Source organism: Pantherophis guttatus, chromosome 1 (assembly GCF_059756535.1).
Source record: "Pantherophis guttatus breed Tessera chromosome 1, ASM5975653v1, whole genome shotgun sequence".
NCBI lineage: Eukaryota > Metazoa > Chordata > Lepidosauria > Squamata > Colubridae > Pantherophis > Pantherophis guttatus.
In genome coordinates, this window is record NC_142063.1 from 50577341 (window position 1) to 50649429 (window position 72089).

The following is a 72089-nucleotide window of genomic DNA, read 5'->3' on the forward strand; positions in this document are numbered from 1 at the left end:
TATGTCACACTTAGATACCATTAATTTGGGATATTTATCCATAGAAAGTCTATCTAACAAATTGATAGCAGAAGACAATTCAAGAAAAAATCGATCCAGTAACCAAACAGACCACAAACCTTTTAGGAAAGTAGTCTTTCAAGATAAACATAATGAGGCCTTTAGATGCTACAATTGTGGATCCAGGGAACATAGTAGAAGAGACTGCCCCAAAGTCTCAAGAGAGAGACATAGACCAGAATATAGGAGCAAATATAATTACAGACAATCTTCCACAGATAGACACAAATATAGAAGTCCACCAAATTACAAAGAAGGTAGAAGGGGTAGAGAAAATTCAAAAGAGAGGAAATCTGGGTCACTGAATGGGCTAAATAAACAAGACAGCACCAGAACACAGCAGGATGAGAATAACAATTGGCTTATTGATTCTGGTGCAACAAATCACACCACCAACAACAAAAGTATATTATCTTCATTTATAGAAGATAAGTTTGTGATAAAGGTAGCTAATCAAGAAAAGGTTCAAGTACTAGGCAAAGGAAATGTGACCTTGCCTGGTCTAGGGAAAATAGAGGGGGTATTATTAATCCCAGAAATACCTCACAACATACTAAGTGCCATAAAATTAAGCAGAGAATCTGATATCAATATAGTTTTCTCAAAGGGGAAAGCAACTATAGAAAAGAACAAAACAAATGTAGGTACTGTAATGATAAAAGGAGGTCTACCCTATCTGATAACTAAAGAAAGATGTTTACATAACATTGATTCAAATATGGAAGATTGTATTGAAGCAGATGATGAAAATGTCAGTAACAGTGACAGTGATGAGTGTAGAATAACTCATGATCACAAAAATACATACAAGGAAAAGAAACCAAAAATAGGTAAACCAATTCATGATGAGTGTGCTCACATCTTACACAGGAAGTTAGGACATGCAAGCTTTCCTGTAGTACAAAAAATGACTGAACACGCAGAAGGTGTCAAAATAAAAAATTGTGAAAATTATTTGGAATGCTCAGTATGTAAATCCACCAAACTAAAAACCAGTCCCAGACCAAAAAAATCTAACAGATCAACTAACAATATTTTTGATTTGGTACATATGGACTTAGTTGGTCCATTAAGTCCCTCAATTACCTATAGAAAACGTTACTTCCTAACAATAGTGGATGACTACAGCCGATATGGTTTTGTTTACACATTAAAGCACAAGGATGAAACATTTCAGAAATTTAAGGAATTCTACAAACGTATAGAAACACAACATAATATCAGAATAAAGCAAATTATGACAGATAGGGGATGTGAATTCATGTCTAAAGAATTCTCCCAATGGTTAAAGGATAGAGGAATGTTACATTTCACGTCCAATCCTTTTTCTGCATTTCAAAATGGAGTTGCAGAGAGGAAAAATTCCACACTACAAACCATGATTAGGTGCACATTAGAGGATGCTGGTTTAGGCAAACAATTTTGGTCAGAGGCATTACATTATTCGAATTACACTCAAAATAGAACCTGGTCCAGTATTGTGAATAAGACACCATATGAGGTGATGTACAATAGAAAACCCAAATTATCACACATGCACATATTTGGAGTCACTGCAGACGTACACATACCTAAACAATTGAGGAGAAAGGGAGAAAACGTATCCAGGAGATTAAGATTCATGGGATACGAAACTGGAACCAAAGGGTACAGATTTATTGATAGTAATAACAAATTTATAGTATCCAGAACAGCTGTGTTCCATGAACAGGCCAATTGGTCAAAATTGCACCTTAATGAAATATTTCCTAATAAATGTAAAGATACGATATCTTGCGAGGAAGGAACAACAGAAAATCAAAATATTAACAAAAGTAAGAACAAAACCAAAACTTGGACTAATAGTCAGCATAAAATAAAGACAGACACATTAACAAAAAAGGAAGCTAGATATTTGCATGATAACCATAGCAAGCCTGAAAGAACTATTAGAAACAATAGAAACCAAATACCAAATAAATACAAAGATTACATAATGCATATGAATGGAGAACAAATAACACCTAATACATATGAAGAAGTATTGAAACTTCCACGTGAAGAAAGAGAAAAATGGGAACTAGCTATGGAAAAAGAGATGGAAAGTTTACAAGGATTAAATGTATTCACACCTGCGATCGCACCTAAGGATAAAACAATTATAGGTACCAGGTGGATTTATAAAATTAAGAACTTAGAAGGAGGCAATACCTTATACAAGGCTAGACTAGTTGCACAAGGCTATGCACAAAAATATCCAGAAGACTATACTGATACATATTCACCCACAGTGAGAACAGAGAGTGTCAAAACAGCCCTTGTAGTAGCATCTGCACTCAATCTGGACGTATTCCAATATGACATACAGACCGCATACTTACATGCAAAATTAGATAAGGAAATATATGTAAGAGCACCACACAGTCAATACACTAATAAGAACGAAATTTGGTTATTAAATAAGAGTCTGTACGGATTAAAGCAATCCGGCAAAAGATGGTACGATTGCTTGGTAAAAGTACTTAAGACCATGGATTTCAACGCCACCACTGCTGATAACTGTTTCTTTGTAAAAAAGAGTAATGATCATATTGAATTTGTATTAATTTACGTGGACGATATTTTATACATTGGAAAGCATAAAGAGAGCAGGGAAATCTTTGTAAATAAGTTAAATGAACACTTCTCACTGAAATCTCTGGGTAAAGTGAATAAATACCTTGGTGTGCAAATTAACAAAACTAAAAGGGGATTCAAACTTACACAGAAAGATAAAATCATCGAACTCCTAAACAAATGTAACTTAAATAATGCCAAAACCTGTGACACCCCTATGCAAACTGATTTTCTTAGAAACACTGATGAATCTTCCCCTGAGTTTAAAGACAACACATTTTACAGATCAGTTATAGGTTCACTCCTTTATATATCTAATTGGACTAGGCCAGATATTGCATTACCTCTCAATCTATTGTCAAGATATGTTAGTAAACCAACCTTGTATCATTGGGAAGCTGTCAAAAGAATTCTAAGATATCTGAAGGGTACATTAGATTTTTGTTTAATGTTGGAACCCAATAATGACAGAGAACCAAAAATTACTTGTTATGCTGATGCAGATTGGGCTGGTGATACATCATGCAGAAAGAGTACTTCTGGTTATGTTTTTCTATTGAATGATTGTCCAGTTTACTGGTATACTGGTAAACAAGAACTAGTAGCCACTTCTACTACAGAAGCGGAATATGTTTGTTTGTCCAAGGCTGCAAATAACCTTGTATGGTTCAATGATCTGATCACTGATGTTTGGAAGAAACCCACTTTACCATTTATTATGCATGAAGACAATAAAGCGGCCATTGAAATATCCAGATCCGATGCAATTGGACAAAGGTCCAGGCATATTGATATAAAGTTTAAGCATGTGAGACAACTGTCTCAAGACGGATTCATTAAAGCAATACATTGCGATACTTCTGAACAATTAGCTGACATATTAACAAAACCCTTACCTTCTAAACAACACAAATATTTAACTTCTAAATTATATGTATTATATTGTCCTGAATCAGAATGTAATTGGTGTTGTGTAACGAACCGGCATTTAGAGGGGGATTTGTCAGATGTAAATGCCTTATTCTCCAATGTGTAAATAATGTATATATGGAACATCAGAGGTTAACTTATTCTTTGGACTTTAATGTATTCATAACTTACCACTCCCATTCCTAGCTCCACCCCTTGTATATATAAGGAGCCACCCTCACCATTCTCGTCGCTTCTACCTTGAATATTCAGTGAATATAGAATGCCTATCATAATTAAAAAGAAATATATTTAAAGCTCTAACTCCTATTATCTTTATTGAGTCTGATCCTGAAAATATTGCAACAATACAGAATAATTAAAACTCGGACCACACACTTTCTAAATAGTTTTTATCCCAGAGTTATAATTGCACTCCACAATGAACTAAAGGGCCACTATCAGCGAGCTGTTGGACAGCATTACTTGGTCTGTTGTGTGAATGTTTGGGTGGTTTAGGGGTGGGGAATTGTGGTGGGTGGGAGTGTGTTTGGGGATTGTTATGTGTGTTGGACTTGGTCTTTGGGTGTTAAGTGAATTTCGTTGTATTGGTATATTATATATACACGTACAATGACAATAAAGTTATTATTATGTTACCTTCCCACCAAAGGTGGTCCCTATTTTTCTACTTGCACTTTTTACGTGCTTTCGAACTGCTAGGTTGGCAGAAGCTGGGACAAGTAACAGGAGCTCACCCTGTTACACAGCACTAGGTAGGGATTTGAACCACTGAACTGCCAACCTTTCGATTGACAAGCACAGCGTCTTAGCCACTAAGCCACCACATCCCTAGGGTGCTTTTTAATGCCTTCAAAATCAAGAGGATATTTCTAACTTACCCTGCCTCTGTTTTGAATCCTATCTATGTCCGCAATATGTATTTCAACTGCTCAATGGGCCAGAAAGGAGAATATCATATAGGATTGTGCATTCCAATTAGAGGAGGCTTTTTATGTGGTAGATAATGTTGGGTAGGGCTGGGATTTTAGCCGAAGGAAATACCATTCATGACTCTTGGAATGTTGCACATTAAGGCACAAACCGCATTCTGGCAATTTGGTATTAGGCATGCTACAGGGACAGCAAAATTTAGGAGGAAGTAATTTCCCACTGGTTCTAGAATGTGACTTGAATGTAAGGAATCATGGGCTACTGAATTCTAACAATTGTAAATTAAACTTCCATGTAAAGTTGAATTATAGAGTACATTATTTTCACTGTTAATAAACCATGCAATCTTATTTAAGTTCAGGATAATTTAAACAGATATACATTAGTTTAAATCTTTTCCTCATTCTTATCATTTCAGAATTTATTCTCCCAATTTACCTTTAAATTTTAACAAACAATAACTGGTTTCATGGCCAGCATTCATAGTACTAATTCCTACTTTTTATTTGGGTGCAGTGTGGCTGAAAGAGAGATCCAGAACTAAGCCATTGCAAAAAATAGACCTCCAGCCCCTAAAGTAGTGGTTCTCAATCTTCTTAATGCTGTGACCCTTTAATACAGTTCCTCATGTTGTGGTGACCCCCAACCAGGGGTGGGTTCTAAATTTTTTTACTACCGGTTCTGTGGACGTGGCTTATTTTGTGGGCGTGGCTTGGAGGTCATGTGACTGGGTGGGTGTGGCTAGCTGGTCATGTGACTGGGTGGCCATGGCTATGTGTATAGGGACTACTCAGAGGGATGAAAAAAGTCATTTCTGACAGGTCTTCACACTTTTGACTGGTCCTCACACTTATGACCATCCTCACATTTATGCCCGTGCAGCATTCTTAACAACCATGTTACTCATTTCACAACTGCTTCTTTTCATCATGGTGATAAGATAGGGCAAAAAACGTAAAATGTGAGGACAGTCGTAAATTCGAGAACTGGTCAAAAGTGCAAGGATCAGTCAAAAATAACTTTTTCTGCCCTCTGAGTAGTCCATGTGCATAAAAGGATACAGCAATAGAGAGGGATGAAGGAAGGGAAATTAGAGTAGGAGTGAGGGTAAGAGAGGGAGGAAGAGAGGAGGAGAAGGAGAAAGGAAGAGGAAGTAGGGAGGAGAAGAGGGGGGGAAGAGAAAGTAAGAAGGAAAGAAAAGAGAGAGGTGGTAGGTTTGAGGAGAAAGATTGCTGTATAATAAAAAAGATGAAAGGGAAGAAAACCAACCCCAAACAAATATGAAGATATTAAGATAAAGAATGAATTGTTAAACTTTAAAGAATAAAAGAGAACAAATATGAATAAATAACAATAATTAGAAACACACATAAAACATACAATGTATTTTCTTTGAACAGAGTATTTGGCCGGTTCACAAATTTAAACAGTGTTTAGTCATTTCAATTAAATTTACAATTTCTATATTTCCTTTTTACCATATTTATTCCTCATCTATTTTTTTAAAAAACCAATATTACCCTTCATCCTCATCTCTAATCTTAATCAAATTCAATTTTTCCCTTCTATTCTATATTATACCCCTTCGCATTGTCATCTTTTTGTATCCATCCATTGGTTAATTATGTAATACAGTTGTTTTATACAAATTCAGCATTTTAATATAAATCAATTAGTTATATAACTATCTTTTTTGTATATTAATCAATATGAACATGAATATTCCAATTATTTCCATGCAATCCAATTTCTTACAAATCAATTAATTATATTTACCAATAATAATAAACCAAATAATTTCCCCCATATATTCCTCCAAACCACAACTTAACCATTTCTGCTTTCAACACAATATACAATTAATAGTATCTCAATTATTACAATTCCCTAGTTAAATAGAGCTTTTTTTCTTTTGTGTTTTAAAATCTTGAACCCCCTCTTTTGCCCTAAATTTTCCATTGTTTGCAGCTTTGCACCTACCTTTTTTTGGTGAGGAAAAAGAAAAAGAAATCTCTCTCTGCCTCATTTTGTCACATTGTAGCAAAGACCCTGCTTACTTTCAGTTTTGTTTTTTCAGCATAGCTAGGGGGAAAAAATCTGCTCGAGATTTTTTTGCAGCTAGCAAGAGCCCTCGGCAAAACAGCTGAGAGCAAATCAGCTGAGGAGGCTGATCTAATCAACTTGTGCTAATTAACCTATCCTGAAGCTGAAAGGGGCTGTTTTTTCTATTTTTGCAGGCACTGGTCTTCTCATTTGTTTTCTTTTAACACTGATCAGCTGTAGGGCGGCCCTTTGAAGCCCTGCGGCAAGAATTTAAACAGTTTTTTTTTCCTCTAGCCATCAGCTGGAACTCAGGAGGCAGCAATAGATTGGGAGTGGGTGGGGTAAGCGAACGGCCGGCGATCCAACAGAGGCAGAGAGTGAGGGTGAGTGAAGGTGGGAGGGGGGGCGAGAGAGGGCTTTGGCGACCCCTGTGAAATGGCCGTTCGACCCCCAAAGGGGTTGCGACGCCCAGGTTGAGAACTGCTGCCCTAAAGGCTTCTCCCTTTATGGATGTATATTTTTATTAAAAGAAAAAAAAATCCTCTAAAGATTAGTTGATATTACATATATAATACAATGTATCATTTCAGTATGATTATGGAATTCTGAAGCAGCGAAACCTGCCGAGATATATCCTTTCTCTTTCTGGACATTAAAAATCTGTCATTCAATAAAGGTTCTAATGGAATCAGTGCCAGAATCTTTTTCCCTTCCATTCATGTAAAGTGTCAACATTCCTTCATTCTCAACTCTCATACTCTTAAACCTGACAGACAAGCAATGACAGTATAAGAAAAATAGCTATATAGTATCAGAACACCATGTTTTATTGCCAATGAGTGTGCCGATTTATCATTAATGTGACTGACACTATCCCTACCTAAAAGCAGCAGTTTTGGTTTATTTATGTAGGTTTTGCAGCAAATAAGCTGGTTTCATAATGTGCTAATGTTTGCTCGTAAGCAATAAAATGAGAAGTTGGACAATAATTCTGACAAGAGGAAAATTATTTTGAGATTGGGGCTGAATTTTTAGCTTGAACTTTTTTGTATTAATACAGTACCCCCAACAGCAAGCGAAAGACAATAATGCAAATCCTTGGAAAATGCCAGATTCACTTTTCTTCTAGGCACGAAGATCTCGTAAACTCTATTCTAACCACTTATGAGAGGTCTACTGTTCTGTAAACAATTTTATAAGAGAGTTGTGTTCTACTCTCAGGGAAATGTTTGGTATTCCAGATAGATAAATTTAAATGGTATACATTTGAAAAGCCATTCTTTCTTCTAAAAATGCACAGAAGGATATTTTCCTCCTCTATCTTCATTGATTTCCATTAATATTTAACATACAAAAATTTTACTTTTAAAAGCACTAAATTTATATTTATATTTATGTATTTAATTTATGTATATTTGCTGCTTGAATTATTTATAAAAAATAAAGGTGGGATAAAAATCTAATAAATAAATGTTGAAAATGGATATCCTTATGATGGATGTGTTAAAAATCAACTTGCAATAATCATATAACATCGTAACACTTAAAGTCAGAGTCGGATTTTAATTCACAGGTTCTGTAACTAATCACAGTGACTTCATAATGAAGAAACTTGCGTTACAAATCACGATACATGCTTTGCTGACTCATATCTCTACAGGTAGTCCTTGACTTATGACCACAGTTGAGCTCAAAATTTCTGCTGCTATGTGATCTATTTGTTAAGTGAGTTTCGGCCCATTTTACAATCTTTCTTCTCACAGTTGTTAAGTGAATCACTGCTGTTGTTAAGTTAGTAGTAATAGTAATAGTACTTAGACTTATATACTGCTTCACAGTGTTTTTACAGCCCTCTCTAAGTGGTTTACAGAGACAACATATTGCCCCCAACAATCTTGGTCCTCATTTTACTGACTTCGGAAGGATGGAAGGTTGAGTTAACATTGAGCCTAATAAGATTCGAACTGCCAAATTTCAGGCAGCTGGCAGCCAGCGGAAGTAGCCTGCAGTATTGGATTCTAACCACTAGTAACATGGTTGTTAAGCGGATCTGGCTTTTCCCTTGACTTTGCTTGTCAGAAGATTGATAAAGGAGATCACATGACCCCAGGATACTGCAGCTGTCATAAATATGAGCCAGTTGCCAAGCATCTGAATTTTGATCATTTAACCATGGGGATGCTGTGTGTGAAAAATGGGCTGTAAGCGTGATAAAATGGTCATAACTCATTTTTTCATTGCCATTGTAACTTCGAACGGTCATTTAATGAAATTCTGTTTTATCTGTAAAATGACATACCTAAATAACTGATTTTGCACTGCGGCATTGTAGTGAATATTTCATCTCTTGTCCCTTGAGAATTCACTTATCTTACTTGGAAGAAAGAAAACACTTTTGAATTCCAAGATTAAAAAAGTTATACCATTTCATAATTTCTGTATTTTAAACACATGACAGATACAGAGGAGGGATTGATACAGCTTGGGATTCGAGAGACGGATTGGGAGGAAAGGTTTTTAATATTTTGTTTTCCACTAGTTCTGATCCAGGTAAGAACCACTGAACTTGCTGTCTGTATTTTTAGTGGTTTAATAAGTGGGCAGTGGCATTGGGAAAAACATACATGAGTAAAGTTGACAAGTAGCCATTTAATTGAAAGGAAAATTGCAAGAAGCTAGACTCTAGGGAACAGAAGAAGCTAAACTGAAAGCAAATAGTCTGGAAAAAAAGAGTTAGGGTGAATGAAAAGATTTACTTTGTGATTCAACTTGCCCTAAATGGGGAAAAACAGTTCAACCAGGGGTATCACCAGATGTAGATTTGTATCTGGTTATACAACCCAGAACGCTGCAGTAAAATTGGAGTATGGAATAACTTTAGTGCAATATGGTAGCACCAAGATCCATAGTGTGGCATAGTGTGGCATAGTGTGACACCATTGCAGCACAAGCTCCACTACTGCTTGCACATTCAAAAAAGGAATAGCTTACATCACATCGGTACAATGCTGTTTTCATTATTTGCCTCTCCTTGTTTCTCTTCCTCAGACATTACTGAATAGGTATTTATCATGAAACATTAGGAACTTAATACAGAACAACAGAGTTGGAAGGGACCTTGGAGGTCTTCTGTTATTTTATTTTTTTAAATCAGAAATGTGGGTTCCCATATTGGTCATTGGAAAAAAGTCAGAAGTAGAGGAAATGGAATCATCACAACTTAAAGATAAGTGGGAGGAACTAAAGGAAAATGGATCTTAAGGAAAGAACAAGGTGCTGTTTAGCAGACAACATGCAGCCTTCGGGAAATCAGAATGGGAGATCTCTAAAAGGAAGAAGTATTAAAAAGAATCAAAATTCAGAGTTTAAGAATTAAGGAAGATAAAAAGAACATGACATCAATAGACATCAATAGAAGCATTAGAAAGAAAAGGGATACAGGAAAAGAAGAAAGATATTCAGAACTACCAGGATGGGCCGTGTTATGTTCTAGGTGAAGAATGGAGGTGAGGCCAGAGTGATTTCTAACAGTTCTTTATTCAATACTGCCTGTGAGGCAACTATTGTTCCCTGACTGACACAGCTCTTTTTATGGGGAAGCTGATCAGTCCGCAACCAATCAGGAAGGAGTATTTTCCTGCTCCAACAGAGGACCAGACTGAGAACTTCAACTGACAACTATATACAATACATAACAGGCTGCCTTTTTCTGATGATACAATGTCTGCTTGCAAGGATAAGGTGAAAGAGCAAAGACTTTATATAAAGAATTCACAGCTTAGCTGGTATAGAGTATGTGACATAATGCTTGTCTGTGTTTGTTGCACACACACAATATACATCAGCTCTGCATTATTTGCATACGGAAGACCATACACATGGAACCTACATGAATTCTAAACTTTTAAAAACGAAAAACGAAAGGCAATACCCTGAATTTGGAAAAATCGTAATGCTTCAAATGGTGCCATATGAAATTCCTATGCTTTATTTTAAACTAATCTTGGAGCAAGGTTTTCAGCCATGGTGGGTTTCTACCAGTTCGCCCCGGTTCGAGCGAACCAGTAGTGGCGGCGGGAGGCTCCGCTCACCCACCCGGACATCATCACAGACAGTCTGCACATGCACAGAAGGTTCTCTGCATGTACAGAAGCACCATGTGCAAGCGAAGCGAGCGCGCACATGCGCACGCTCACAATTCCGAACCGATAGCAAAGGTAAGTGGAACCCAACACTGGTTTTCAAAGTACTTGTATCAGTATGTGAGATTTTTTAAAAACAACAACAACAGCTAACCAATCAACAAACTCAGAATTCTCTCAGAGGGTGAAATGTTGAAGGATTAAAAGTTGCACAAGAGGCAAGTGATGAGAATCATAAGATAGGTAACTTAACTGCTGGAACCAGTTTTTTTCATGCTGCAGAATACACCATGAGAGCGAAACATTCTGCTGCTTTCCCTTTGCTCTGCAAAGGATACATGAGAGGCTTTATTAATATATTTTTTTAATTTCTTCCCCTTTGAAACTGTTCTTGCATAGTTTCATCAAATGGTGGACTTCTCTTTGTTGAAAATGTTTAAGGAGAGCTACCTACCAGGGGTATTCCATTGTACCATCATGCAGAAAAGTTGGACTTGGTAACATATTTTTTTGTTGTTGTTGTTGAATATATGTTTTACTGGTACATTTTTTCTTTAAAAACATAAAAAATTCCATGTCTATCTGAACAGCGTGTTGTCTGGGCCTAATTAATTAAGTAAAGGTACAACAATAACCATAATCATACTATAAACATTAAGATTAATCATAAAATAATAAAACAATTAGCTTATTCATCTTACAATATTTTCAGTAAATTTTTGTTGTCTCTTTGAATTCTTTTTAAATTCTAACCTTTGTTTTTATTAGTTAACCATTGGTAAAATATATCCCATGTTAAAAAAGTATTCTGTTTCTTCCTTTTCTTTTATCTTAAGTGTCAATCTATCCATCTCAGCACATTCTATTTTTTTTTAATTATTTTTATTACACTTTCATCTGTCGGGACCTTTTCATTTTTCCATTGTTGTGCAAACACTATTCTTGCTGCTGTTCCTTGCTAACATCTTACATTCTTTAAAACTGAATGATTCTATAACTGTGTTTGAGTGTCTGTGTGTAAGTGACACAATTAAAATAGAACAGAACAGAATTCTTTATTGGCCAAGTGTGATTGGACACACAAGGAATTTGTTTTGGTGCATATGCTCTTGGTGTACATAAAAGAAAAGATACATTTCTCAAAAATCATAAGGTACAACACTTAATGATAGTCATAGGGAACAAATAAGCAATCAAATTATATTAGGAAACAGTCAATATAAATCTTAAGGATACAAGCAACAAGGTTACAGTCATACAGTCATAAGTGGAAGGAGATGGGTGATGGGAATAATGAGAAGGTTAATAGTAGTGCAGACTTAAGTAAATAGTTTGACAATGTTGAGGGAATTATTTGTTTAGCAGAGTGATGGCATTCGGGGAAAAATTGTTCTTGTGTGTAGTTGTTCTGGTGTGCAGTGCTCTATAGTGTCGTTTTGAGGGTAGGAGTTGAAACAGTTTATGTCCAGGATGTGAGGGTCTGTAAATATTTTCACAGCCCTCTTTTTGACACGTGCAGTATAGAGGTCCTCAATGAAAGACAGGTTGGTAGTAACTGTACTTCATTCATATAGATTGGGGAGTCATTTAGGTTAGTGACTTTTGATCAGTGCAGAAATCTAAACTAAAGCATCCCTTTTTCCAGGATGATGAAAAAGGGATACTTTGGTAGATTAAAAAGTGAAATGAATATTTTAAAACACGATCAGCGTTTTGGTAAATGATTTAGCTTTTCTTTCTTAATTTAAAAGAAAGAAATAAGTAAATTGAATGGTTTATCTTATTTCTTTATAACAATCCACTCTGCCTGAGGAAAGCAATACACAAATGTTACAGTCAAGTTTAACTTCAAGATAAATTTCACAATATATTGGACTGAGGCTTGCTTCTTTGGAGAAAGCACATGCTGGCTGTCAGACAACATTGCACAATTTTAGAAGTATTATCAAAAGCCATGTAAGATCCTAGAAACATGGTGCCTACAAGGCTTCTTTTCTGTGCCTGCAGGAAGTGATATGGCTGTGAGCACATTTAGAAGCCATAGCCTCTTTATAAATACTTAAATATATCTCTGCTCCACATGCTTTGAGAGCCCCTACCTGAATATGAACACTGTAATTTGGAACAATGCACAAGAATAGCAAACATGGGGAAACATTTTGAGCAACCAAAATCAAGCCTTCAGGTTGCTGTCTTTGCCATATTCTGCTCATGTTTTTGTTACATTATTTCAGTATTTTTGGTTTTTTTTCCCCTATACAATGAGTAAATTCCAATTTTTAACTTGCATCAATGCTTGTTCTTGGTTGCCTTTTGCACAATCAGCCAATGTTCTCTTCTTTATCAGTAGATCTTTAGACAGTAAATCTTTTCATAGTAGATTTTTTTTGTACTTCTCTGATTTTCCTTTTATTTCTTTTCTATTCTGCTGGAAGGTTATTATATTTTTCTAAATAATTTTGGATGTTGCCTGCTATTACATTCTTTTCCCAAAAATACAACCTATCAGGCCTAGCCCGATTTTTGGGGGGTAAGCCTAATATACGCGCTACCCCAAAAGTAAGCCCTAGTGAAGGAGTGGGCATGGCCAGCACAGAAGGCAGCCCTTCCCTTCCCCAGTCAGCTGATGGCAGCTGGGCCCCTTAATCGTGACCTGTGGATCAGCTGAGCTGATTGGGAGCTGCCTCTTGTTCTATCTCTCTGGGCACCTGGAGGTGTTTCTTGCACACTCTTGCCAGCCCCGCAGCATCAGGCAACCTCGCAGCCGAGGGCCCCTTGTTGAGTCCCAATCTGGGGTTCGCCATACCTGTGGGGCTGATAGGGGGGCACAGAGCTGCAATCATCAGAGCTGGCGAGTCGAATGACGAGCGAAGCTTCAGTGGCGATGGCGGTGGGACATGTCAGGACAGTGCCAGCCAGCCACTCATCAGCAGGCCGCTCTCCTGGCTGGGGCTGGCCATGAGTGGCACCAGCAGGCAAGGAGGTGTGCAGCAGGCAGGAAAAACAGGGAGGTGATGGTGGCTACGGGACATCCGGTGGCAGCACAACACAGCCACTCATCAGCTGTTCACCCCTACGGCCGTGCATGTGCTTTCAGCCATGCTTCCCAGGATTCTGTACCATGCCGTTGGCCTGGCCACGCCACTGTCACCAAATGGCAGGACGCCAACTGTGCCGGTATGATGAAGCTCGCAGCGGTGCTGCCATTCGTGCATGCAATGGCACAACAAGCCTTGCAGAGTCCTGCTCCAAGAGGCAGCAGCGGGACACATCAGGACAGTGCTGGCCAGCCGCTCATCAGCAGGCTGCTCTCCTGGCCGGGTCTGGCCATGAGTGGCACCAGCAGACAGCGAGGTGCGTGGCTGGCACGAAAAACAGAGAAGTGACGGCGGTGATGGGACATCCAGTCGCAGTGGTGTGACTGGGCTGACAGCATGGTGCAGAGTCCTGGGAAGCCTGGCTGGAAGCATATGCATGACCGTAGGGGCGAACAGCTGAGCAATTTTCAAAATATAGTAGACTTTTTTTCCCATGGTTGTTGTTCTTCTAGTCATTGCCCCACCACAGTTCCTGAGTCCCATTGCTTACTTTTCAGCAGATGCCCAGGAACTTTCCTGACATGGTCTTTGTTGACCTGGGCAATGACCAATCTGCTATAGGATTCTTTTCCTGTTTCTTACCATATCAAAATGAATTGATGGATACACTTACTGTGGCTCTTCTGCTAAGATCTGTCTGGCATGGATAACCCTTCTGTTAGAATATACTCACCCTCATCAGAGCATTACAAATATCTGCCCAATGACAAGAGAATATCCATGGAGGATTGTAATAATTGTTATTATTATTGACAGTTTAAAATGTAAATGGTCAATGTTTAGTGTGAAAATTAGAGAGCCAAATGCACCAATGACACAGAGAGACAGAGACAGATAGATAAAAGATATTTTATTGATTCCTTGTTTATAAAGCTACAATTCTGAAAATGGAATACAATATATAAACAACAGACTGAACTAATTGTGATGGAAGGCTTAATCAGTGAAATGACATTTCCAAAGTATTTGCATTTAAACAATTGTATATAAGCTATTTCAACACAAGGGTGTTTGCTTGTTATCCTTCTATTCTTCAACTTAACTGTTGAATCTCTGTGATCTGTGACAGGTGGCCATGCCTAGCCAGTAGCACACATCAAGGGTGAATCCCTCCTTGTTTCTCAGGAAGATTCACACAATATTATTGTATTATTACTGGCTGCATGAACTTGCTTGAAAGGGACGTTTTCACTTTTAACTGAGAAGTATGAAAACCTTTTTCACCGTCTGCTATTCTAAAGACAGTTTCCTTTTAACTTATGTCTCTAGGGTAGGAAAGAGTATTGAAAGATAGCTAATTGAATTCATTTACAGTATACCCTGGCAAATTTCTGTTTCTGGCTAACAGGAGATTAATATACCGTATGAGTAGGACTATATTTATATTATGAGAAGAAAAATGCAAACTGTGGAATGTCTATAAGTTACTTGGTGAAAACATTTTGTTATGCTAGCCTTTGTAATGGAAAGAAAGGCATAAAAAGAACATTGTGTATCATGAACAAATATGATTGCTGGGTAGGAGAATATGTAAGAGAAAGCTGTTCCACAGTTTGAAATGTTACCTGGAAAGAGGAAAATGGACAAAATAAAGCAGCAAGAAAACCATTTCAGTGATGGGATGAGGGGAAGAATATTGTCCACACATCTACTTTCAGCTGACTAAAAATAAAAAGAGTTGGAGTAAAAAGGAAGAGTAAGATAAATCTAACAAGCTACCAATTAAATGTAAAGAACATCAATATTTGGTAGTTGAATGTTTCCCTACCCTTCCCAAATTTGAAAGAAAAAAAATATATACAAAAAAGGATTTAGATACCTTATTAATTTTCCCCATTCTTTTCTCTGGAGATATTAAATTTATTTACATTATTTAGATTGTAATTACGAATAAGTTTAAAGTTAAACAATGACCATAAACTCTATGCAGCTTGAAAATCAATATTAATTAAACTTTTTAGGAAAGTAGGGCAGGAATTCAACCTGTTTTAGACAGAGTCACTCTTTGACAGAGCTCTAATTAATAAAGGACAATATTTGTCACTCAAGGTTGACATAAGGGGTCCTTGGTGTTCTCTGAGCTTTCTTCTTTTCTTGCAGACTTCTCAGAACCCAAACTAGGTAACATCATCAATTGCACTGATGATATTACCTACTTTGGGTAATGAAATATCTGCAAGAAAACGAACAAGCTCAGAGAGCACCAAGGACCCATCAGAGCTCTAATTCTAAGGGATTAGAATTCAAAATCTCCCAGTTTCTAGCCTGATGCTTTAACTACTGCACCAAACTGGTAAAATACCCATATATATTTATTTTCCATTGTCAGCTAAACAGTCTCTGCTTTATATGATGATATATTCATATAGTTTTATGATATAATCTAATCTTCAGATTAATATGAAGTATTCTCTTGGTCAACACGCTACTCGTCCTCCAATGTTGGTATTTGCTTCTGCAAATCTTACTGCTATTACAGCCACCTTCATTTCACAGACCTCAAACATCACTCCAAATTTCCCTTACTCGGTTTTTTCCCCCTCCATCTCATATATTTTATCTTCTGTATCATAGAAATGTCCCTTAATAAGTATTTTATCCACATTCAATCTTCCACTTTTTTTCCGCCCACTTTTTAAACTACTTATTAACATACAGTCGTCAGGGTTGAGGGTATTCTAACATTCCTTTTCCTGACTCTTTCCTGTTTCTTGGTCTCTGTCTTGTAAATCAGTTGCTGAAAAGAATGGACAATTATGCACAGCCTTGTCTTTCTGCATTCATTTCCGCTAAACATTCACCCAGGTCAGGGATACCCGTGCATCATGATAACAGCACTGACAAATTTTCATATTGACAAATTTCCCATGTCAACTTGCAAGTTTTTTTCATCAAGTATACAGTATATGGAAGAAAACTGACTGCCCAAGGTTTGTGCTTATTAATTCTTCTGATGTTTAAACCTCTGAAGCTGCTTGACTATGAATGAGGCAGTCAAGGTTTCTCCTGCTCTGTGGATATCAGCTTAAATAAAGCTAGGCAACTTAGAGTGTGACGGTCAAGTGATGAAAAGGATCTTTCAGATCTAAAATGGTGATTGCCTTAAGAAAGAAAAGCTGCTCAGGCACAGTGGATTATTGGTACCCAAAAATCAACTGTGCAGTTTCCAGTGAGGGATTGAATCTATGTATATACTTGTATGAATTATATTTAACTTGCTACATGACATAAACGTATGTATATTTGTTTGTTAATGGATTGAATAAGCTTTGTATATGAGCATCTGGGCAAGCATGTAGGGAATCACATGCAATCAGTTATTCACTTTAATAGTAACCCATTTATGCTAATCCCTCATTGGTTGCTTTTTTTGCTTAGCCCACCTTCCAACCCTGCCCAAAGTTCCTGAACTTTGTGATACAAAATACAGCTTGAGGCCATGTCAATGAAAATTTCTTTCTAGTAGACAATTGTTTGCATAATGCAGTATATTGCTTGAAAACAGGCTGATTAAAAGAGAGTGCAGAAATGCATAAGAAAGAAATGGCAAACAGGTGATAAAATATATTCAATATATTTTAAAGTTTTTTCATATTACAAGGTATAATATACAATTATACAAAGCATATTGTATAAGAGTCATAGTGCTTAAGACTTCATCTCCCTCCTTGCCCCCACAGCAAGATGGTCTCCTTACAGTCTGTAAGGAGGTTTGTATTTGCAAAACTGAGCCTGTTTGCTGCCACTTCAGCTTCCCTGTTTTTTTTTCTCTTCACTGACCCTTTGTCTATGTCCTCACTTGATGGAGGTAACTCACCATCCCTGATAGCAGCAACTATCTACCACCCAATAAGGAGCCATGCTTGCCACAGGTCAGCAAAGGGGACAGAACCAGGAAAAGCAGAAAATCTGTGCTTGGCCTGATGAGGAGAACAGAGGTAACCAACAGAAAAGGGTTGCCTCCTCTGGACTGTACTTCTTCCCTGATAGCAACAACAGCAGAGAACTGCTGGCTTTCTATTGCCCTAAATTCAGACGTGAATGAAGGGAATGCTATGGGGGTATTGCTACAAGTAACATGTATTCTTCCCATTTTGTGACATTCATATAATTAGCAATAAGAGGCTCCTGAAAATCAACTCCAGGAGAGTAAGTACTGATGATATGACCCAGGTGGTCAAGGTAAGGCACACCTCTAGAGAGTCCTTTATTTCTCTTAACAAATGGTTCACAAAAATGGCTCTCCAACAACTAGTAAGTCTCCACCCCATGCTACCATGAAGGTAGCCACCCTCAATCCCACCAACAAAAGCCCCTATAGTACTAATAAAGCCCACAGAGTAGGAGCACGCTCATAGAGCAAGATCCAATATTCCAAGTCCAGTCCACAAGGCAGAGTCCAGGCACAAGACAATGGCAGTCCTCAGGGCAAAGAAAAGTTCCAAGGCAAGAAACAGTTCCACAGGACAAAAGACAAAGAACAATTTTTGAAGCAAGGCAAGGTAAACAGCAATAGGCATGAGTTGAAGCCAGGGAAATGTAAGCCCAAGCAAACAATTGTTCCTGGCAAAGACTAACTCCCCAGGGCTTCTACTTAATTTCCTCCAGGGGGTGACCTCCTCCTGAGTAGCCTTTCACTACTTCTCTGGGCTTGCTTACACTTTGGTCTCCTTGCCCTTGGATCAGTGGAGGAGGCAGCTGTTCCACATCAGAGGAGAACTGCTGCCTGTCAGCAATGGATCCTCTACTGTGTCTGAGCAAGCAGGCAGCTCTTAATCTGGTCGATCACCTCCCCCAATGCTTGAGGGGCCTGGGACAACATCAGTCTCAGCCCCTGGCCTCTACAAACATGCCAAGGGAGACATGCCATCCCTGTTGGACAGTCCCAGTTCCAACTCCTCCTCCTGCTCTGAACTGGTCTCCGGGGGGCTATGGAGAGATACTATCTTCAACATGCCTCCTTGGATATTTCAAGAGTGTGGGAATGATCTGCTAAGAAACGGGATGTTTTCTCCTGGCCTTATGGGGAGGTCATGTGGCAAGATCTGTTTTTTGTTGAGATTTGTCATAAAATGTTGAGATTATATTGTTCTATATATGATTTCTTTATCTCAGGCCAACCTGCAAAGTCTTGAGTCCAATGCAAGCAGTTATCAGTTTCCATATGTGAGCATTGAGTCTTTTCAATAACTATCTTATGCAATAGGTGTGAAATAATTATCTGCCTGAAATGTGTAAGTCTATCCTTGGACATTGAGTTCATTTTTAAACTGAAAATATGTTTCTCATTCCACAAGCAGTTGGCCTGTGATTTGCAAGCCAGCCATCCAAAATTACTCACTCGAACACTTGAAGCTGTGCATCCTGTTATATAGCCTATTTAATTTCCTGCATCTTTGCTGTTTTAATTGGGAGTTAGTACAGCATGTTAATTGACTTGGTGTCCTCATCTCTCTGGATAGTTTCCTCAACACTAGGAGATTGGCACAATTTAATATGGCTGCCAGCACTAGTACTTTTCATGGGTAATACAGTACCTGATTTTGGTTTGGTATTGGCAGACAGAGTGCTATGTTTTATAATTGTATTTAATGGTTGTGATTAGAAAACTATTATTATGGTCAAAAACATTGACAATGCTGCCTCAAACACCACCACCAATAATGTTTTTTTCCCCCATTCATAGCTTTCTTCTAAAATGTTCTGCTCATTTTCTGAATTGGCTGTTCCTCCACCCTATTCATCACACTGTAGAATCAGCTGCTGCTTTCCCTGATAGTATTCTCAGTAGAAGTATATCGGTGATAAACTGCTTTAATCCCTTAAATGCTTTAAGCCATGGTCAGGACCACTTTGCCACCATTTTTGTTGACTGGTACACTGAGGCTAGTTGCTAAATGTGGGCAGAATTTATCAAAGGCATTTCTGATTCTCTTGAAGTACTTGGACCCAGTCTTGGCTGGAAGCTTATTTAGAACTGCCTTGCTAGGGTCAGCTGAGAGTACATGACCTAAATATGATATCTTCTTGTTCAAGTTTCATTTTCTTTGGATTTTTCATTTCCGTATCAGTTGCCACTTCTCCAGTAAGCAGGATTCAACTACAATTATCTTCACACCAGGCACTCTTAAATGCCTGGTTTAGTTTACTCTGAAATACTTCAGATACATTGAAAGATGTAACTATCTGTAGTGTAGATAAAGTACAGAAATTTCATTAATTTGGTTTTTCATCCCACTTCACATGGAGGACATTGCTGGCATCACAATTAGTGAAAATTTGAATTTTACAAAGATCCGGCAGGATATCGGCAATAGAAAGCATGGGATAAAATATTTAACTGCCAGATTTAATGACTTGGTGTGATTTAAATCTGTAGATAATGTGATGGCTTTTTTACTACAAGCTTGCTGGTTATTATGAAGTGCAATATTTCCTTATCTGAAAAAAATTATGAATAGTTTGACTATTCATTGACTAATGGACCCAGATGGGTTCCAGAAGGAGCTGGGGGTTATAATTGCAAATCTACTGTGCAGTCCAGCCGAGCTCTTAGTCACTGTTTGGAATAGGAAGGTGACTGAAGCTCTGGATATGATTGCACCCATGTGACCTTTCCTCACCTGTAGACCTCTCTGTGCCCCATGGTATACAGAGGAACCAAGAGGGATGAAACACATGAGGAGATTCTAGAGCGCCACTGGCAGAAGACAGTGAATGAACTCAATCGAACACGGGTAAGAGCTGCTACTACTGCCTACCTCATGGCGATTCATGCAGCGAAGTGTGAATACTTCTCCACACTAATTGAGTCTGCAGATAAGCACCCAGTGACTCTCTTTAAGGTGAGCCACCTCTTCCTGGGGAAGGAGGAGATTGAGGTCCACCTGAAGGGACAAGCTGAGGAATTTGCAGATTTTATGGAAGACAAAATCACTCAACTTCATTCCCAGTTACATGCCAGCGTGGTTTCTGGTCCGATGGAAGCCCTTGAGGCAGGTTTTTGCCCTGTTATCTGGAAACAGTTTGACCCTGTTGCTCCTGAGGAAGTGGACAGGATCCTAAGGAGTATGAACGCAAGCACCTGTGTATTAGACCTATGGTCCTCCTGGCTTGTGAAAGCTTCCCAGGAAGTGACAGGCGGGTGGACTCTGCTGGTGATTAATGCTTCCCTACAGGAGGGGGCAGCGCCCCAGTACTTTAAGGAGGCTGTGGTCAACCCTCTTCTTAATAAGCCATCTCTGGACTCCATCCAGTTGGATAATTTCTGACCTGTCTCCAATCTTCTCTTTTTGGGAAAGGTTGTTGAGAAGGTGGTCACGCGGCAGTTCCAGAGGTTTCTGGATGAAACAGATTATCTCGACCCCTACCAACCAGGATTCAGGCCTGGATTTGGGACAAAAACAGCATTGGTTGCACTTTTGGATGATCTCTGACAGGAGTGGGATGGGGGTAGTGCATCCATCCTTGCTCTACTTGACCTCTCGGTGGCTTTTGATACCATCGACCATGATATTCTCCTGAAATGGCTTTGGGGAATGGGAGTGGGAGGCCTTGTGCTATCCTTGTTCACTTCCTTCCTCTGCGGGTGCTCTCAGTCAATGCTGATAGGAGGGGAGAGATCCAGCCCTCATCCACTGCTATGCAGAGTGCCACAGGGCTCGGTACTCTCTCCACTCCTGTTCAACATTTATATGTGAATGGTGAGTTGAGATCATCCGTCACCATGGACTGAGGTATCACCAATATGCTGATGATACTCAGCTGTATGTCTCAGCCCATGGTGAGTTGAGTGATGCCGTGTCCTCCCTCTCGCAGTGCCTGGAGGCTGTTAAGGGTTGGATGGGGAGCAATGGGTTGAAACTAAACCCTTGCAAGACTGAGTGGCTCTGGGTTTGGGGTTCGTTGGCTCAGGGAGAATTGCCATCTTTGGTCTTGGATGGGGTAGCACTACCCCAAACAGATCCTGTATGTAATCTGTGGCTTCTCCTGGACTCACGACTCCTACTCAAAGAGCAAGTGATGGTCGTGGCCAGGAGGGTCTTTGCGCAACTGCAAGTTGTGCACCAGTTACATTCTTTCTTGAACTGGCAATCCCTACTCACAGTCACTCATGCCTTAGTCACTTCCCGTCTTGACTATTGCAACATGCTCTACATGGGGCAGCCCTTGAAAAGCATCCAGAAGCCCCAGTTGATGCAAAATGCAGCAGCCAGCACAGTTTTGTGCAGATCCTGGTGTGCACATATATCACCTCTCTGCGGGAGCTGCATTGGCTGCTGATTTGCTTCCGGGTACAATTCAAGGTGCTGGTCATCACCTTCATGGCTTGGGATCAGGTTATCTGAGGGACCGTCTCTTGCCAGTCACCTCTACTTGACCCATTAGAGCGGGGAGGCAGGGAATGCTGCATGTACCATCCCCAAAGGAGATATACCTGGTGGGACAGGGGGACAGGGTGGGAAAAAGGGCCTTCTCCATAGTGGCTCCCTTTCTCTGGAACATCATTTCCCCAGAGATTAGAACAGTCCCGCCCTAATTCTCTTTCAGAAGGCACTGAAGACCTGGTCAAAGCGGGATGGATCCATTTAATGGCTCGTGAGATTGGCTGTCGCTGGTGTGGGAGGTGGGGGTCAGGGGTGATTTTATTACATTAATTTATTTGATTTCTTAATGAGTTTTACTGTTTTTTTAATGTGGTTTTTTATATTCTGTAAGCCGCCTTGAGTCACCATGGGTGAATAGGTGGCAATATAAATCTAATAAATAAATAAATATAAATAGTCTCTCTATCTTTCTGCAGGGCACAGCATCGTCCATCCCTCTCAATTCTGTGCCTTGCTTTATTTTCCTCTACACACACCATGAAAATAGTTTAGTTTCAGGCAATGTCTATATTGTTGGCTCAATTAGACATTTTTCTCATTCTAATTACCATAAGAAAATTAGCTCATAATGGATGAAGAATTCTGGTTCACTTTTTCCTGCTTTGATTTGTTTGTTTTTTTATTCTATCTCCTTTCCCCCTCTCTCTCTTCCTTCCATTCCTATAGATATATTATGTCAGGGTTCCAAGTAACACCTCCAACCAAGTAAGACTCCGAGGCAATCAATTCCTCAAAGATCCATTTTATTGGAGATGTCCTATTGGCACATCTGGGAAAACCCAAATCTGAAGCTCCCAGGTTTTCCCCACTGAAAAGAAAGTCGAAGTCCTTCCCCACATGTCCATCACATGGTCCAATCAATCCACTGTTCCAACTGAAGATGCCTCCCAGTCATGCCACTCCAGGTGCAGGCTAAGCATCCTTGACTCTCAGAGAAATAATGTTGTTATGGCTAAATAACTCTACCAACTCCATACAAACTCCCTCCTGCTTTCCCACAGCACTAAGTGTGGCAGCCCTGAAGATCCAAAAGAAAAGATGGCCTCCAGGGCTGACGCTCTCCTATTTTCATAACAACAGTAGTGATCACCAAAAGAGAAAATGAAAAAGTGAAGGAGGATTGGCAGAATGATGATTAGAACAGAACACCATATGCTAAGATTGGGCATCTAAATTTGTGCTTATTTGCACAATGAAGTGTTAGATAGGCAGGAAGTGAGCCAGGTGAGAAAACTGATAATGAGAGAGAAGAAAACTGTGTTATTTACTTCATCCCATCCTGCCAGAAAATATCACTTTTAAGAATTTTGTAACTGTAATCTTATTTTGATTGAATTAGCATCTCTTGCCACTAACATACATATTTGACATATGCGACAATACTGTGAATCACTGAACAGCAAAAAAAAAAAAAAATCATTTTGAAGCTTCTTAATAAGTCTCTTAAAGACTTGGGAAAGAGCTAGCTTTAATCAAAAATTGCATCTATTTAGTTTGGTAGGAAATTGGAATTAGATTATATTAATTTTAGTTTACTACTGATGGTGCACTTTGTGGCTTCAAACAATTTCATTTTGTTAATTCAAAATATACACTAAAGACATTAGTTAATATACTTACATAGATTATAGTTTTATAAATTTAATTATAAAATAGTAATTTTAAAAAATAGAAAAAGTTTTTATATGTTAGATTTGAATCTCTTTTCTCTCTCTCCATGAAGTCAAAATAGCAATAGCACTTAGACTTAAATACTGCTTCACAGTGCTTGATAGCCCTCTATAAATGGTTTACAGAGTCAGCATATTGCCCCCAACAATCTAGTTCATTATTTTACTGACCTCGGAAGGATGGAAGGCCGAGTCAACCTTGAGCTGGTGAGACTCGAACTGCCAAACTGTTGGCAGTCGGCAATCAGCAGAATTAGCCTGCAATACTACATTCTAACCACTGCACCACCAATGAAATTGATAGGCATGTCTGTTTTACTACATCACAACAACCACCCTACAGTAGCTGGTGGCCTCCATTACAAATGCATAAGCAGGAGTCCAATATAGAAATGCATTGAGTTGTATTTTGAGGTGAATTTAGTTTCAATAATTTATATACTGTCTTCATTGCTTTTAACCTAATTAGACATTTTATGTCTCCACATTGATGGATTAAAATGTATAATTTCAAAGTATTTCCGGTCTGTCTTTTTAATAGGATGACACATATAGTCAAAATGCATTGTTTGAAGAAATGATCTGTCAGTGATAAATTGTACTGGGTAGCTCATACAGTGTATGAAAAGAAAAAAATGACTTACAGTTAGAATGGCTGAAAATCTCAGTGGATTATTATGCCAGATGTCAAATGAACAGACTCAAATGCTGAATGGTGTTTATGAAGAAATCAGAAGTGTTGGCATTGTGTTGAGAGGTACTTTGCAGGTAATGTAGTCTAATATTATATGAAAAATAACCTCCAAGGCCCTTTTATGCACACAATTCTTTTTTGTTGCTCAAATCATTGAAAGACCTATTGATCTTTTCCACATTTTGTCCCCAAACATTTTAAGTTGGAATAGTTTTATCTTCCCTCTGGCAATTTTGCTGCTCTTCACAAAGTATGTTCAGATATCAGAGAAAAGATAATGAAATAGTCTGTTACAAAATGAAATGTGTATGTGGAGAAGTGTTTTACGCTTTCCAATCTTGTTTAGATATTCACTGTGCCTCTAAATATATAATCCAATGCATGTTTATTTGAAACAAACTTCCTTGGTATTCTGCAGGGGTTCCTCTAGAAAAAGAGTTTAGAAATTATAAACAAACTCTGTTAGCCTCAAATACAAGCTTCTTTACCTGGAATTAAACTTCATTGATTTTAGTGGAATTGTTCTAAGGAAAAAAAAATGTTTTCATACATAAACAAGACTTTTGCATAGCATAACATTTCTGGGCCTCTGTTTTATTCTAATAATCTAAAATGCATATCGAAATATAACAATCCATTGGTAGATTGGTATGGAAGATTCTAAATTGTCTATATCTAAAGAAATTTGTAATATTCTGAATCACCTTTCCCTATTCCAAAATACAAAAGACCATTGTTAAATTGTTAATAAAGCTTTTTTTTTTTAATTAAAAATTCAGGAAGATATGAAGAATACAATGGCATATTTAGGTCTCTGATATTTTGACCAATTGAACTATATTCAAATTCAAGGAACAATAAATGTTTATCCCATCTTTTTGGAATAATCGGCAACAATATTGGAAGTTAATACTCCTCAGTAAATAAAAGTAAAAATTAAAACTTAATCCAATATTACAAAAGTATCTATTATAAAAGAAGTTTTTAATTGTGATTTATTACTGCTGATATAATTCAACAAGATTTCTGTGAAACCCTTCAGAATGTTTATCCTTCTACTCTTTCTGAATTCTGCTTAAAGTACAGTTCTACTTAGGTGATGAAACAGTAGATGTAAATATGTGCAAAGGGAAGTTTGACAATTGTTGTTGCTTTAATTATGCTAGGCCTGCATCAAAATTTCAAGCTTTTGTATAATTTCTTTCTCAAAATCTTACAAATTTTGCTGCTAAATATCAGCAACTGTGATTGAAGGAGATTTAGAAGCCACTGAGAACTGTTGGGGATAAGTATGCATCTGCAATGGGTAAGATTGCCCGTCCCTTATCTATTTATATGCCAAGATGAAAACTTTGTAATCTCAATTCTTACACACTGAGAATGAAATCTAAAAAATATCTTTAGCTACATTTAGCAGCCTTTCTATGATCGGGAAAGCTGATAGAATAGGATTTCAAGTACATTTAGTACAGTGGTGGGTTGCTACTGGTTCGCCCCAGATCAGGCAAACCGGTAGTGGTGGCGGTGGGAGGCTCCACCCACCCACCCGGACGCTTCTGTGCATGTGCAGAAGCTTTGCATTTGAGCGCGAGCACACACAAGCCCACGAGAGAACTGGTAGTGACGAGTTTTGAAACCCACCCCTGATTTAGTAGTATGTGGATGATCTATGTCTAGAGGTCTGAATTCTCATCCTCTGAAACAGGAAAAGAACTAAAACTCATTGCCCACCCATGGCTGTCAATCACAGAAGCAAACATTTGCTCTAACCACTAGGTAGCAGTGGAGTTAGAGTTTTCTACATTCCTTTTCTTCCATCCCGTGGTAGATATCTGCCGATCAGATATAGGATGCATTCAACTGTTGCTGTTCTGAATCTTCATCATTTAATGGACATGATTTTGCCACAACTGTCTTGTCAGAAACAGCTCTGTTGAACATTTGTATCAACAGTGATAATATCAAGGTATTTTATCTTTTTCAGTTCTTTTTCCATTGTATTTTTCCCAGGCATCACAGTTTTTCCCAATGCCTGCCTTCATATTATTTATTCAAAATATTTAAGCTATAGCATCATTATTGGTGCTTCCAAGGATCAGTCTGGTTTTAATGCATTTAGTGATGAATGATTTGTTTTTATTGAGATACAAGATGTTCTCAATTGTTTTTTCCAATATCATAATTAAAAACATCCATTTTATTTTGTTCAGCTTTTTGATGTTCCAGCTTTCAAATCATATGCTACAACTGGGAAAAACACAGTCTTGATAATGATACTCTTGTGGTCAATATGAAGACATTGTGCTTTAATTCCCTATCATGATCTACCATAGTCTTCTTCCCAAGTGGCAGATGTTTATTTATTCATAATCACAATCTCTGTGAATTTTTGAACCAGGAGATTATAGTTTATTACTACTTCATCTGAACTGCCTATTTCCATTTGGTGAGCATTGCATAGTTTTAATTTTGTCTAATATTGAGCATCAGATCAACTTCTACACTTTAATTTCCCCTTCAATAAAAAATTCCTTGTCTTCCTTGCTTCTAACCATTGAGGTGGCACCATCAGCATATTTGAGGTTGTTGATATTAGTCCGAACAACTTTAATTCTTAATTCTTCTTTAATTTCTTCTCGTCTATGACTGTTCATATATTATATACAGTATATAAGTTAAATATATAAGTGGTGGTATCAACTTTAGCAGGTTCCTGTCCCAATTTTGAATCATTTAGTTGTCCTATTCTCCAATCTAACTATTGTTTCTTAAATGTCTGTGTAGATTCTCAGTCATCCAGGTCATGGCTTTCTCAAAGGTGCTTTTTCCAGATGCAACTGGACTTTCTGGTTTTTCTTTGAAGACATTTCATTTCTCGTTCAAGAAGCTTCTTCAGCTCTGACTGGCTGATCCTTAAATCCACCATCCAATCAGAGCTGAAGAACCTTCTTGGACGAGAAACAAAATGTCTTCAAAGAAAAACCAGAAAGTCCAGTTGCCTTTTGAAAAAGCACCTTTGGGACTATTGTTTCTTAGTTAGCATATGCTTTTCAAACAGCAGGTGAAGTGACCTACTACACCCATGTTTTTAATGACTATTCATAATGTCTTGTGAAACTGCACAATGAAAAACCTTTGTATAATCAAAAAATTGACATCTTTTTGAAACTTCCTAGTCTTTTCCATCATGTGCTAGGAGTATAATCAGCAGGATGTCTCTGACTTTTTGAAATTCAAACTACTTATCTTGAGGAAGGCAGAAATTGATGCTGCAAAACTTTTCCTGCCTCTAGTGAGAAAGGAAGAAAACAGAGAAACAAGACAGTGTAGGAATTTATGTTTTTTTATTATTATTATTTACAACGGAACTATGTACAACAAATATTTACAACAACACAATCCTGATATTCAGATGATGTCAGGTTTCTTCCTAAGTCTCACTGCCAGAGAATCCCTCTGGCTTTCCTGCTCCTTCCCTGTTTCTCTCCAGTGGCTTATCAAGAAAGAGAGTGAAAAAAATGGACTGGATTTAATGTGTGCTCAGCGTGGCTTGAATTTCTCCTATATCTTCTTTAATGTTGGTTCTGCAACCCAACAAGACAGACACAGGCTTCAGAGGATAATTAGAACTGCAGAAAAAACAATTGCTAACAACCTGCCCTCCATTGAGAACCTGTATACTGCACGAGTCAAAAAGAGGGCTGTGAAAATATTTACAGACCTGTCACATCCTGGATATAAACTGTTCCAACTCCAACCCTCAAAACGATGCTATAGAGCACTGCACACCAGAACAACTAGAGACAAGAACAGTTTTTTCCACCATCACTCTGCTAAACAAATAATTCCCTCAACGCTATCAAACTATTCACTAAATCTGCATTATTATTATTACTATTAATCTTCTCATCGTTCCTATCACCCATCTCCTCCCACTTATGACTGTATGACTGAAACTTTGTTGCTTGTATCCTTATGATTTATATTGATATTGCTTATTTGTACCCTATGACTATCATTAAGTGTTGTACCTTATGATTCTTGATGAACATATCTTTTCTTTTATGTACACTGAGAGCGTATGCACCAAGACAAATTCCTTGTGTGTCCAATCACACTTGGCCAATAAAAAATTCTATTCTATTCTATTCTGTTCTGTTCTATTCTATTCTATTCTGTTCTATCTGCTTAGCTGAATACCTTCTGCTTCCCTACTGAGGGAAGAACCTCTCTCAATGATTTCTGCCCAATCCTTCCATAGAGACTGGGGCTTGTCTAATGACCAACAATACTCTCCTTCCAAAGTCACTTAGGTGAGAAGGGTGGTGCAATGTATTTGTTTGATTGTTTGTCCTCTATGAAGATGCTGTATGTAGACATGAATCTTTCCTTCTTGTTTTGGTTCTTGACTGAAAATATCCTCTTTGTCTGTTTTCACTTCCTTTCTTCCAAGGAAGCTACCCATGAACTTTCTTCTCCCTTCCTAACCAGGAATTAAAAGTATCATGCACACACATGTAACTTTGCTCTCCAATTTTTACCTCCAGCTCTCAGTTTCATATAGGCTTTGTCTTCTTCTTACTCTCTCTCAAATTTTGGGTCAGACTGGCAGCATGTTCTCCAGCAACTGAGAGTCCCCCTAGGCTCTAGTCCCCAACACCAATATTTAGGCTGCACCAATGGGATTTCTCTCTCTACATATCCCAAAATCAAAATTTTAACACCATGTTGGATCCAAAATCAGATTAAAGTAGAATTCCACATTTAGAGAGAAATTCAGATTAAGAACTTTTCCTATTAAGCATTAGCATTATTCATTCTGTTACCTGATTTGTTTCCTTATTCCCTAAATTTCATTCCCACATTGGCTCATGACTTCATTCTGGCCAAAACTTAAATAAAATGTCATTTAAAAGGTGCCAAGGCTGAACTTTCCAACCTTAGATTGTTTGAACATCTCAGCTTCTCCATTTCAATAGTTGATTGTTGAACTTTAACAAGACAATGACATATTTAGCAGAAGGATATTTGCATTAAGTATGTCTGGCAAGTCATTTTGACATTTAAATCAATAAGAAAATATCCACATTTTCTGACTATCCTTTGTTCATGCCCAGAGGAAAAGCCATTAACCATAGCAGATACTGAATTCTATTACATCTATTTGTGATCTTCCATAATATGACCTTTCTTAATTTATGCCTTTCACCATAAATCTTTCAAGTTTCTTATTGGAACCTCATTATTTCATAAATATACCTTATTGTATTCTTTTAAATTTATACTCCAGATGCCTTTAAAAAATTTCCTTCCTTCCTTCCTTCCTTCCTTCCTTCCTTCCTTCCTTCCTTCCTTCCTTCCTCCTTCCTTCCTTCCTTCCTTCCTTCCTTCCTTCCTTCCTTCCTTTTTCTTTACAGTAGGAGAAACAGATAATAGAAGAATCAATCTTTTTCAACCTATTAGAAAAAGCTTCTGATCCTTCTTGATGAAATATACTTTTTGGCTACAGCATGGCTTCCTATATGGTAAAGTCTAATAATATTTGTCCATAAAAAAGTTTGATAACTTTGGCTTCCTGGATCAAATATAGAAGTAAAGAGAACTGCCAGAAAGTACCTTCCCCACTTCTACCCCATGAAAGACTTCATCTTTATCTCCCAAACCACCTCACAGGACTGTTGTTATGGGGAAAATAGGATGAAGAAGGAGCATTAGGTATGTTTGTCATCTTGAGTTATCTATACAAAATAATAATAATAATAATAATAATCACCTGGATCATCACTTGGAACACAACACGTCAGATATCACAGTTGTCGAAAACTGAAACGTACAATTTATTGACATCGTGGTACCAGGAGATACCAGAGTTGAAGAAAAAGAACTGGGAAAAAAATCACAAAATATTGCAACCTGGCCATCAAACTACACAGCTATGGATGAAACATGTAACAGTGATACCCATTGTCATTGGGGCCCTTGGAATCATGTCCAAGAATTTTATAAGATACATCAACAAATTGCAGCTTCCTGCAATAACACCAGTGGAACTGCAAAAAAACTGTGCTACTTGGACATCATACATCTTACGAAGGTACTTGGTTGATATCTAGGACGCTGGCAGCAACCCGTATCAACCATTAGCATCAGTCAATGGTATTTGTTTTTTTGTTTTTTTTTTATTAAAAAGTTTTATAAAAAATACAATTTTCTCCCCCCCACCCTTCCCCTTCCCCACATAAATTATACATTTTCTTATACATAAGAAATCCTCCATATATATGTTTCCCTTAAAGAAAGCATTAAAATAAAACATTTTAATTATATTCGGAGTTGCTCTTCTCCTTCTTCCCTCATTCCACAACAAACCTTCTTTTCCTCCTCCTTCCCTCCCTCCTCTTCCCTCCTACCTCTTCTCCCACCTCATCCTACTTCCTTTCCCTTTCCCCCACTTCTCTCTTCTTTTCCCCCTTCTCGCCTTCACTCCTACTCCTGTCCCCTTCCCTTCCCTTCCTCCTCTCCTTTCTTCCATTCCTCTCCCTCCCTCTCCTCTTCCTACCCCCTCCTCCTCTCTCCTTTCTAACTTCTTTGCTGTGAAATATTTTCCTCCTTTAGTATCTGAGCAACTCCTATATTCTAGAATACACTTTCTTCTGCTAAGACATTTCTCTAATCATCACTTCCCCCCACTCCCTTATCCCCCCTCCCCACCCCACCCCTGACTTCCCAGAGCAAACACAGGGTATAGCATCTAACAAACATATGCTAAAATAAACTAACAAATTATAAAGTTCAAAGCTCCCACATGTTCTTTAACTCCCTTTGCTCCAATTCAACAACCTCCCTTTTATAAATTCTCAATACCAATTAAATTAAATTCATTCTTCCTACTTATATAGAAAAAAAAGAAAAAAAAACCTTTTTCTTAATGCATAATCCGATACTTTAGCAGTCTTACAAACAATAAAAATCATGAATAAATTCCATTTCTATACCAGAAAAAAATTTTTCATCTTAAAATCTTGCACATTTTATCTCATATATCTTTTAAAATAATATAGTCTAATGTTAAGCATTTTAAAAATCTCTTAATACCTTTAAAACACTTATTTACCAAATATAAATTTCAGAATCTATAGGAGGGTATCTTTCAATTTTTCAATTAACCGTCTTAATACCTCTAACTTTTTAAAAGAACAACCCTTAACTATCCAAAACTAATTATCAGTTTACAATAAAATTCTGAGTTTAACATTAATCCTTTTCGCTTCAAAGGGTTAGACATCCTAAAAGCTTATACAATTTATCTCATATATCTTGTAGAATAATATAACCTTATGTTAAACATTTTAAAAATCTTTTAATACCATTAAAACACATATTTGCCCATTGCCAATTTCAAAATCCACAGGAGAATATCTCTCTTAATCTTCTGTTCTTCACTTCTTTTTGTATTTTTTCCAATCCTTTTTTTTAATAAATTCTTTCAACAATCCCCCCAGTTTTATTTTGGAAACTTTTAAAATAGTGATTTGAGGTTGATGTTTCTGAAATACTCGCCCTCTTCTTGAAGTCAGATTTTCTAACTTAAAATCCTCATCTCGTCTCTTCTGGTTTGTATAATCATTCAATCCATTTCTTTGTCCATATAGCCAAAATTTGTTGCCATAAAGATTGCCAGCTTGCAATAAAGAAACCATTTGTTGCTTTTCTGTCATTGGAATGGAAACGTCCACCAAATCCTTTGTTTCAGCTGTACCAGCCAATCTCTTAATCCTGTCCATTTCCTGATCTTCCAAAAACAAATTCTTCTGAATAATTTCCTGCTTATAATTTCCCAAGCTATTTTTTGAAAAAGCCCTTTCGATTGTATTCAGCAGGGCTGAAGTAAAAAAGTCTAGAAGTTCTTGAAAAGCCTGGACAGTCACGGCTTGGGAATTTGCTGATTCACCAGCCCTGTTGTCAGCCATATTTCAGCTACTTTGTATTTATCCAGCTATCAGGACAACAATTCAACTTTTTTCCACACAGTATAAAGACCAGATTTTAGTTAAAATCAGAACCAAATTCTTTTCCTCAATACCAAATTCTTTCCATGGACGCTTCCCCTTTAAAACTTTCTCTTAGGGTGTAATCCAGTAGCTGTAAAGTGTTAACAAGCCTTAACAAGCGCTTCCCCTGGTAGTTTCTTCCTCCCGCCCTCAGGCGCCATTTTCTGCATATTAAAGCAGAGTTAAAGTGTTACTTGCAAATTTCCTTTTGTTTTCTCCTGATTTGCTCCGTCTGCGATCGAAGTAAAGATGTTAAAAATCCCCCCTGTTGATTTTTCTGCAGATTCTGGTCACAGCTTCTAGCTCCGCTTCAGCGGAGTCGTTTCTGGTCCGGAGTGGCTTGACAGGCTTCAATAGGGAGCCCACACCCTTTGCGCCCCAGGATTTCTCCTAGCGCACTTGGGGGGGCTCTACCCCCGCCTGTCGACTCTTCTCTCTCCCCTTTGCCCGGGGAGAGGGTTCCAAGCCTCCAGACAGCAGTTTTTCAGCTGTTTACGAAACCAGAGAACGGGCGCTCAAAAAAGAGCGTCTTCAAAGCTGCGGAGCCAGGCAGGAAGCCAGTCAATGGTATTTGTGATGCATTTGTGAATGTTCAGTTGACTGAGTTTCATGTTTAATGAATAAAGTAAATAATAATAACAAGAATATAGGAGGGAAAAAAATAAATAAGAACTTAATGGAAGCAGATCATAATTCAAACTTGCTGTGATTGAACAAGTTATGAATGTTTCCCAAAAAAGGTGAGTCTGAGGCGGGATATCTCAGGTTTCCTGAACTAAACCCTGATGAATTTGGAATGCTTAGCACCTCTCTTCCTTGTCTATACAAGTTGTATGCTAAAATGTTTCTATTATTAACCCCAATGTGACAAGTGAATTTACTGAGAACAGATTGCAAAGGCATCTGGGATGTTATTTTCTTAGGTAATGAATTTATATCATACACTTGAAGGACATTAATGAATGCAGAAGATGCAGATGGCCAGGCATCATTTTTTAAAAATCTTTTTTTTTCTTTTCTAGGTGGTGTACAATTATGCACAAGCAATCATTTTGCAGTTGTCAATACTGGGAAGAAAGAATTGGTCCTGGACAAGACCAATTCTTAATAAATCAGCATGTCATGAGGAGTTTTGTCATGAAAATCACTGTGTGAATAGGCAAATGATTAATAAATAGAACTCCAAGGTGACAAGTGTTAATTACTGTCCTAGCATGTGATAATAGGATTCTAACATCATGCAGTGCTGTAAGACCCCACAGCCATCAGACAATGATTTAGCAAAAGTGACAGATGAAGTAACCAGGAGGACACTTACAAAAAAGGAGGAGGAGTCAACCACTGTCATTATTGCAAAAATGACAAAAGACACTCCCCTTATAATAATAACTTTATTGTCATTGTATGCGTATACACAGTATACCCATACAACGAAATTCACTTAACACCCAAAGACCAGGTCCAACACACATAACAATCCCCAAATACACTCCCACCCACCACAATTCCCCACCCCTAAATCACCCAAACATCCATAGAACAGACCAAGTAATGCTGTCCAACAGCTCACTGATGGTGGCCCTTTAGTTCATTGTTGAGTGCAATTATAGCTCTGGGATAAAAACTATACAGAAAATGTGTGGTCTGAGTTTTAATTGTTCTGTATCTTCTGCCAGAATGCAACAGTCCAAAAAGATTGTAAGCAGGATTGGAAGAGTCTCTGAGAATGTTATGCAATTTATGATAGCATAGACAGTAGTGGCACCAGCAGAATGAAGGCAAGCAAAATCAGCTAATTGAAAAAAGCCATTCCTTCTTCGTCTGTACTTCTGACATTAGATGAATATAATTGTTCCCTCTTTGACCTTTCAATTTCTAATCCAAGTTGCTGCTTTAGAAAACTCAAGGTTCTAGAATCTAGATAGCTTCTAGGTTCTCGATAGAAATTCAAGATTATTAGACCTGCTGGGGCCATCAGCAGGACTTGAAGGGAGATTTCAAAACATCCTCTGCAACAGTATTTCTTAACCTTGAAAAGGTCAGTATGCTGGCTAGGTAATTCTGGGAGTTGAAGTCCACACATCTTAAAGTTGCCAAGATTGAGACAACGCTGCCTAATAACATTGCCTTCTGCCTGCAAACATAATCTGGAGCAAACATAATAAAGGATCACACTCCACATTTGTTTCACTGCTTTATTTGTGCAGAGCACTGGAAAAAACTCAACTTGTCTTGGAGAATAAAATTCACCAACTTGTTCATTACAAAATCACATTTCTGTTGTCATCAACGAAAGGAAGAATAGTAAAAGCTTCATCAGTTTTGCCTAGTCTGCAGCTAAAGGAAATTTCTCCATGCTGGCAGCCATAGGAAAATAAATAATGTGCTTCATCTCAATTGTTTTATTAACTTGGTACACTTAAGTGTTAGTTATTGTCTTATTCATTTACCTTACTTGCCTGCATTTTTTTAACAATTTAAATGCTACACAAATGAAATTGTGTCAGAGGAAATGTTTAAATGTACTCATGGATACTGTACATATGACTTCTGCTACAGTAAATGCTGCTTAAGGGAAAATTTAAACAGTTACTGAAAAAAGTTAATCATGAAACCAGACAATGAAAACTGCCAAAGATTCAATAAATGCATGCATCAAATTTCAAATTGGAAATGAATTTAAACTTTAATCCAGTCTGCTATGTTTATTTTAGTACCCCACATTTCAGGATAGCCATCTTTGCAAACTAGTTTGGAAACAATCTAAACAATTTAAATAAAAATACAATTAGAAGGATGGAAAGAGTATGTTCTAGGATTCTTCATACTGGGTAGTTGGATGTCATAACCCTGTAGTAGAAGAGGGAAAGTCCACCTGATCAGGTTTTTGGCCCTGGTTTAGTCTTGTAAAGAGAGACCTAAGTCTGGTGAGTTGGAATAAGCTATACTTTTACTCAGATTATGAAACAATGGCAAGAGAAAAAGAATATTTTGTCAGTGACTTTGGAGGCAATACCTCATGATGAAGTAAATTTTATCACATTGTGGCTTCCTTGGATCTCTGATTAGGTTTGGAAGAGGGGTAACATTCTCCTTGTAGCTTGATGCTTACTTGCAGAATAAGGCTCATGGATAGATTCAGTAACAGAAGTAGGGAAGATTTGGACTTTGCAAGGATTTAGTATTCCCTGTACAGTTTCAGAGTTAGGCAAATTTAAAGTTAGCAACTCTGACTTTTTCTAAAAAAAATATTTCATTGTAGATTAATATTATTAAATAAACAGAAGAGTGTGTGCATTAGTAAAAAAGTAAATACATTTATTATTACAATCATAGGTCATAACTTTATTACAGAGCATAAAATGCAGCAATGCAAAATAACAATAAAATAAAGGATTATAAAAACCAGACAAAAATAAAACCAGGGCTACAGCTAAGAACTTAAACATAGAACAGTTTCAATGACAACAAAGAAAATGTAGCAACCTGACTACTTAGTTGGCGTGTACTGAGTATAAATGGTCCAAGGATCAGTCTCCAGCTAAAAGGGGACTGAAATGCTACAATGCAATGCCAGTTAGAGAGAAAATATTGCACAAGGTGGATGCATAGTCTGATCTGGTTCAGCAAACCTTTCCATTTCCACCTTTTCTCTAATAACCACAGCCTGAAGCCACAAAATCCAAGATAACATATTTGCTCCTTTATATAAGGTCTAGTGGAGATTCTCTCTTAATCAGGTGTATTATTTCAATGAGTTGAGGGAAGTTGGAAATCTAGGGACATGGCCTGTTGAAAACATTAGTACATGGGAGTCAAACTCGTGGTGTCACGTTACTGTCACGTGACGTTTCGCAACATTTTTTTTCTTTCATGGAGCTGGGATGGGCATGGCCTGTGCATGATGCATCCAGCTCGCAGGCTACCAGTTTGACACCCCTGCATTAGTAGGTCTTTGATCATTATTATTTTTGAAACACTGGTAAGACAAATGTTTGCAAACTGGATATGAACCCCTCAACTATTAATTATGAAAATGGTCTCAAATTTTTCTGAAATTTCTAGTACACTTTTTATTTCTTTTCTTTTGAAACCTGTGTCCATGTGCGGTGCTCCTGAAGCATAAGAGGGTTTTAGTTCTTTATTGGATCATCTTCAGTAAATATTGCCATTTTTCAAAAGGCACACCTATGAACCCAATTTACATATTATTATTAAATATTGTTCAAGGAACAAACTTGTCTTTCCACCCTCCATTTTTATTTCTTGCCTTCTGCCTTATTAGCCCCTTGAGTTTGTTGTTTTGTTTTGTATTAATCTAACAGTGTTAACTAGCAATAGAGTTCCATTTAACATTTAGTGAAGAATTTTTCAGACTTCTCAGACTTTTCAAAATATTTACTTTCTCGCCTTCCTTTCAACCAGAGAATTCATTCTCTTCCTCCCATCTTCACAATATAACAGTTTGCATGTGGATATTTCATTTCATGTTACTAAGTCAGACATGTCTTCCCCAAATTTATTTAACCATATTAAAAGTTAGCTAAAAATCAGCTGTCACCAATCTTGTAGGAATGACTACTATGTGATGAAAAACATGTTTTCTTTTGCTTAACTTGAATATTTTTCAATCAACTTTATTTAATACTTCTAGCATTCTGCCAGGAGAGAAAATGTATCCCTCTTCACAATGCAATATCATTTATCCAATTTCCTATAAAACCCACATAAAACCTGACAGAAATATTTGAGAAACTATATCAAGAATATGGTTAAAATATTCTTATAAATATCCCATATTTCTGTTTATTTCACTAACTTTTGTCTATATATCAAATGATGTTGCTTTTAAATGTCAGAGTTTGTGTTCAGTGACTTGAAAAAGAATAGAATTTCTCCAAGACAAAGACTATAAGGTGAGGATGAATGGAATACTATATTGACTCCCTCATGTAAGCTGAGTACATGTTTACATTATTAGTAAAGATTAGCTAACTGGTTGAAAAAAGTACAGAAGTCATTGTCAGAAAGAGAAGGAATGGGAATGAAGGGTTAGGTGTCTCTAGTAGCTTAAGACAAAATAGGTAATTTATGACACTTTTCACTGTCTTTACACTTTGCCTTAACTGGTCCAGAATATTAGAATATTCTCCTCTAAAAGAGAAAGCAGTGTTTGCCTGGAAAAAAAACCCATGAGTCTAGAAGCAATTTTGTTTGTTTGTTATTTTATGCATCTACAGGTAAGCCAGTACTGTCAAAAGTATTGCTTACTCTGATTGTGGTAATAGCTCCTGTGGTTTTAAGAAGAAAAAAGGGCTTTTGTATTTTCTACTAGTTGGGTATGTCAAATTCCAGAAACTGAATATGAAATCTTATTTGAAGTATGATATGATCCCATCCCATGCTACTAAGGACTTAGCATTCAGGTTACCTGTTCCTCCAAAGTGAGGCTAGCCAAAATGGGCTAGCAACCGACCAACCAAGATGAGAATGGATGATATATTGGATACTTAACTTCTGCTTGCTGTAAAAGCAGCCTCCAGATGCATTTTTCTGTTATATTTTTACATTTTACATAAACACAACACTACTCTCTTATGTTGCTTTTGGTGTTCCTGTCTGTTTTGGCTGAAGAATTTTATTGCCTTTATTTACTTACTTACTTACTTACTTACTTACTTACTTACTTACTTACTTATTCATTCATTCATTCATTCATTCATTCATTTATTCATTCACTCACTCACTCACTCACTCACTCATTGACTGTTTCATAGAGACTGAATGCCTCAACTAGTTGCACTGATCTGTAATATCTTTTAGAACTTCATTTTAACAGTAATGCTGAAATAGCAATAGTGGTTACTGCCTTGCTTAACAAAGAGAGGTTCCAGTTTGAAACCTGGTGTCGAAACCTGGCTCTCTGGAGCTGCCAGCGAAGCACTGGCGGCTCCAGAGGGGCTGAGACCTGGCAGAATGTTTATTGCTGTTTTTTCCTCTGAGTTCACTAGAATTTCCCAGTCCTTTTTTAAATAAGATCCAGATGTGTGCTGCTTCATCACTTTTCCAAACATTTTATCTCAAGTGAATTTGGAAATACTTAAATGATACATCATAGACATACTTTAAAATGTTGAGAGGAACAACTAGCTAGGAAGGAAACAGATTAGCAGTTGCTTTTCTTGAAAATAAGGTGGGAAAGCAGAGGAGCAGAAAAATATTTCATCCCTGATTGAATATGTTGAAATCTACTATCAATGTGTCTCAATCTGGGCAAATTTTTCTTCAGCTCACATAGAGTCAAGCTACCATGATCACAGAATGAGAGAAATTTAAGGCTCAATACGGAGTGGAAAAGCACATTCTTTTTCCCTACAAGATAGAATATCAGATAAGCTTTTCATTTGAACTAGGTTCACATTCTAACTACTGTATGTTAGCATTATATAGGTCTTCATAGTCAAACCCTACATATACTGTATATAATAGAGTAGCGTAGAGTAGATGTAGAGAAGAGCAACAAGGATAATAAGGGGTCTGGAGGCTAAACCATAAAATGAACAATTGAGGGAGCTCAGAATTTCTACTCCAGGGGTATCAAACTGGCAGCCCATGGACCGGATACATCACATTCAAGCCACACCCACCCTAGCTCCGCAAATGGGAAAAATATCACAAAACATCATGAGGCAACGTGACCAGTGGTGGGTTGCTCCCGGTTCTGTCCGGTTCTTGCAAACCGGTAGTAAAAGCAGCGGGAGGCTCCACCCACCCGCCCAGATGTCATAATTGACTATCTGCTCGTACGCGCACTCCCATTGCGAACTGGTAGTAAAGGTAAGTAGAACCCACCCCTTAATGTGATGCAGCAAGTTTGATACCCATGGTCTAGTCTAATGAAGAGAAGAACTAGAGCCTTGATAGTACAGTGGTTTACGCACCCTGTTATTAACACAGCTGCCTGCAATTTACTGCTGGTTCGAATCTCTCCAAGGCTCAAGGTTGACTCAGCCTTCCATCCTTTCTAAGGTAGGTGAAATGAGGACCCACTTTATGGGGGCAATAAGCTGACTTTGTATAAATATACAAAAGTATGAAGGCTATTGCTTAACGCATTGTAAGCTGCCCTGAGTCTCCAGAGAAGGGCAGCATATAAATCAAATTAAAAACTAGGATAGACATAGCGGGAGTCTTTCAGTACTGAGGGCTGTCACAGAGAAGAGGGGGTTGACTGCTTCTCCACAATACCTGAGAACTGGACAAGAAATAACAGGTGGAAGACTATTAAAGAAAAATCTAACCTAGAATTAAGGAGAAATTTCCTAGCAGTGAGAACAATTAATTGGTGGAATGGCTTATGTTCAGAAATTGTGGGTGTTCCATCACTTGAATCTTTCAAGAAGAGACTGGGCAGCATTTATCTGGAATGGTTTTCTTCCTTGAGAAGGGGTTGGACTAAAAGACCTTCAAGATCCCTTCCAATACTTTTATTCTGTGTTTTATGTTCTGTTAATTTTATTTTGGCATGCTAAATACTTCTGTCAAGCTGGGTTCCTGAGTAACTGCTTGTCCAGCAGAAATGGATGTTTCACTTAAATGGGTATTCCCCTTTACCAAGGTAATAGGTAAGATTTTTTTCCTGTGTTCAGATATTCTATATTATAATGAAATAATAGCAAAGTAAGTAATGAATACACTAAACTTATTATTTTCTACTGGTAGGACTAGTAGCACCTCTACTAGAGGTATCGACAACCCACCTGACTACTTTTAAACTATAACTTATAAAGTTCCAACCAACATACTATCACCAATACTAATATTGCCAAGAAATATTGAACCACTAGTAGGTTTCCTTTCCATAATTTAATTCTTTTAAATTGTCTATGAGTGTGGCATCAGCACATCTTATACATCACTACATATTTTATGAATTAAATGGTTGCTTATTAAATCTTGATTTTCACTTATTATCTTAAAAACAAATGTTACATTAAGCTACATTAAGCTGTTTCATTTATAATCTTGCATCATTTTAAATGCATGGTTTATTTCACAAGAGGTATCATTTTTCCTGCTGAACTTTTCTCATTCAATGATCAATCAAACACTCTGATCTACTGTAAGCAAAGTAATTATACATATCATATGAACTCTGCTGGGAAAAGAATGGCAGCATTAAAAAAAATGCTTTTCCCAAGGTAATGCTAAGTATCTGTGACAGCCTTGGGAACAGCCTCTAGTGGGTCCTCATCCTAACTAAAAGCCAAATCTTTCTTGCCTAAAGGAATGCTAAAATGCAGAGCAGGTTCTTAGAAAATGGCAAGAATAATATTACAGAGATGACGACTTTTTTCAGAGTTTGAATTGCAAAATAATGATCAAAGCCAAGAGTTTTACTTGGGAATTGATGACTAGCTGGGAGATTTCATTGCTGGTAGTGTTGCCTCAGGCCATTAGCCTCCTCCACTCATTATTTCCCACAGAAAGAGCCTTATGCCAAAGGATGTCATTGCTAGAACCCATTTGGGTCCTATTTTTTATTTTCTTTTACAATAAAATTCTATTATGATTGTTTCTGCCTTCGTAACACAAGTGGCACAAATTATCTGTTTCAAGACAAAGCTCCTAAGGAATTACATTAGATGCTATGTGATGATCGAGGAAATATAATTTGCATCTATTAAAAGAAAGGCATAAATGTAAGATTCCAGACTATAGAAGCTGAACATGAAAACCAGTCCTCAGTCCTGCTAGTGTATTTGAGCAGAACTTCAAATAACACATGATAAATGAAAAACAAAATTGGGATTGCAATCTCATACCCATATGTGACAATACTGTGACAATACTTTCCACTAAACTCAGAGGACCTTCATTTGTAAAGAACACGTGTAATTTAGCAGATGCTGCAACTGCAAATCCTTATATATTATAAGTCCACTAAAGTAAATGGAGATTGTACAGCAGAATATTCTGCTGTTGAGGGGTCCTTGATCTTGGTTATTTTCTTGCAGATGTTTCATTATCCAAACTAGGTAATTTCATCAGTGCCCCAATGTTTGGGTAATGAAATGTCTGTTAGCAAACAACCAAGATCAGAGAGCATCAAGGATCCCTGATTTTATCCCCGAGCTACAAATATTCTCCTCTATCAGTACATTCTGCTAAATTTGTTCAGTTTATATTTGCTCAGCTTGGGTGCTGAAGAACTTAGATGTTGCATGAAATGTGAAAGGTAGCCAGGCACCTGGCTTCTACTTTTTTCTAATAACGAGGATGAATTCTTTATATATTCATTTCAACATGCTTCATGTCCATAATTTCAAGACAAAATGATTGAGAAAACTCATTAAAGACCATTAAGCTTTAAAAAAAAACAAAAAACATTATAGGTATTCCTTGATTTATGACCACAATTGAGCCCAAAATTTCTATTGCTAAGTGAAACATTTGTAACTGAGTTTTGTCCCATTTTACAACTTTTCTTGCCACGGTTGTTCAGTGAATCACTGCAGTTGTTAAGTGAGTAACATGGTTATTGAGTGAATCTGGTTTCCCCATTGACTTTGCTTGTCAGAAGGTCACAAAGGGGGACCACATGACCTCATGACACTGCAACCATCATAAATATGAGTCAATTGCCAAGCATCTGAATTTTGATCCCCTGACCATGTGGATACTGCAATGGTTGTAAGTGTGAAAAAATTCACAAGTCACTTTTTTCAGTGCCATTGTAACTTTGAACAGTCACTAAATGAACTGTTGTAAGTCAAAGACTATCTGTATTGTAGTTTATTTTCCCACTGCTTATAAACAAAACCTAAATGCTTGAGAGAAACACCATCAACTGAATCTGGAAAGAATGACACATTAACGGCAACTGGACCATTTTTCTTTTTGTTGGTTTGAAACATTTTGCTGCTTGTCCAAGAAGTTTCTTCAGTTACTTGAATTCAAAACTTTTTGAAACAATAAGAAAGGAAAGAAGCCCAGTTGTCATGACTCATTCTCCAGACTCTACCTGGATGACTGAGAATCTTCATTGACATAGTGCCAGGGACAATTTTGTAGGTCCCTCAAGCTGCCAGTTTGCTTCCAGTCCAAATCAACATATTGGTTATTATGTTTAAAGCCTTTTATGATATCTGAGGAACCATCTCACCCTGCTGGGACTGGCCTGCCTTATTCATTCCAATGTAAAGGACTTTTTCATATCCCTTTCACCAAAGAATTTTGGCTGGTGGGATCCTGGAGCAGAGACTTTTCTCCAGGGGTGAAATCCAGTAGGTTCTAACAGGTCCTGGAGAACCAGCAGTGGAAATTTTGAATAATTCGGAGAACCGGCAAATACTACCTCTGGCTGGCCCCAGAGTGGGGTGGGAATGGAGATTTTGCAATATCCTTCCCCTGCCATGCCCACCAAGCCACGCCCACAGAACCGATAGGGAAAAATTTTGAATTTCACCCCTGCTTTTCTGCTATGCCCTCCACCCTCTGTAACATTCTTCCATTGGAGATGACATCTACTCCCACATTCCTGAACTTCCGGAAGACCCTAAAAACCTAGCTCTTCCACTTGGCCTGGTCCCCTGACAAAGGCCTGCTACATTGGGAATGGTAGATAAGATAGATAAGGTAGAGAAGATCACCACCCATCATCTTGGTTTTTAGCTTTTCTATTCAATTTTTCTAATTTGTTTGTTTTCTACTACTTTTCTACTTTTTATTACTTAATTTTATTATTTATTGTAAGATGCCCAGAATCACTATATGAGTGTCATAGAGGGTGTCATATAAATTTAATAAATAAATAAATAAATAAATCATGTTTTCTGAGATCAACCACAAGCTATTTTCATAATGGTTTCATTAAAAACCAGAGAAGATATCCCAGCACTGAACCTGTCCATGTCAAAAAAAAAAAAAGGGAGGGGGGGAATTGACGAAAATGCAAAGCAATATAGAAATAAGACGTATATCATCCTCATCCACTTCTATAAATCAAAAGGATGATGATGTGGAGACTATAAAAAGAAACTGCTACATTCTAAAGTACTTTGAGAAGGAGTCCTATTTTAATGAAATAAAAAAGTTGAAAGGGACCTTGGAGATGTACTAATCCAACCTCCTGTTGGAGGTTGGATTAGTATACAGGTATACTAATACCTGTATACTAATACCTAATAGTATACAGGAAACTGTATACTATTTCAGACAAATAGTTGTCCAATCTCTTCTTTAAAACTTCCAACTTTGGAGCACTCACAACTTCTGGAGGCAAGTAGTTTCACTGATTAATAGTTCTGTCAGAAAGTTTCTCCTTAGTTCTAGGTTGGTTCTTTCCTTGATTAGTTTCCATCCATTGCTTCTTGTCCTACCTTCAGGTGCTTTGGAAAATAGGTTGACCCCCTCTTCCTTGTGGCAGCCTCTTAGATATTGGAAGACTGCTGTCATGTCATCTCTAGTCCTTCTTTTCATTAAACTAGACACACCCAATTTCTGCAATCGTTCTTCATATGTTTTAGTCTCAAGTCCCCTAATCATCTTTATTGCTTTACTCTGCACTCTTTCTAGAGTCTCAACATTTTTTTCTATTGTGGCCAAAACTGGATGCAATATTCCAAGTATGGTCTTGTTTATTAAGACAACTTTCAGAAAATTGGACCAAAGATTTTGATACAGCATTGGGTAAGCTTTGAAATATTTATCTTGATTTTTCCAAGCAATGAACTATTATAAAACTTATTCTAAATATATTTATCTCTAACTTCTGCTTTTGCCAAAGACCATGGAAATGAAAGATTACTGTAAGAAAATCATGGGGGGGGGGAAGCATCAGGGTAGAATAGAATTTTTAAAAAATTGTGAATCAAGCTGTATGCTAAAGGCACTGTTGTATTTGTCATGAACAATATACAGTAGATGCACAATCTTTAGGGGATAACTTAGAAATCTGAAAATGTCATGGGAATTTCATAAAATATCTGCCTTGGGAAGGGAAAATCTTGCCTATTGAAAGCATGCCTTCTCTGGGAGAATCATTAATCATAAAACAATGATTTGGGAGCTGTCAATATAACAAGCTGCTCTCTGCTTCCCTTTCAATCTGCTCCCTTTCCCCTCCACTTACCTTTTCTTCTAGGCAGATAGACACACTTCCAGAGCAGGCTGTGACTCTCTATCATTTCCCCCCAATATCTCCTAGATCTAAGCTTTGTTCATAGCTGTTAAAAAGCTGAAGTCAGGTAGAGCACCCATATGGCATTTGAGAAGTAAGAGTGGATAAAACATTATTTACTTGTTGTTTAATGAGGCTATCATGTCTAATATGTCTGCTGAATTTGATAACATATATTTCTGCAAGTTTCCAGTAACAGCTCACAAAACTGTCAAGCCTTTAAATGCACTTCCACTGTACCATTTGAACATTAGTATTTTCCCTTTTTTAATGACAATCATTTTTAAACCTCACCTTTTAAATTTCCTCTGTAAAACTGCAGTGGTGACAGCAGGTATTTTTCATTTAATATTCTGCAATCAGCTACCATCTCATCACTGGTTATGTGGTATAATTAACTTTTAGCACTGCAATGTTCAAAATCTTTGTCAAAGGATTTTATGCTTCAATAGACTCCTAAAATTCCGCTCACTGTGAATGAATCAGTACATAAAACTGAGGCCCAGGAACATAAGGCAGGTTTGAAATATGTCTATCCAACTGTGTAACAGTGTCACCTGTGAGTTGTGAATGGGCATTTTGTTTTGACATTCAATGTGAATATTATGCACATAATTAAATAAATCATTTCTGCAGAGAGCAGCCTGGGAGAAGATATTCTTCTAGAATATCTATGAAATGAATGGCATATGTAAACTTCTATAGAGTTTTCCCCAACTTGGTGCTCTCAAGATGTAATGATCTGTTTGTTTATTCTTAACTGCAGCAAGGAAGATGAACAGGCTGAGAAACAAGTAATAAAAAGCAGCTGAATCAGACTTTAAATATGAAAAAGGCATTTCTACAAAAAGTATAAATCCATCTATCATATTTAACTACTGTATCTTTCTAAAAAAAAAATTATAACCAGCCTTGTATTTGTTTTTATATTTAATGAGGAATAAATATAGAGCTAGCCAAATCAGCAGATAATAGTAAACTAGTCAGCATGGTTAAAAATTAAAGCAGGGCTGAGCAACTATGGTCCCTTTACAACTGTGGATGACAATTCCCAGTATTCATGCTAGCTCAGGAATTCTGGGAGTTGGAGTCCATGTGTCATAAAGGGGCAATAGCTGGCTTTAACCAAATTGCAGACGTAGTTCAGTTTTGGTACCTTGAATGTCCAAAACAAAGGTAAAGATATGGAGCCAAGCCATGATGTTTTTGGCTAAATATTAAACTCTTCCCCACAGGAACTAGTACCATTAGCTTTAACAGATTATTATTATTATTATTACTTTAACCATGGATATCAGCAGTGGAATAAAAATTAAAGTTATCTGAAATTCCCAGATAATCTCTTCTAACCTTGGTTATGATTGGACAAAAAGTTAAAGCTTCAAAGATTAAATGATGTTGAATAACAAACTGAAGTTAGTATTCTTTTTCAGAATGGCAGAATTTTGATAGTAAAGGGTGCCTGGGAAATCCAAGTTTATTCCACACTTTCTTTCTCTGGCTGACATTACAATAAAGAAATTATTTAGGGCCAGGCACTGTTCTCATCATCACATTTTAAAAATGATAAATGAAATTTGGAAATAGTGCAGAAGAGGCAAACACAATTATTAGGCGGTTTGAAGAGATCCCTGACATAAAAAGACCAGGAGATTTGAGTATTTAGCTTGGAATAAAGCAATGGAGTTTAGCACATTGTGGTATGCAATACAAAAGGATCAAAAACTTATGAAAAAAACAATAAAGTGAAATAGAAAAAAATGTATTTCTGTGACATTTTGATTACCTTGTGCAAGTAGCACAGTAATCAAAGAATGAAGCTTTGAAACTCCAGGTTCGACACTTATTAGACTGCAGGATCTTTGGACATGTTGCAATATTTTCAGGATCAGACTCAATAAAGATAATAGAAGTTAAAGCTTTAAATATATTTCTTTTTAATTATGATAGGCATTCTATATTCACTGAATATTCAAGGTAGAAGCGACGAGAATGGTGAGGGTGGCTCCTTATATATACAAGGGGTGGAGCTAGGAATGGGAGTGGTAAGTTATGAATACATTAAAGTCCAAAGAATAAGTTAACCTCTGATGTTCCATATATACATTATTTACACATTGGAGAATAAGGCATTTACATCTGACAAATCCCCCTCTAAATGCCGGTTCGTTACACAACACCAATTACATTCTGATTCAGGACAATATAATACATATAATTTAGAAGTTAAATATTTGTGTTGTTTAGAAGGTAAGGGTTTTGTTAATATGTCAGCTAATTGTTCAGAAGTATCGCAATGTATTGCTTTAATGAATCCGTCTTGAGACAGTTGTCTCACATGCTTAAACTTTATATCAATATGCCTGGACCTTTGTCCAATTGCATCGGATCTGGATATTTCAATGGCCGCTTTATTGTCTTCATGCATAATAAATGGTAAGGTGGGTTTCTTCCAAACATCAGTGATCAGATCATTGAACCATACAAGGTTATTTGCAGCTTTGGACAAACAAACATATTCCGCTTCTGTAGTAGAAGTGGCTACTAGTTCTTGTTTACCAGTATACCAGTAAACTGGACAATCATTCAATAGAAAAACATAACCAGAAGTACTCTTTCTGCATGATGTATCACCAGCCCAATCTGCATCAGCATAACAAGTAATTTTTGGTTCTCTGTCATTATTGGGTTCCAACATTAAGCAAAAATCTAATGTACCCTTCAGATATCTTAGAATTCTTTTGACAGCTTCCCAATGATACAAGGTTGGTTTACTAACATATCTTGACAATAGATTGAGAGGTAATGCAATATCTGGCCTAGTCCAATTAGATATATAAAGGAGTGAACCTATAACTGATCTGTAAAATGTGTTGTCTTTAAACTCAGGGGAAGATTCATCAGTGTTTCTAAGAAAATCAGTTTGCATAGGGGTGTCACAGGTTTTAGCATTATTTAAGTTACATTTGTTTAGGAGTTCGATGATTTTATCTTTCTGTGTAAGTTTGAATCCCCTTTTAGTTTTGTTAATTTGCACACCAAGGTATTTATTCACTTTACCCAGAGATTTCAGTGAGAAGTGTTCATTTAACTTATTTACAAAGATTTCCCTGCTCTCTTTATGCTTTCCAATGTATAGAATATCGTCCACGTAAATTAATACAAATTCAATATGATCATTACTCTTTTTTACAAAGAAACAGTTATCAGCAGTGGTGGCGTTGAAATCCATGGTCTTAAGTACTTTTACCAAGCAATCGTACCATCTTTTGCCGGATTGCTTTAATCCGTACAGACTCTTATTTAATAACCAAATTTCGTTCTTATTAGTGTATTGACTGTGTGGTGCTCTTACATATATTTCCTTATCTAATTTTGCATGTAAGTATGCGGTCTGTATGTCATATTGGAATACGTCCAGATTGAGTGCAGATGCTACTACAAGGGCTGTTTTGACACTCTCTGTTCTCACTGTGGGTGAATATGTATCAGTATAGTCTTCTGGATATTTTTGTGCATAGCCTTGTGCAACTAGTCTAGCCTTGTATAAGGTATTGCCTCCTTCTAAGTTCTTAATTTTATAAATCCACCTGGTACCTATAATTGTTTTATCCTTAGGTGCGATCGCAGGTGTGAATACATTTAATCCTTGTAAACTTTCCATCTCTTTTTCCATAGCTAGTTCCCATTTTTCTCTTTCTTCGTGTGGAAGTTTCAATACTTCTTCATATGTATTAGGTGTTATTTGTTCTCCATTCATATGCATTATGTAATCTTTGTATTTATTTGGTATTTGGTTTCTATTGTTTCTAATAGTTCTTTCAGGCTTGCTATGGTTATCATGCAAATATCTAGCTTCCTTTTTTGTTAATGTGTCTGTCTTTATTTTATGCTGACTATTAGTCCAAGTTTTGGTTTTGTTCTTACTTTTGTTAATATTTTGATTTTCTGTTGTTCCTTCCTCGCAAGATATCGTATCTTTACATTTATTAGGAAATATTTCATTAAGGTGCAATTTTGACCAATTGGCCTGTTCATGGAACACAGCTGTTCTGGATACTATAAATTTGTTATTACTATCAATAAATCTGTACCCTTTGGTTCCAGTTTCGTATCCCATGAATCTTAATCTCCTGGATACGTTTTCTCCCTTTCTCCTCAATTGTTTAGGTATGTGTACGTCTGCAGTGACTCCAAATATGTGCATGTGTGATAATTTGGGTTTTCTATTGTACATCACCTCATATGGTGTCTTATTCACAATACTGGACCAGGTTCTATTTTGAGTGTAATTCGAATAATGTAATGCCTCTGACCAAAATTGTTTGCCTAAACCAGCATCCTCTAATGTGCACCTAATCATGGTTTGTAGTGTGGAATTTTTCCTCTCTGCAACTCCATTTTGAAATGCAGAAAAAGGATTGGACGTGAAATGTAACATTCCTCTATCCTTTAACCATTGGGAGAATTCTTTAGACATGAACTCACATCCCCTATCTGTCATAATTTGCTTTATTCTGATATTATGTTGTGTTTCTATACGTTTGTAGAATTCCTTGAATTTCTGAAATGTTTCATCTTTGTGCTTTAATGTGTAAACAAAACCATATCGGCTGTAGTCATCCACTATTGTTAGGAAGTAACGTTTTCTATAGGTAATTGAGGGACTTAATGGACCAACTAAGTCCATATGTACCAAATCAAAAATATTGTTAGTTGATCTGTTAGATTTTTTTGGTCTGGGACTGGTTTTTAGTTTGGTGGACTTACATACTGAGCATTCCAAATAATTTTCACAATTTTTTATTTTGACACCTTCTGCGTGTTCAGTCATTTTTTGTACTACAGGAAAGCTTGCATGTCCTAACTTCCTGTGTAAGATGTGGGCACACTCATCATGAATTGGTTTACCTATTTTTGGTTTCTTTTCCTTGTATGTATTTTTGTGATCATGAGCTATTCTACACTCATCATTGTCACTGTTACTGACATTTTCATCATCTGCTTCAATACAATCTTCCATATTTGAATCAATGTTATGTAAACATCTTTCTTTAGTTATCAGATAGGGTAGACCTCCTTTTATCATTACAGTACCTACATTTGTTTTGTTCTTTTCTATAGTTGCTTTCCCCTTTGAGAAAACTATATTGATATCAGATTCTCTGCTTAATTTTATGGCACTTAGTATGTTGTGAGGTATTTCTGGGATTAATAATACCCCCTCTATTTTCCCTAGACCAGGCAAGGTCACATTTCCTTTGCCTAGTACTTGAACCTTTTCTTGATTAGCTACCTTTATCACAAACTTATCTTCTATAAATGAAGATAATATACTTTTGTTGTTGGTGGTGTGATTTGTTGCACCAGAATCAATAAGCCAATTGTTATTCTCATCCTGCTGTGTTCTGTTGCTGTCTTGTTTATTTAGCCCATTCAGTGACCCAGATTTCCTCTCTTTTGAATTTTCTCTACCCCCTCTACCTTCTTTGTAATTTGGTGGGCTTCTATATTTGTGTCTATCTGTGGAAGATTGTCTGTAATTATATTTGCTCCTATATTCTGGTCTATGTCTCTCTCTTGAGACTTTGGGGCAGTCTCTTCTACTATGTTCCCTGGATCCACAATTGTAGCATCTAAAGGCCTCATTATGTTTATCTTGAAAGACTACTTTCCTAAAGGGTTTGTGGTCTGTTTGGTTACTGGATCGATTTTTTCTTGAATTGTCTTCTGCTATCAATTTGTTAGATAGACTTTCTATGGATAAATATCCCAAATTAATGGTATCTAAGTGTGACATAAAGCTATCCCATGATGGATCAAGTGAATTGATAATAACACTTTTCATTGTTTGGTCTGAAATCACTTCCCCCCTCAATTGTAGCTCAGCTCTTATTTTGTTTAGATTTATCAAATGCTCACTTATAGAAACCCCTGGTTTTACTCTAGAGGAAAAGAAATCCTTAGACATTCTTGTGGTTGTAGCTACGCTATCGCTGTGAAATAGATTAAACATGCATTGAATTATTTCTGATACAGTTAGGTTTGGTTTGATGCTATGATACATTGCAGGAGACACGCTAGATATTATTATGAAAAATGCTCTATGATGTAAACAATCTATTTTTAAAGTCCAAGGTCTTCTTGGAGGGCTAGTTATAAAGAATAGTAAATTTTCTTTCATGAAAATAACCTGAAGCTGTTGATACCACTCTTGTAAATTAATGCCATCAATTCTAAGTTTTGGGAAGTCACTGGGTAAGTTACCTACATTATTCTGTCCATTACTTACAACCTGGGGCAGTCCGTGATCTCTCAAGTGCAGGAAATTACAGAACGGCATTGGGATGCTTGCAATGAGTCTGCGCGGTTCTCTGGCCAGTTCAAGTCCTTCTGGGTCGTCTACGTAGTTTCGCACATGCGCGTTGTTCATTTCTTCTTTGGTGGCGTCGTGGAAGGTTCTCTCCCTTTCAGCTCTCTCGATCCGCTCCTCCTCAGATGAGTCGGTCTCTGGCTCGGTTTTTGGGGCTCTGGTGGTGGTGACGGTTCTTTTCTTCTTTTTGTGTGCGTTGGTATTCGATTTTGTCTGTGGTGTAGGGCGAAATCGGCATGGCTCTCTGGGTTCGGGCGTCGTCGCTTTCGAAGTCAGGATGGGAGCGTGCAGGTCTTGAGTCGCCGGTTTGATTTCTTGCTTCTTCGTAGATGTCTTGGTAATTTTCAGTCTTGGCCCAAAAGCAGCAAAAAGCGTTTTCATTGCTGATTTTACTTGAGATTTTGTTAAATCGTCTTCACTTTCTGATTTTGGATCATCTGAAGAGTTTGAGACTTCTTTCTCACTTTCTTCGTCTGATAGTGTTTTTCGCGCCAGAAATTTTGAACTGAGCGTTTTGATTGGTTCTGCTCCATTCTCTTTTAAAGTTCGTTGAAACCAAGATGGCTGCCATTCAAAATTTCGCGCGGGATCACATCTTTTCTTTTTAACAACTATTTTCTCAGTAGTCATCTCACTTACGATTTTTTGATCTTTGGGTTTTTCTTTAATGACGTTTTTTTCTCTCGCTGCTCCGCTGTTCTTCAGCATCTCCTGGAGGTCCGCGATGAGACTTTCATCATTCTTTTGGCTTTTTAGTATCTTTAATATCTCTGACCTGAGTTCGTTATTTTCTATTTCGATTTCTTTCTGGTCATTATTTTCACTCATTAGTTCTTCTTCTTCAGTGGTGTATTCTTCGGATTCTCTCGAAATCGCATTGGTGGATTCGTTGATCATCTCTTGATCAGTTTCTATTTCTTTGCTGTAGGCCCTGGTGTTGGGCCTATCTTTCTTGGACATTTTTAATTACTTATTGAGTCAATAAACCATCCTCTGCTACCAGCTTGTTGCAATATTTTCAGGATCAGACTCAATAAAGATAATAGAAGTTAAAGCTTTAAATATATTTCTTTTTAATTATGATAGGCATTCTATATTCACTGAATATTCAAGGTAGAAGCGACGAGAATGGTGAGGGTGGCTCCTTATATATACAAGGGGTGGAGCTAGGAATGGGAGTGGTAAGTTATGAATACATTAAAGTCCAAAGAATAAGTTAACCTCTGATGTTCCATATATACATTATTTACACATTGGAGAATAAGGCATTTACATCTGACAGGACATTTCCCAAGATGTGAGCAGATGTGTTGGAAACCAACTCTCAGAAATATTAGTAGCATAAATGAGGTGGAAAGATGTCCTGGGAATTGAATTCCAAAACATCTACACTTTCGGAAAATGTGAATTCTTACAAAATATTCTCATCACTGTAACTTATGATAAAGATAGAACTCCCATTACTGCTGTAGGACTAAAAACACAGTTGCTATCTTCTTTTTTAATTGTTATTTTAATAAAAAAAATACAACTCTATGCTTTTCAATTTTACATAAAATATTAAGTGAAGCACCATTCAAAACACTAAAAACAATATTTTTAGCTCTTTAATTAGCTCTTGTTATATTCTTTGGATGTACATACATAATATTTCTGCCTATAAAAGGCCACTAGAGACTAGAATATTGTGCCTTGAATTCAACAACATTTTAAGAGTTTACTTAGTCATCTATTTTCTGTAGGTGAAACTCTTTGTTTCTCACTTACAGAAAGATTGCTGAGAAATAGATTGCAATCTATTTCTAAGGTTTTTGACAATTTTTTCTTTCTTTGATTTTTTTTTTCTTGGTTAAACAGTGAAGATTAATGACTACACACCACCAAAAGATCAGTTGGAGTGTTGAGCATCAGTGATAAGCTAACTATGTGAGAACCAGGGCAAGCTACTGAGGAAAAGCATTCCCTTGTCACAGATCAGTGGCCCAGGAGATACACAAAGTGTAATGCTTGGCAACTCCTCTCAGAGTGCCAAGAATACATGGACATTATTTGGTATAAAACTAGTAATGTTTGTATCCCATTTGATACACTGGACCACAAGAAAAACTTGTATATAGTTTATTATTTTCTTACAACTGTGGGACTTCTTGCCTGCCTGCCTGCCTGCCTGCTGTAATTATTCATTTGAAGCAAAATTCCAAATTCCATAATGCCATTACATTGGTATGGAATTCTTTCTTCTCCAGGATTGCAATTCCATAATATTCAGCCACAAATTAAAGCTTATTTAGTACATACCTTGCACCATCAAGACTTTGAATTGAATTAATAGGATCCATTTGTACAATTTTAAAAATGCATGAACTTATGCCATTCTATCTCATTAAAATTCAAAACTAGATAAATAAGGAATCATTGTGCGCATCTGCTCACTGTGTATTTATATTTGTAGGAAATTAGGGCATATGTTAAATTGCAGCCTATTTATAGATGATTTTTATTTGGAGTAAAGTGGAGAAATGTATTAATTTTCAGAAATCCTCCTATGGCTCACTTAATTAAGTCTCTGCTATAATTTTTGAATCAAACTGTGAGGTGTACCTCCCTCAGGGACATGCAGATAGAGTCCAGGGAATTTTTGAAGAGCATTTTACTTATATTGTTACAATAAATCCACTTTTCCCAAAGTTTCATTGCATTGTCATTGTTTATTTATGTACACTCAGGTGTTTGAAATTTTCAGGGCAGGTTTGTACATTATTGCTGCTATTATTATGGGTTATCCGACAGCCAGCCAGATGTTTGACTGGAATTGGCATTTTTGTCCATTTATTAAACCCTTCTCATTGACCTGGGATAGGTAAATGTTGATGCTTGATGGTATTAAAGTTATCGTCACAAGCTGTAATCTGTTTCAGATGAAGCTGCCTTATGCAATTGACTGATGATGAATTTGTCAATGCCAATTGTGTTCAAGTGATGCTGCAGTTGTTTTGGGATTGCTCTCAAGTTGCTTATTGCTATTGGTATAAGCTTTGCTTTCTTTTGCTATAGTCATTCTACATCTACTTGTGCGTCTTTGTATTTTGTTATCTTTTTCAGTTCTTTCTCTTCTATTCTGCTGTATCTAGATACAGCCACAATCCAGACTTTTTTTGTTTTTCTTATCGACAATTGTTTGATAGTTTTACAGATATTGTTGCAAGATGTAAACTGCTCTTAGAAAAGCTGCTTTTTGCAATTGACTGATGATGAATTTGTCAATGCCAGTGGTTTTCAAGTGATGCTCCAGTTGTTTTGGGTTGTACTCAAGGTGCCTATTGCTATTGGTGTAAGTTTTGCTTTCTTTTGCTAGAGTCATTTTACTTCTATTTGCAGTTCTTTGTATTTTATTATCTTCCCCAGTTCTTTTTCTTCTATTTTGCAGTATCCAGTACATTCACTATCCAGACTGTTTTGTTTTTCTTATCCACGGTTGTTAAATCTGGGCAGTTATGTGGCAAGTGCCTGTCTGTTTCAATTCTAAAGCTCCAGAGCACTTTACCATCTTCATTTTCTATTATTTTCTCTATTTTATGGTGCCACCAGTTCTTGCTTGCAGGCAAATGGTATTTCTGGCAGATCTTCCAATGCACCATTGTTGCTACTTTGTCATATTGGACTTTGACCACAGATTATTTGCATTTTACCAATTTGTAAAATATTTGGAGTTTATTTTTTTATTTTTCTTTCAACCTTGGATCGAAAATCCAGACACTATCTTCCCTGTCCCTTTAATTTATTTCTACACTCTACTTCACTTTGTTCTCTGGTTAACTCACACAGAGCAACAATATGTTGGATTACAGACAGCAGGGCTGACTAAAAAGACCATTCTGAATTATCCAATCTTTGGATTAAAGTTTTTTTTTTTTTTAAAAAAAAAGATGGATGAAATGATAATATCTGTAGAAAATATTCAGTTTTGTATAAATCAGATTCACAAAAGGAATGTGATTTGAAACCAGTTGATCTATTGCAAACAAATTAGGACTATATAGACTTAGAATTAACTCAGCTGATTGTATATATCTCTTTGAAGTTCAGACCTGGAGTCTTTTACAACAGCAGAAATTATACTTCATGAAGTGACAAATTGGTCTTCCCTATGAGGATCGAGGAAAATGGAGGAATTGATTTATCACACTTAACTGAGAACCAAACTCATCTGGACTTTTTTAGGAAGATATACTGATTTTGGAGATTGTACTTATATAATATAATATATAATCAGACAACAACTGATAAATGATGGAATTAAAAAACAAACATGGATATTTGATCTGGGATCCTAAGTTTTAGGATAATTTGGGATGATAAAATGCAGTGGAAAATTTTCAACAAGCTGATTACAATAATAGTTTAACAGAGAGTTTTGAAAATTTAACCTCGTCTCCTTTTTAATAATTATTGTTCTTCCCGTAAACTGTTTTATCATTAATATAGGATATAGATTACAGGTTATTAATTTGCAAATAGATTTAGTAGTTTAAAAATATGTTGGCCTATTTTGTAAGGGGTGGGAAATTATTATTGTAGTAATGTATCAATCAGTATTTAACTGGGGTGATAATATGTGCATAGGTATTGGTTTTTCTTTTTTTCCAATGCACTGTTTAAATGTCATGGTTGTTTGTTTGTTTGTTTTATTTTTTACAGTTTTATATTTTAATTTTTTTTTAAATAAAATAAAACTTTGAGGGGAAAAATAAATTTGTCCCAATTACTTCATTTTTAAAAGTTCCACGTTGAATGTTCTTATATAATGGCTAAAACAAAGTATACATATACTAAACTAATATCTCCTATAGTTCTCTGAGACTTCCACAATCTCAATTCTCCTAAATATCTGCTAAGAGCCTTGGTGGCGCAGCAGACTAAAGCACTGTTAAGTAATACCAGCTGCCTGCAATTACTGCAAGTTCAAATCTCACCAGGCTCAAGGTTGACTCAGCCTTCCATCCTTTCGAGGTAGGTAAAATGAGGACCCAGTTTGTGGGGGCAATAAGCTGACTTTATATAAAAAAGAACACCGCTTTGGGGGGGGCGAAAGCCCTACTAAGCAGGTATATATAAAAGTATGAAGGCTATTGCTTAACGCATTGTAAGCCGCCCTGAGCCTCCGGAAAAGGGTGGCATATAAATCGAACCAATAAATAAATAAAACAAACAAACAAATAAATAATCCATTCCTATGATAAATAATTCATAAAACAAAGGGGATTGAAATGCTCATCTAATTCTGAATAGATTAACATTTCTATAAACAAACAATAATTATCAGAACAAAAAAACGTTACTCTCTCTATTCTTTCAGTACTATAATTCATTTGAATTAAATGAAAAAGATATCCATATTTTCTTTACAAAGTCCTTGCATCTTTGAATAAGTAGAGTGTCTTTCCATGTTGCTAAAGATTTGCATATCATACAGGAATGAACATCAAAGTGTTATTCATACTGCTTTCGCTAAACTGGGCTATTGTTTGGGAGTTTGTGGCTGAGTGTCTTTTATCTCCTAATCTGTATATTTTCCTGATCAGATTCACTAGGTAGATGAAAGAGAGATGGATAGATAGGTAATCATTTAAGTGGTTTTGGAATACTTAGTTTGTCATGAAATTACCAATAAAGGAGTTTTGAATCTTGTCATATGAAATTGCCCAAAGTTATGAACTATTGGTAAATGCATTCTATCAATGCTCCATTTGCATTAGTACTTCTTGAGATAATTCTAATGCACAGTGTAGAATAATGTAGCAATTTCTTAAAACAATATTACTATTATTGCTATAACAGCTAATAACTAAGTATGATTGATTCCCAAGTACATGCATTTATGTGTGATTGTTATATATCTGATTTGCATAAACAATCTACGAAACTGGAGTAACTTGTTATGTATTGCAGTGTTGAATATGTAGCTGTTAATATGAAGATCACGAAAATGCTGCAATATAGATTTTTCTTTTCAGTTAAATGTGGAACCATATAATCTGAGGAATACAAAATTACTACATCCTTGCATCATATTTTCCTTTGTTTTTTCTCTCAAGTAGTGTGAGGAATCAACTAGAATCATAGAATTGACTTGCTTTCTTCCAGAATACTTCTCCTAAGACAGATCACAGAACAATCCTATAGCAAAATTATTCAATGAAAAAAAAGTTGGGGGGGTTAGGTTCAGGTGCTTAGCAATGCAACAGGTTTTGGGGTTATTTATGAGATTTATCTGTCTTTTTCTGATCATTTTTAAAAGTAATGTAGATGTAGCTTTTGATATGATGGGATATCCTTCTGTTCGGGTTTTGGACAGTCAAACTACAGTTTCCATTCTATCCAGCCAAAAATGGCAATGGGGTAATTTTATGAGCTGCAGTTAAAAGTGATTAACCATTTAGGAACTGACATAATTGAATCTGTATTATGGCAGTAGATGGAACTGGAAGTTCACTTTTAATATAATTATTTTCTAAATAACCTGACTTTAAGAATGTTTGTGTTGCAATACATCCAACTGAATTCCACAAAGTATAGAATTCCTATTCTGTGGCAGATCACATGCTTTCATTGGCTGGATATATCTCTATCTGAATCCCTTCAGAGCTGCCAAATTATCATTGTGACCAATAATGCACATAGCAACATTCTTGTTTTGGCTTAAGGCACTTTTCTATAATATGGGGGTTTGTTTGCTTCTTTGCTGAATTTCAGATTTATTTCCTACTAATTTCATTTCAGGCTGCAGATGCAAACATTCTCTCCATATAGTGATTTTAGTACCAGTTATGCACGTAATTAACATTTCCTGCAAATAAACTAATTTTTGGAAATAATGTATACCAAGTTTTAAAAAAAAAGAATTTGACCATCTTCCTGCTCATTAAAAAAAATCCATTTTCTATTTGAACAATAATGTTAATTTCACTGAATGATGGTTTCTTTTTGTTTCGATTCGTATTTAATTGGACCTCTGAGCATGCACACACATACAGAGAGAAAAAGAGGAAAAGAAAATAATTTGTAGTTTCAGTTAGAAACACCACTTCCAGTTCATTTCCATTTGGTCTTGATTCTCAACCCACTGTTTTCCCCCAATAATTTATTCATTATCTTTACTAGAAGAATAAGAAGAGAAAGTAGAAAGGTATAGAAGAAAGAGACGATAAATAAGTCTACTTGTCAAAACATGAAACAGATGTTCTTACAATGATTAGAAACAATTAATGTTCTCAAGAAGTATCAGCAGGAAAAGGCTGTTCTGAGTTTCTCTAGCAAAACAGATGTCTGAAGATGCAAATACAGATTTATTTTCTTATTATATAAGCAGACTGTCTCAGGCTCAGAACGAGAAGTTTTTAAAACCTAAGGGTTTTTCCCTCTTAATAAGATGATAGATTTAAGACCAGATATCTGATAGCTTGCTTTTGAGATGAGGGTAGGCATTAATATGATGTTCTATATAATCTTATGTACTTGAGCGGTGCTATTTTAATGCTCCCATATATAAATCAGGAAGGCAGTTTGTATGCATTTTGTGCCCCTCTATTTGAACCAGAGAATTGGTTCAAAATCATCCAGTCATCTCCACAATCGCATGTGGAATGGAACCTGGTTTAAATTTAACTGTTTCACCATTCATTACATTGACTCAAAAAACAACACAAAGAGAAAAAAATGGACCATATCTTAAGTCATCTTCTCTAGAAACATTGTTACAGGTTGTCCTATGTGTGTAAGAACATACATACAGACATTCTATTGAGTTCATACGGAGCACATTATTTATAAATAGCAATTCATTTACAGTGCTACCAGCTCATTTGATTAGCCTGACTAGCCTATCTGATGTTTATTAATCGGACTAATGACTCATTGGTTCCACCAAATTATATTCCTGGACATCATTGCATTTTTGTTTTTTGTTTTGCTGCTCATTGTCAGGACCAGCATTTCTCCATGTTGATAATTTGCTTAGTTTTATTGCATTCACATACAGATCCAGAGTTTCCACTTTGACTACATTTATTTCTTCATATTGCTTCGATTCTAGGGCAGTATGTTATTGTTCTAAAAAGTTTACTCAGCATTCTCAATTGACAGATACCTTGATATATTCAATTATGAAAGTGACCACTCAAATCTGGGGGGATAAAAGACCTATATCAGGGTTAACATCTAAATATTTATTGGAATATTTTCTATTAAGTTTTCTGGAAATAATTTATTCATTTGCTACTGCATTTAAACTGCTTGCATATGTATATATAAATTGTTTATATATGACCATCTGTCAACTACTGGAGAATATGTTATAATGAATCTCTGTGGGAGATCACTGTTGAGGTATAAAAAAATGTTCTATTATGCTAAAACTCAATGAATCATTAGGTACCTGCTTAAAATAAATTACATTCTTTGAGTGTTTTTCTTTGGAGAGGTATATACATGAATATATTCAGGTAGAGTTGTATTAATTTCAGACATTAATCCAAACACACTTATATAGTTGTGTATATAAACATATTTAAAAGTACAGATTCCATTAACAAGCTTAGTACTGTGTATCATAACTGTATGGGCACTATGGATTTAAAGATAAAGGGGTAATTTGGAGTGCTAAAGGCTGCACATTTAGCAATTTTCCTGTAATCTCTTAAAGCAACAGCTCCTTTTCCTGGAATCACATAGCTAATCATCTCTGAAAAAAATATATTTGGTTTACAGCAGTGCTTGTCAAATTTAGCAACTTTAAGATGTATAGACTTCAATTCCCTGAATTCTCCAGCCAGGCTGAGAAACATTGGGTTTAGAATTTATAGACTAGATGCTATGTTCATTTCCCTGCATGCTCCAAAACATTGTTTGTCTTTGAACGTGGAGCACTGCACATCCATAATGTTACAGTTACAATGAGAGATAGCAATTTGAATGAAAATGGAAGAAGCTAAAAGCTCTTCACTTTATGAAAAATTGCTAAGTATGTAGCTCTGACTTGACCTGGCATTTGTACAGGAAGTGTTCACAACACCTGTTTCAGCATCAATCTGCACATTATTCAATATATAGTTACAAAGTCAGGGTCCGAGCCTCATGAATGATTCATACCAACTCACCTACTCACTCAAAGACATGCAGTATATAAACATATCATTACAATCATCACCATATTAAGAACTTAATGAAAACCTTCATCTGGAAAAAAAATAAACATTACTTTTGATAAGGGAAGGTCATCCCTTTCTTTCTTTTTTTAATGAAAGGGAAATCAGTCCTGAACAAAATCATTTAAAAGAAAAGCTTTGCATACCCTGATCTGCCTTTTTTCCTTATTCTCTGTATTTGTATTATCAAAAACGGTCATGTAACTAGCAGACCCTGAAAAGTATTCCACATAAGAAATTTACTGAAGTCTATGTCTCTCATGCAACTATTGAAGCAAGTATATATTGGATAAGCTGTTTTTTTAGAATTCACTAAAAAGAGGTTGTGTTTTCAAGTATGTACCACCACTTCACCACTTGTGTTGAAAACATTAGTTCTTCAGACCAATGATATTTTTTTTTTTTGCCCTCAGCTATGTCAATGTGAACTTTTCAGTTGACTTCACACAAGAGACATTCTCATCCATCAAGCAGTTTGTTATTTCACATATTATTAAGATTAAGGACAGAAGAATCCAGGTCTTCAAAGTCATCTCACCAACACACCAACACTCTCCAACTGATTTCTCCTCCACCAACATCACTCTATTCTTCATTGCTCATAAAACCTCCACAACTCTGGAAAAGTTTTTTGCAAAACATCAGTGACTGCATCTGGAGATGGGGAGAGACAGGGAGAGAGGAGGAAGAGGGAGAGAGAATATATATGTTTTCATAAATGTTTAATTATATCCAGCTTCTAAACCAAAAATCAAAGATTTCAATTAAGGTGGGTTAAATAAAGGCTGCAACATGAAGTGATGAGTTGCCTGAATGAATGGACATTAGTAAGTATTATACCATAGGCTGACAAATATTTATATTATTTCAGTGTTAATAGTTCGCATATGAATTAATAATAATATAGGAAAGAAAATTGTATTTATTTTTATCCCTGATTTGCATAAACTCAAGTTGTTATTTTATTGGGCCCAAGATGCTCAAATGCCTAGGATCCCTTGGAATCCTAGAAGATATATTTGTACATAAACAGGTTTCTATGAGAAGGAATTTTTAATATAAGGAACATAAATTTCTATTCGTTTCTGTAGTAGGAAGATGTGCACAATAATCAAATCCAGAGTGGAAAAAACTGCATGTGTATATGAACCAAAATCTGATAACAGAAGTTGCTCTTGTAAATCAAAGCTATTGAAGCCTATTATGTTTGAATGTTCTATTCTGTATTACATGTAATCAGTTAATATGCCTGTCCCAGTGTATTTTCCAATTATATATGGCACAGTGACATGATCCTTCCTATTGGTAGGTACAACCTGGAATAAACTTTCTGAACTTTTGGAATTACTTTACATTCCCTCCATCACAGCAAAAAAGCTGAGTAATAGTTCTAGCCAATCCGGTGACCAAAAAAATATGTTTATCTAATTCTTTCTCATCCCTTTACTAGCTAATGAATTGGTTTTGCTTCATTAGGTTGCATGGAAGAGAGAAGGAGCAAAAATCCTGCAGGGAAGATAAGTGCATATTAATACGATTATACTTACAAGTAGATAATTGACAAAAAAGGATAGACGTTAAAAGATAGAATACAGAATTACAGCTGTAAAACAAATCCTATAGCACATTGGATGCCAATGTCATACCTTGACATCTCTCAGATTACAGAAAATCGAAAACAAATACATTTCGGTTGTATAATGCAATACCAGAGTGCAGATTACACAGAATGTTATTAAAAATATTGAGTTTTACAATTGAATTGGAGACTGTCAACTGATTGTTCTTTTATATATAATACATTATCTTTACATTACCCAGGATTAAACAGCCTTCTCACACTCTTAGCTCTGACAAGAAAGCAAAGCATTTCAAATCTCCTATAATAATCTTGTAATATTTACGATGGAATGGCACACCTACCCACCCACAAACACACAGGATAAATAACCTCATATTCTCAATTGCTTCTAAATGCTTGAGCTGTGGGAATTCATCATCCTTGATTTCCATTACTTTTCTTTCCCAAACATTTGTCAATTAGAAATATACTCTTGATTGTTGAATTGGCTTCTCTGATGACTTTTGAATTCAGAGAATCTAGGTTTACATCACATCCTCGATAACTAGACAATAAGTAGAATACAGCTATATGGAGAATTCAAGATAATTCTTTGTAAACTACTTGAGTAAAACTGGGATATATTGTTCTGTTCTGTTCCTACAGTGGATAGCTATATATTACCCACAGGATTAATGGAAAGTAGGGAGTTTCTAAACTCTAAAACTCTCTCTTTTGACCTAATTCGATATTTGGATCTATTTATGGATACTTCTGTACAATGGATGTCGTGTAAGAGAGGGTAATCTCAAAAGATTAATTAATGAAATTCCTTATCACCACTCCATATAGTCTTCTGCCATCTCCTTTACCATCTTCAGATTTTGTTTTTGCTTTCTGAACAGGTAGGCAACAGGTAGGAAGGTACCTGCAAAGAAAGCCCAAAGTGGAGCCCCTATCGTTTTAATTTTTTCAAGATATCTCCTGGTATATGCAGGGTCCAGAAGTTATACAATTACAAATTTCCACTTCACCAAACATGAATAAATGCAGACCTATTCAAGTTCCAGCTTTTATCATGAAAAGCCTAGTATTGATTGATGAATGAATATTGGGCTTTTAAAACTGAAAGATTTTTCATCATTTTAAAGCAGACATAGTATGATAGAATGTGCTGTGACATTTTCTTTCCAGATCTGAATGGACCCTAAAATTATGGTGACAGCCATATGAATCAGGAATAATTGTGAATATTAATTCAAGCAAGACTTTTGGAAATCTCAATTAAAAAAATACTTTGAAAATGGCTTAACCTTTCTTAATGAGGCATAAAATAGTTCAACATTCATTAGCAAAATTGAAGAAGAGCTCATTCAAATGTGATGCTCAGGAATTCAGGCTTATTTACTTATAAGATTCCCCCCCCCTTGATCTTTAAAGCTATTTTAGATTAGGATTACAATGAGGCTATTTTTGAACAGTAGTGTATAAATTAACATAGAGATTGTGGAGAAAATCTATTTATGTTGGTCACGAAGATCTGACACTTACTTGATGGCACATATTCAATCCATCAATCAATATAAATTAACAGCTTAGTCTGTCATCATTGATACAAATTGCAAGGCCAACCACTTAATCATGACATACATGCATACCTGCTAGCTTCTCAGGTAAGCAATATTATGCAAAGTATGGCATCACTTTAAAAATATGCTTGTGCACACCTGCAGCTCTATGGATTTTCAGAGGACAATTGAATGAGCATCCACCTTGTCCTTCTTATAATCAACAACTTCAATTTGTTCCTGCAAAAAGGGCCAGAGAACAGCCTCCTATCCAAAGACAGGAGCCTAATCTGGCAAACCAAATTTCCTGAACTAAAGCTTGAGAAGCCAGGCATTGCACAGTTATTGCATCTCATCCATTTCCTCTGTTTCATTCAGCAGTCTCCCATTCTCCATTCTCCCACAAGTATATGATCTTTTCACTTATTAGGTAAATACTTAAATTCTACTTTTAATAATGCTGAAGATTGTTTTATATGAAAATATGGTGTGGAGTTGGGTTCAGCTGCCTGGATAGACACACAATATGCAAAAGGAAAGAAATAAAATCTAGTTTCTTTACTGACCTTAAGTTTGTTAAGTCCGCTGACCCAAATCACTCAAATTCATCTGTGCAAATTCATCTTCAAATACATTGTTCACTTATATCATTTAAAACAAGCATACTGCAGCCTTCTGTTTTGCAGAATACCCTGTAGCAACAGGTGACATGTCAATGGTGACATTTGCTAGGACTTGTAGTTCTTTTGTAGTCCATTTCACTTGTAATTCCTTACTCCTGGTGGTCCTATTGGTCCTGTCTTATTTATAGATGAGTTTTGTAGTAACTCAACGATCATCTAGTTCAAGGCACTAACCACTACAAGCAGTCCATTACTGCCATTTCCTGTAAGGTGGTTAACCAGCAAAGAAAAGGAAGAGGTGGGGTGAAAGAAGAAAGTTACTTTATCATATTTAGAGACTGTTTAACAACTGAGAGCCAGTTTGGTGCAGTGATTAAGGCATCAAGTGAGAAACCTGAAGACTGGGAATTTCAGTCCCAAATTAGACATGAAACCAGCTGGGTGACCTTGGGCCAATCATTCTCTTTAGCCCTAAGAATGTGGCAATAGTAAACCTGCTTTGAAATTTTGCCAAAAAAGCTGCAAAGATTTGAAGGCACCAATAATAATAATCAGAAAAAAGCATGTAGTCTCAGTTTCTTTCCTTATGTTTAATATCGATTCTAAAAATATGTTTGTGTGGTAACTCATCAAATATTTTTAAAATGAAGCTGTTTCCTGTCATATTCTAATAATGAGCAAAACGCTTACAAACTTGTCTCATCGAATATGCATGGCCTGGGTGAATCAGCTCTAGTTCAATTTAAATTGGAGATTGGAGAATTAAATTCATTTATTTATTTAGCATATGGCAAAAGACCTGAAGAGGGCATCAGTTCAGTTTTGTGATTTTGAGATCTGATGGCAATCCAATTCAATTCAAGCTGTTTAACTTTTAAAATTTGATGCAAAAAAAAAATGTACAAAAAGGGGAAAATTCAAAATTTCTAAAGCTGATACAGGTTTTATCAAAATGGGATGAAAATAGCAGAGACCCTTTGAATTTTATAATCCTGCCCATTTTACCAGGTGTACCATCAAATGATAATTTTCTGATGCCAGAAAAAATTGATCTAGCTGATTGGCAAGGTTGTCACCTCCCAGGATGAACTTCCTCAATACTAGCAAAGATTGGTGGTATCAGATTAATGGCCTGTTAGCAATACTCTCTATTAAATAGTTAAGAGAGGCAACAGAAATAGAATGACACAACGTGATACAGTACCATGGATATACAGTAAGTAGGCCATGGAGAAAGAGACTGACACAATATGGCACATATAGTTTTGCCACCTGCTTAAATTGCTGGGTGCAATATGCTGACATTGTATGGCTCAGAGAGTGATATAAAGCACTATAGGGCGGTATATAAATCTAAGTGCTACTGCTATCACCTACTCCTGCTAAATAATTCAAATAGTTGTTTAAAAAAACAGTGATACCTCATCATCTTTAGAAATGTGAGAAAGTGAAATATCTTAGGTGTTATCAAGACTAATGTAATTTCTTCCAAAATGCTGGTCATGTTTTGTAGGAAGTTGACCGCAATTCCCTTCATTTAGTTTGAAGTTAATCACCATTCTAGTCACCTCTCTTTGGCATGTTTACTTTTTAAAGCAGTGGTTGAAACAGAGCAAGTAACTCTCCTTGAAACACAGATAAGGTCATTGAAGAAGACTCCTGCTTACAAATTGTCTTCATATGTAACTTCAACTCATAGAAATAAAAGCTCGCTGCATCCATTTCACTATCCATTATCATACATCCGTTTGAACCCCAAACAATAAATTATTAGGCAAAGGTCTAAAACAGGAATGTATATATTTTAACTGTTTGCAATACTGGAATAGTGTCACCCACAATACCCCTTCTTATTACATGTTCCCTGTTTTAAATTCTGATGAAACCAAGTCTATACCTTTCCATAAATGATCAGTATTTAGTTGTTGAAAAGTTGTTGAAATCTGTTACAATAACAGATGCCTATAAAATTTTAAATAGACAGTGGAAATAAGCAACCTGCGTCCAGCTGATCTGCAGTCGCTTACTAAATCTCTTCTGCTCAGTTTTGGTTAATTATATCCAGAATGATTCTGCAGAAAGCTTTTCAATGAAAACAACTTCCAGCATAGCTGACAAATACCAGCAAGAAATAAACAACCTTAAAGGACAAGATAATTATGTTCTCGGTTTTCATGTCTTGCCTCCAACTTGGGTTTATTTCTGAATGTTCTAAGTACATGTTCTTTGTGACTATATTTCTACATATCTATGTGTTTACATACATGTATGCAATTTTTTTTATTTTAATCATTTTGCTTCAGACAGCACCCAAGTAAGCAACCTTCTAATTCCATCCCTAAAGGAGATTAATAGAATTACTTTCCACTGTTAAATAAAAGGCTTTGCTGTGATTAAAACAAATTAAAAAGCATTCACTATGGAATCACTCTAGTCAATAAAGTAATTAGAATTGTGGTACATGGAAGAAGAGACAGCCGGTGATTTCAGTGCTGAGAGAAGGAAACTTTAAGAAAGAGATTGCCTCTTTTTGCCAAACATGAACTCACACTGGAGTTTATTTTAAGCAATTAATTTTAATGTCTCTTAAGCATTGTTGTTCTCAGCAAGTGTCTCCTCTGTTTATTGGACGTGTATGAGTTGAAGTACGTATTGGACAGAATCAGATGCAAAATCATTCCAGCCTGAATTTATTTGGATGCAAATTTCAGCATTGTTCTCCTACAGGAGCATTGTAGAGGCCACTTGTCTCTATTTTTCTTTAGTCAAAAATCTGAAGCAAAGGATCTAAAAATGCAAATGTGCATAGGTACAAGGTGACATATGTATGCAAGAATAGAGTCGGCCAATGCAAAGCATTTTGCATTGAGCCAGAAGTGTTGATCAATGGAAAATCTTTTTCCATCCCGATTTCTGAAATTGATTTTCATGTTTGTTGCTGACATTTATTCACCTTGGCTACAAACGTTCATAGTTTATGCAATATAAACTTTTAAAAAAACTTCTTTTGGTGTGTCTCTATGTACGATCAGGAATCTCCCATCCATTGTATTGATATTGGACAGGAAAGCATCAGTTCTTAAAACAAAAAAAAATGTTTGTTCCTAGTAGACTGTTTAGGAAAGGAAATGAAGACAGATCTCATTTATCACAAAGGATATTAATTTAAAATGGTCCTACATGTCAATGCATGACATTGACCACTGCATGTATACTTACAATGTCATATTTATGGATATGGCAGGGAATTGCACCAAAGCCAAACACAATCAAAACATATAAAATGTCATAGGAGATTTAAACAAATAGATGCACAATAAAATGACACACAGTGAACAGATGCTTCATAAGTTCTGTATAGTAGCATCTACCTATATCAAGCATAGGGACAACAGTGCATTATAGACCAGGTTAAAAATAGTTGCCCCAAATGTCTCTGTTATGTGGAAAATAATGAAGAATGCCACCTTAGGGAAGTTTTCTAGGTAGCCCTTTAATATTTATTTTACCAAATATACATTGGCCTTAAAATAAATTGACTTAAATTTAGAAAAAGAAAAGTTTGGTATGTTTTCTTCTCCCAACAATTCTGTGTCTTACATATTTGGTGCTATAGAGTAAAGAAGAGAGGATGAATGTCTTAACTTTCTTAGGAAAGCAGAAGCAAAATTCCTCATATTTACTCCACTGAGAGTTTTGCTTGATTGCAATAGAAAGGAAACAAAGAAATAAATGCTTAAAATCTAACATTTGGAAGAATAGCTTTCAGGGATTCCTATTGTTGATTAATAAGGTTTGCTAAACAGAGTGGTATACTCTTTAAGCAAAATGTTCAAGTAATATAGTTTGTGAGACAACTAACTGATTCATCTTTTTGCTTTCTGGTACTTTGATCCAGACTTTATAATTTACTTGGCCCTAGAAGAAAAAGGGGAGATTTTGAAATGAACTCTTGTTCCTGATCTGTTGCCCCATGTGCTCGCAGTCATATATACCATCCATTATTTACCAATTTCCCATTTAATGAAGCTACTATTTCCACAAGGGAATCCTGGTGGAATAATATCTTGACAAGACCTGATGATCAGTAATAATTTACTTGCTGTTGTATTTCTGCTATGGTAAAATACAGTCTTCATATAACTGTATAAATATTTTTATTACGTTATTCTTCTTCTACCAAAGTATAAAATCCTAGTGCTATTCTTAACCTTCATCTCTCAATGACATGACAAAGAAAATAGAATTATCAATGAAAAAATAGATTTCCCAGTGCTCTAGAAAAAGAAAAATTAAAGAGCTAAATCCATGTAATGATGTGATTTTGGGGTTAATGTTATAGGAATGATGTTATAGACTTATGGAGTTGATTTTCTTAGCTTATGAAGGAAACCAATGATAGAAAAACAACTGTAAATAGATTAAACATTTTATTTGACTTGCTTGTCCTTGCCAGATACATATAGAGAGGCTCATTGTCATGCCAATGAACCATGTTAGGGGAGACATATCAGAAGGTAGCCTTTTTGACCATGAAGGCTACACTGTACATAATTATTTTCTAACCAGAGAACTCTTCTGGTCAACATTCAAGTGATAGGATTACATTTCTTTTTCACTCAAAAACTACTTATATGTTATTTCATTTTTAATAATGGTTATATTTTTTTTTACAATTTCACCTAGCTTTGCCCAACACATAACTTTTAAATTTAACTATGGCTTGGTTTCATGATGGCTACACTATTACAATTTCTTAATATGTGGCTGCTCTTTAAGCCGTCCTAAAATTTTAGAATGTGAAAAATGCAGCATCTAAGATGCTAACCAATGCCCTAAATTATGATTGTATCATAATCATACTCAAAGATTTGCATTGGTTTTCAATGTTTTTAATCTTTAAAACAAGATAGTTTAAATGTTTCAAATCCTAAGAACTTGTGGCCTGGTTATAAAAGGGATTACTTCTTATTTACTTTCTAGGTGTGAAGAGCTACAGAAGAATTTGCTTTAAATAAATCTCCATTTGCAGTATTGTAGCACTCCCAAATGAAAAACTGACATAAAATAATCACTAACATGTTGAACTAGAAATGGGAAGGCCTCAAATCCATCAAATCCGGCGTCAGCTATCTAGCCTCTCTGAGAAACTTTGGACTAGCCACTCACTGGGAATAGTACATACTGTATGCCATGCAAACATTATATGCAAGTTAAATAAATCTGGAAATACATCTAATCATAACAAATAAATAAACTGAGAAACGTACTCCACCATTCCAGGTTTTAACATGAGTCCCAAAACATTAAGGCAGATTGTTTTAAGTTAAGTTTAAATTAAAAAAAAATATTTTTCTTTTGTTTGATTTCTCATGTTTGTGTCAATTAAATTTTCAATTAATTATTTGTTTTATTTGCATTTGCTTCTGTTTTTGGCCTCATTGTTAGCATCAGTCTTAGACAGAACAAGAGGAAACTGTCCAAAATATAAATAACAAATAAACAGTTCCTTGTTGCCATCAACATTGCTGCAAATGAAGAGAGAAGGAAATTCATTTAGCTAGAGGATCAACATGGAAGGTCACAAGCATAAGTTCCATGATCATAATTCCAAACTAGTGATGACAGGAAAAGAAGGCTTGTTTATAAGTAGCTACTGGTATTTGCTGAATTAAATATGGAAGGGCACCTTTAGAAAGGTCACCTATGAAGAAATTAGGGCACAATAAAACATATGGTAACTATGACTGTGAAGCCTTTACAGGTCAAAACTTTATTGCTTCTTCATTGGGAAAACAGCATATGATACTTTGTCTAGGCAACCAGACAGGAAAGAGAAAAATGCTGAAAACAAAGTACTTGAAACTTAATAGTAGCCAGTCAAAATCAGCATAAATAGATATGTATATTGTTTAAATATAAACAATAATCTTGAACACAGATAAAAATGAGGTTATGCCTGTATTTAATAGCATGCAATCAAACTAATGGAAGAGGGCAAACTATTTCATTCTTTTATAAGACTCTGCAGAATATCACATGCCAAAAAACAAGTGAATGCTATAATTAAGTTCCTCAAAAGACTTCAGAAATAAGCTAAATGTTTTGAAAAATTTCTCATTAGTTTCAAGTTGATGAACCAGGATTACAATTTGGTATACCTCACAGAGTTTATAATAAAGAAGATAAGAAGAAATGTAGATTCAAAGCTACAAAAAAGACTCTTAGAAAAAATGTGGATTTGACCATGGGCAAAGCAGTTAGAATCTGTCAGTCAGTTAAAGTTACATTGTGATCTCCAAAACAGATACAGATCAAGTGTAAAGCAAATATGGAAGACAAGCAAAAGTAATTATAAAAAGAAAAGCAGAATTTTGCATAGGTAACCGAAGACACAATAGAGGATTCCTCTAGTTTGGGGTCCATAGGTACCTGCCTGTCATGGGCTCTTCCATGCTTTCAGTAAACACGATTGCATGTGGCCTCAATAACACCTCAATATTAGTATAGGAGCTGTATAGAAGGAAGACAAGAGCCAGGTGATTTTCCTCTTTCCTTTCTCAACCCCCTTCAACAGCCATAACCTCGACTGGGCAAGGCATCAGAACTCCCACACTATAGAGCAGGAGTGTCAAACTCAATTTCATTGAGGGCCGCATCAGGGTTGTGTTTGACCTCAGGGGGCCTGGGGGGACATGGCCAGGGTGGACATGGCCAGCATGATGTCACATGTCGGGGAAGTGTCTGTGGTGGTCTAAGAGCTGTGCCAGTGAAAACGAGCTCCCAAGCTCTATTTTTGGCTGTGATGGCCTCTTGCAACCCTCTGCCAGCAAAAACAGAGCTCGGTGAGGGGGATGCTTGTGGCCTTCATGAGCTCCATTTTTGCAGAGGCACCACAGGATGGTCCTTCACTGTTTCTGGGGTGGCCCCTCAGCCCAGATCTAAGCACCTGGCAGGTCAGATCTGGCCCACGGGCCTAGAGTTTGACACTCCTGCTATAGAAGATCTCTATTGCCTTGAGCTACACAGGGCTCTAGTTATGTTCTGACTTAGGCTACAGGTTGCATAAGATCAAACTGGGGGGGAAATGGAATAAAACCCAAAAATAATAGTCTTCATTAAATCACAGTGTAGCATACTTGGTACTCAAAGCAAGAAATATAAAGCAAACGTCCCAGCATATACATCAGTTTATCAGAGAGTCAGAGATAAAAATCCAGTATTGTTTTCCTTGGGGAGCTGTAGCTGCAAATACAGAACGTAACTATTTTGCAGCAGTAGAGCATAATGGAAAGTCATCAATTATAAAACAGACATTGTTTGCAAATCTAGTTTTCAAAATGTATAAAGAAGAACCAAAATTCTCAGCCAAAAAAACTTCAATCAACAGCTGTAGTAAAAAAGTAATTCCTGTTCAAGAGGGATGTCAATTAGAAGTATTTTAAAAAAATCTATTTGAAATAACTTTGAGGAAGACTATGCCTATTGTAAGTCTTTAAAAATACAAATATTGGAGGTCTCGTTAAAAGACATTTGATTATAATAGAGGCAAAGGCAAGCAACTCAAGACCAAAATCAGATCTTATTGATGGAATTATTAAATTAGGAACCAATGGCAAACTAAACATGGTAGAACTATGCTATATTCATCCATGTAGCTAGAAAATTTGGTTAGGTATAACTGGAAGATTTTAAAAAGAAAATAAAAAGTTAGATGGAATGTTGCCATTGAAAATAATTGACAAGCAGAAAGAACATGGTATATTGTAGAGGTCTATTGCTAAATACAGTTAAGTTTAATAAATATGTAAAAGTAGTAAAATTACAGTATTCTTACTGCTAATAGCAAAAAATATTTTTTCAGTTCTGCATTTTAAATGAGAAGGCATAAAACATAACATTTGGGAACTACTACTTTCACAACTCCCACTTAGCCTTAAATCTACTCCAGAAAATCTTCCCATTAAAATAAAATGC